We start from the raw sequence: 72,089 nt of genomic DNA on the forward strand, positions 1-72,089 counted from the left end.
CACACATTTTTTCACCCAATCTTGATGACACTTTCACGTAATGATCAGTACCCCAATCCCACTTGGTTCACCAAATTTCGTTCTTCTAGGTTAAACCGTTCGTTGGGAGTAACAGTTTTAATTTTTAGGTTTCACTCTGTTTTCTCCTATATGGATACATGTAGTTGGAACTCTAAATCAAACACGGTTTGTGCAAGCTCTTTGAAACTTGACACAATAAAGTAGTTCCAAGTTCTATCTCTATGGTTTGTTTGCTATTGATGTAGCCCTAAGCAGAGACTGGCGCAAATCACTTTCATGGAAAGGGGTTTCCAAGCTTCCAAAAAACTACGAGTTTCCTGAAATCTCATCACACATTCATTCACCCAATCTTGATGACACTTTCAGGTACTGATCAGTACTCCAATACCACTTGGCTCACCAAATTTCGTTCTTCTAGGTTAAACCGTTCGTTGGCAGTAACAGTTTTAATTTTTAGGTTTCACTCTGTTTTCTCCTATATGGATACATGTAGTTGGAACTCTAAAACAAACACGGTTTGTGCTAGCTCTTTGAAACTTGAAACAATAAGGTAGTTCCAAGTTCTATCTCTATGGTTTGTTTCCTATTGATGTAGCCCTAAGCAGAGACTGGCGCAAAACCCTTTCATGGAAAGGGGTTGCCAAGCTTCCAAAAAACTACGAGTTTCCTGAAATCTCAGCACACATTTTTTCACCCAATCTTGATGACACTTTCAGGTAATGATCAGTACCCCAATCCCACTTGGCTCACCGATTTTGTTCTTCTAGGTCAAACCGTTCGTTGGCAGTAACAGTTTTAATTTTTAGGTTTCACTCTGTTTTCTCCTATATGGATACATGTAGTTGGAACTCTAAATCAAACACGGTTTGTGCTAGCTCTTTGAAACTTGACACAATAAGGTAGTTCCAAGTTCTATCTCTATGGTTTCTTTCCAATTGATGTAGCCCTAAGCAGAGACTGGAACCAATCACTTTCATGGAAAGGGGTTGCCAAGATTCCAAAAAACTACGAGTTTTTTGAAATCTCAGCACACATTTTTCACCCAATCTTGATGACACTTTCAGGTAATGATCAGTACCCCAACCCCACTTGGCTCACCAAATTTCGTTCTTCTATGTTAAACCCTTCGTTGGTAGTAACAGTTTGAATTTTTAGGTTTCACTCTGTTTTTTCCTATATGGATACATGTAGTTGGAACTCTAAATCAAACACGGTTTGTGCTAGCTCTTTGAAACTTGACACAATAAAGTAGTTCCAAGTTCTATCTCTATGGTTTGCTTCCTATTGATGTAGCCCTAAGCAGAGACTGGCACAAATCACTTTCGTGGAAAGGGGTTGCCAAACTTCCAAAAAACTACGAGTTTCCGGAAATCTCAGCACACATTTTTTCACCCAATCTTGATGACAATTTCAGGTAATGATCAGTACCCCAATCCCACTTGGCTCACCAAATTTCGTTCTTCTAGATTAAACCGTTCGTTGGCAGTAACAGTTTTAATTTTTAGGTTTCACTCTGTTTTCTCCTATATGGATACATGTAGATGGAACTCTATAACAAACACGGTTTGTGCTAGCTCTTTGAAACCTGACACAATAAAGAACTTCCAAGTTCAATCTCTATGGTTTGTTTCCTATTCCTGTAGCCCTAAGCAGAGACTTGTGCAAATCACTTTAATGGAAAGGGGTTACCAAGCTTCTAAAAAACTACAATTTTCCTGCATTCTCAGCACACATATTTTGACCCAATTTGGATGACACTTTCAGGTAATGATCAGTACCCCAATCCCACTTGGCTCACCAATTTCGTTCTTCTAGGTCAAACCGTTCGTTGGCAGTAACAGTTTTAATTTTTAGGTTTCACTCTGTTTTCTCCTATATAGATACATGTATTTGGAACTCTAAATCAAACATGGTTTGTGCTCGCTCTTAGAAACTTGACACAATAAAGTAGTTCCAAGTTCTATCTCTATGGTTTGTTTCCTATTGATGTAGCCCAAAGCAGAGACTGGCGCAAATCACTTTCATGGAAAGGGGTTGCCAAGCTTCCAAACAACTACGAGTTTCCTGAAATCTCAGCACACATTTTTTCACCCAATCTTGATGACACGTTCAGGTAATGATCAGTACCCCAATCCCACTTGGCTCACCAAATTTCGTTCTTCTAGGTTAAACCGTTCGTTGGAAGTAACAGTTTTAATTTTTAGGTTTCATCTGTTTTCTCCTATATGGATACATGTAGTTTGAACTCTAAATCAAATACGGTTTGTGCTAGCTCTTTGAAACTTGACACAATAGAGAAGATCCAAGTTCTATCTCTATGATTTGTTTCCTATTGATGTAGCCCTAAGCAGAGCCTGGCGCAAATCACTGTCGTAAAAAGGGGTTGCCAAGCTTCCAAAAAACTACGAGTTTCCTGAAATCTCAGCACACATTTTTTCACCCAATCTTGATGACACTTTCAGGTAATGATCAGTACCCCAATCCCACTTGGCTCACCAAATTTCGTTCTTCTAGGTTAAACCGTTCGTTGGGAGTAACAGTTTTAATTTTTAGGTTTCACTCTGTTTTCTCCTATATGGATACATGTAGTTGGAACTCTAAATCAAACACGGTTTGTGCAAGCTCTTTGAAACTTGACACAATAAATTAGTTCCAAGTTCTATCTCTATGGTTTGTTTCCTATTGATGTAGCCCAAATCAGAGACTGGCGCAAATCACTTTCATGGAAAGGGGTTGCCAAGTTTCCAAAAAACTACGAGCTTCCTGAAATGTCAGCACACATTTTTTCACCCAATCTTGATGACATTTTCAGGTAATGATCAGTAACGCAATGCCACTTGGCTCACCAAATTTCGTTCTTTTAGGTTAAACCGTTTGTTGGCAGTAACAGTTTAAATTTTTAGGTTTCACTCTGTTTTCTCCTATATGGATACATGTAGTTGGATCTCTAAATCAAACACGGTTTGTGCAAGCTCTTTGAAACTTGACACAATAAAGTAGCTCCAAGTTCTATCCCTATGGTTTGTTTCCTATTGATGTAATCCTAAGCAGAGACTGGCACAAATCACTTTCATGGAAAGGGGTTGCCGAGCTTCAAAAAAACTACGAGTTTCCTGAAATCTCAGCACACATTTTTTCACCCAATCTTGATGACACTTTCAGGTAATGATCAGTACCCAATCCCACTTGGCTCACCAATTTCGTTCTTCTATGTTAAACCGTTCGTTGGCAGTAACTGTTTTAATTTTTAGGTTTCACTCTGTTTTCTCCTATATGGATACATGTATTTGGAACTCTAAATCAAACACGGTTTGTGCTAGCTCTTTGAAACTTGACACAATAAGGTAGTTCCAAGTTCTATCTCTGTGGTTTCTTTCCTATTGATGTAGCCCTAAGCAGAGACTGGCGCAAATCACTTTAATTGAAAGGGGTTGCCAACCTTCCAAAAACTACGAGTTTCCTGAAATCTCAGCACACATTTTTTCACCCAATCTTGATGACACTTTCAGGTAATGATCAGTACCCCAACCCAACTTGGCTCACCAAATTTCGTTCTTCTAGGTTAAACCGTTCGTTGGTAGTAACAGTTTGAATTTTTAGGTTTCACTCTGTTTTCTCCTATATGGATACATGTAGTTGGAACTCTAAATCAAACACGGTTTGTGCTAGCTCTTTGAAACTTGACACAATAAAGAAGTTCCAAGTTCTATCTCTATGGGTTGCTTCCTATTGATGTAGCCCTAAGTAGAGACTGGCACAAATCACTTTCGTGGAAAGGGGTTGCCAAACTTACAAAAAACTACGAGTTTCCTGAAATCTCAGCACACATTTTTTCACCCAAACTTGATGACACTTTCAGGTAATGATCAGTACCCGAATCCCACTTGGCTCACCAAATTTCGTTCTTCTATGTTAAACCGTTCGTTGGCAGTAATAGTTTTAATTTTTAGGTTTCACTCTGTTTTCTCCTATATGGATACATGTAGTTGGAACTCTAAATCAAACACGGTTTGTGCTAGATCTTTGAAACTTGACAAAATAAGGTAGTTCCAAGTTCTATCTCTATGGTTTGTTTCCTATTGATGTAGCCCTAAGCAGAGACTGGCACAAATCACTTTCATGGAAAGGCGTTGCCAAGATTCCAAAAAACTACGAGTTTCCTGAAATCACAGCACACATTTTTCACCCAATCTTGATGACACTTTCAGGTAATGATCAGTACCCCAATCCCTCTTGGCACACCAAATTTCGTTCTACTAGGTTAAACCGTTCATTGGCAGTAACAGTTTTAATTTTTAGGTTTCACTCTGTTTTCTCCTATATAGATACATGTATTTGGAACTCTAAATCAAACATGGTTTGTGCTCGCTCTTAGAAACTTGACACAATAAAGTAGTTCCAAGTTCTATCTCTATGGTTTGTTTCCTATTGATGTAGCCCAAAGCAGAGACTGGCGCAAATCACTTTCATGGAAAGGGGTTGCCAAGCTTCCAAACAACTACGAGTTTCCTGAAATCTCAGCACACATTTTTTCATCCAATCTTGATGACACTTTCAGGTAATGATCAGTACCCCAATCCCACTTGGCTCACCAAATTTCATTCTTCTAGGTTAAACCGTTCGTTGGAAGTAACAGTTTTAATTTTTAGGTTTCATCTGTTTTCTCCTATATGGGTACATGTATTTGAACTCTAAATCAAATACGGTTTGTGCTAGCTCTTTGAAACTTGACACAATAGAGAAGATCCAAGTTCTATCTCTTTGGTTTGTTTCCTATTGATGTAGCCCTAAGCAGAGCCTGGCGCAAATCACTGTCGTGGAAAGGGGTTGCCAAGCTTCCAAAATCTACGAGTTTCCTGATATCTCAGCACACATTTTTTCACCCAATATTGATGACACTTTCAGGTAATGATCAGTACCCCAATCCCACTTGGCTCACCAAATTTTGTTCTTCTAGATTAAACCGTTCGTTGGCAGTAACAGTTTTAATTTTTAGGTTTCACTCTGGTTTCTCCTATATGGATACATTTATTTGGAACTCTAAAACAAACACGGTTTGTGCTAGCTCTTTGAAACTTGACACAATAAAGAACTTCCAAGTTCAATCTCTATGGTTTGTTTCCTATTCATGTAGCCCTAAGCAGAGACTTGTGCACATCACTTTCATGGAAAGGGGTTACAAGCTTCCAAAAAACTACGAGTTTCCTGAATTCTCAGCACACATTTTTTGACCCAATTTGGATGACACTTTCAGGTAATGATCAGTACCCCAATCCCACTTGGCTCACCAATTTCGTTCTTCTAGGTCAAACCGTTCGTTGGCAGTAACAGTTTTAATTTTTATGTATCACTCTGTTTTCTCCTATATGGATACATGTAGTTGAAACTCTAAATCAAACACGGTTTGTGCTAGCTCTTTGAAACTTGACACAATAAGGTAGTTCCAAGTTCTATCTCTATGGTTTGTTTCCTATTGATGTAGCCCTAAGCAGAGACTGGCACAAATCACTTTAATGGAAAGGGGTTGCCAAGATTCCAAAAAACTACGAGTTTCCTGAAATCTCAGCACACATTTTTCACCCAATCTTGATGACACTTTCATGTAATGATCAGTACCCCAATCCCTCTTGGCACACCAAATTTCGTTCTTCTAGGTTAAACCGTTCGTTGGCAGTAACAGTTTAAATTTTTAAGTTTCACTCTGTTTTCTCCTATATGGATACAGGTATTTGGAACTCTAAATCAAACATGGTTTGTGCTAGCTCTTTGAAACTTGACACAACAAAGAACTTCCAAGTTCAATCTCTATGGTTTGTTTCCTATTCATGTAGCCCTAAGCAGAGACTTGTGTAAATCACTTTCATGGAAAGGGGTTACAAGCTTCCAAAAAACTACGAATTTCCTGAATTCTCAGCACACATTTTTTGACCCAATTTGGATGACACTTTCAGGTAATGATCAGTACCCCAATCCCACTTGGCTCACCAATTTCGTTCTTCTAGGTCAAACCGTTCGTTGGCAGTAACAGTTTTAATTTTTAGGTATCACTCTGTTTTCTCCTATATGGATACATGTATTTGGAACTCTAAATCAAACACGGTTTGTGCTAGCTCTTTGAAACTTGACACAATAAGGTAGTTCCAAGTTCTATCTCTATGGTTTCTTTCCTATTGATGTTGCCCTAAGCAGAGACTGGCGCAAATCACTTTCATGAAAAGGGGTTTCCAAGCTTCCAAAAAACTACGAGTTTCCTGAAATCTCATCACACATTCCTTCACCCAATCTTGATGACACTTTCAGGTAATGATCAGTACCTCAACCCCACTTGGCTCACCAAATTTCGTTCTTCTAGGTTAAACCGTTCGTTGGTAGTAACAGTTTGAATTTTTAGGTTTCACTTTGTTTTTTCCTATATGGATGCATGTAGTTGGAATTCTAAATCAAACACGGTTTGTGCTAGCTCTTTGAAACTTGACACAATAAAGTAGTTCCAAGTTCTATCTCTATGGTTTGCTTCCTATTGATGTAGCCCTAAGCAGAGACTGGCACAAATCACTTTCGTGGAAAGGGGTTGCCAAACTTCCTAAAAACTAAGAGTTTCCTGAAATCTCAGCACACATTTTTTCACCCAATCTTGATGACACTTTCAGGTAATGATCAGTACCCCAATTTCACTTGGCTCTCCAAATTTCGTTCTTCTAGGTTAAACCGTTCGTTGACAGTAACAGTTTTAATTTTTAGGTTTCACTCTGTTTTCTCCTATAAGGATATATGTAGTTGGAACTCTAAATCAAACAAGGTTTGTGCTAGCTCTTTGAAACTTGACACAATAAAGTAGTTCCAAGTTCAATCTCTATGGTTTGTTTCCTATTCATGTAGCCCTAAGCAGAGACTTGTGCAAATCACTTTCATGGAAAGGGGTTTCAAAGCTTCCAAAAAACTACGATTTTCCTTAATTCTCAGCACACATTTTTTGACCCAATATGGATGACACTTTCAGGTAATGATCAGTACCCAATCCCACTTGGCTCACCAATTTCGTTCTTCTATGTTAAACCGTTCGTTGGCAATAACAGTTTTAAATTTTAGGTTTCACTCTGTTTTCTCCTATATGGATACGTGTAGTTGGAACACTAAATCAAAGACCGTTTGTGCTAGCTCTTTGAAACTTGACACAAAAGGTAGTTCCATGTTCTATCTCTATGGTTTCTTTCCTATTGATGTAGCCCTAAGCAGAGACTGGCGCAAATCACTTTAATTGAAAGGGGTTGCCAACATTCAAAAAACTACGAGTTTCCTGAAATCTCAGCACACATTTTTTCACCCAATGTTGATGACACTTTCAGGTAATGATCAGTACCCCAACCCAACTTGGCTCACCAAATTTCGTTCTTCTAGGTTAAACCGTTCGTTGGTAGTAACAGTTTAAATTTTTAGGTTTCACTCTGTTTTCTACTATATGGATACATGTAGTTGGAACTCTAAATCAAACACGGTTTGTGCTAGCTCTTTGAAACTTGACACAATAAGGTAGTTCCAAGTTCTATCTCTATGGTTTGTTTCCTATTGATGTAGCCCTAAGCAGAGACTGGCGCAAATCACTTTCATGGAAACGGGTTGCCAAGCTTCCAAAAAACTACAAGTTTCCTGAAATCTCAGCACACATTTTTTCACCCAAACTTGATGACATTTTCAGGTAATGATCAGTACTCCAATCCCACTTGGCTGACCAAATTTCGTTCTTCTAGGTTAAACCGTTCGTTGGCAGTAACAGTTTAAATTTTTAGGTTTCACTCTGTTTTCTACTATATGCATACATGTAGTAGGAACTCTAAATCAAAGACGGTTTGTGCTAGCTCTTTGAAAATTTAAACAATAAAATAGTTCCAAGTTCTATCTATATGGGTTGTTTCCTATTGATGTAGCCCTAAGCGGAGACTGGTGCAAATCACGTTCATGGAAAGGGGTTGCCAAGCTTCCAAAAAACTACGAGTTTCCTGAAATCTCAGCACATATTTTTTCACCCAATCTTGATGACACTTTCAGGTAATGATCAGTACCCCAATCCCACTTGGGTCACCAAATTTCATTCTTCTAGGTTAAACCGCTCGTTGTTAGTAACAGTTTTAATTTTTAGGTTTCATCTGTTTTCTCCTCTATGGATACATGTAGTTGGAACTCTAAATCAAATACGGTTTGTGCTAGCTCTTTGAAACTTGACAAAATAGAGAAGATCCAAGTTCTATCTCTATGGTTTGTTTCCTATTGATGTAGCCCTAAGCAGAGCCTGGCGCAAATCACTTTCGTGGAAAGGGGTTGCCAAGCTTCCAAAAAACTACGAGTTTCCTGAAATCTCAGCACACATTTTTTTCACCCAATCTTGATGACATTTTCAGGTAATGATCAGTACCCCAATCCCACTTGGCTCACCAAATTTCGTTCTTCTAGGTTAAACCGTTCCTTGGTAGTAACAGTTTGAATTTTTAGATTTCACTCTGTTTTTTCCTGTATGGATACATGTAGTTGGAACTCTAAATCAAAGACGGTTTGTGCTAGCTCTTTGAAACTTGACACAATAAAGTAGTTCCAAGTTCTATCTCTATGGTTTGCTTCCTATTGATGTAGCCCTAAGCAGAGACTGGCACAAATCACTTTCGTGGAAAGGGGTTGCCAAGCTTCCAAAAAACTACGAGTTTCCTGAGTTCTCAGCACACATTTTTCACCCAATCTGGATGACACTTTCAGGTAATGATCAGTACCCCATTCCCACTTATCTCACCGAATTTCGTTCTTCTAGGTTAAACCGTTCGTTGGCAGTAACAGTTTTAATTTTTAGGTTTCACTCTGTTTTCTCCTATATGGATACATGTAGTTGGAACTCTAAATAAAACACGGTTTGTGCTAGCTCTTTGAAACTTGACACAATAAAGAAGTTCCAAGTTCTATCTCTATGGTTTGCTTCCTATTGATGTAGCCCTAAGCAGAGACTGGCACAAATCACTTTCGTGGAAAGGGGTTGCCAACCTTCCAAAAAACTACGAGTTTCCTGAAATCTCAGCACACATTTTTTCACCCAATCTTGATGACACTTTCAGGTAATGATCAGTACCCGAATCCCACTTGGCTCACCAAATTACGTTCTTCTAAGTTAAACCGTTCATTGGCAGTAACAGTTTTAATTTTTAGGTTTCACTCTGTTTTCTCCTATATGGATACATGTTGTTGGAACTCTAAATCAAACACGGTTTGTGCTAGCTCTTTGAAACTTGACACAATAAGGTAGTTCCAAGTTCTATCAATATGGTTTGTTTCCTATTGATGTAGTCCTAAGCAGAGACTGGCACAAATCACTTTCATGGAAATGCGTTGCCAAGCTTCCAAAAACTACGAGTTTCCTGAAATCTCAGCACACATTTTTCACCCAATCTTGATGACACTTTCAGGTAATGATCAGTTCCCCAATCCCACTTGGCTCACCAAATTTCGTTCTTCTAGGTTAAACCGTTCGTTGGCAGTAACAGTTTTAATTTTTAGGTTTTACTCTGTTTTCTCCTATATGGATACATGTAGTTGGAACTCTAAATCAAACACGGTTTGTGCTAGCTCTTTGAAACTTGACACAATAAGATAGTTCCAAGTTCTATCTCTTTGGTTTCTTTCCTATTGATGTAGCCCTAAGCAGAGACTGGCGCAAATCACTTTCATGGAAAGGGGTTGCCCACCTTCCAAAAAACTACGAGTTTCCTGAAATCTCAGCACACATTTTTTCACTCAATCTTGATGACACTTTCAGGTAATGATCAGTACCCCTATCCCACTTGGCTCACCAAATTTCGTTCTTCTAGGTTAAACTGTTCGTTGGCAGTAACAGTTTTAATTTTTAGGTTTCACTCTGTTTTCTCCTATAAGGATACATATAGTTGGAACACTAAATCAAACACGGTTTGTGCTAGCTCTTTGAAACTTGACACAATAAAATAGTTCCAAGTTCTATCTCTATGGTTTGTTTCCTATTGATGTAGCCCTAAGCAGAGACTGGTGCAAATCACTTTCATGGAAAGGGGTTGCCAAGCTTCCAAAAAACTACGAGTTTAATGAAATCTCAGCACACATTTTTTCACCCAATCTTGATGACACTTTCAGGTAATGATCAGTACCCCAATCCCACTTGGGTCACCAAATTTCATTCTTCTAGGTTAAACCGTTCGTTGGGAGTAACAGTTTTAATTTTTAGGTTTCATCTGTTTTCTCCTATATGGATACATGTAGTTTGAACTCTTAATCAAATACGGTTTGTGCTAGCTCTTTGAAACTTCACACAATAGAGAAGATCCAAGTTCTATCTCTATGGTTTGTTTCCTATTGATGTAGCCCTAAGCAGAGACTGGCACAAATCACTTTCATGGAAAGGCGTTGCCAAGATTCCAAAAAACTACGAGTTTCCTGAAATCTCAGCACACATTTTTCACCCAATCTTGATAACACTTTCAGGTAATGATCAGTACCCCAATCCCTCTTGGCACACCAAATTTCGTACTTCTAGGTTAAACCGTTCGTTGGCAGTAACAGTTTTAATTTTTAGGTTTCACTCTGTTTTCTCCTATATAGATACATGTATTTGGAACTCTAAATCAAACATGGTTTGTGCTCGCTCTTAGAAACTTGACACAATAAAGTAGTTCCAAGTTCTATCTCTATGGTTTGTATCCTATTGATGTAGCCCAAAGCAGAGACTGGCGCAAATCACTTTCATGGAAAGGGGTTGCCAAGCTTCCAAAACACTACGAGTTTCCTGAAATCTCAGCACACATTTTTTCACCCAATCTGGATGACACTTTCAGGTAATGATCAGTACCCCAATCCCACTTGGCTCACCAAATTTCGTTCTTCTAGGTTAAACTGTTCGTTGGCAGTAACAGTTTTAATTTTTAGGTTTCACTCTGTTTTCTCCTATAAGGATACATGTAGTTGGAACACTAAATCAAACACGGTTTGTGCTAGCTCTTTGAAACTTGACACAATAAAATAGTTCCAAGTTCTATCTCTATGGTTTGTTTCCTATTGATGTAGCCCTAAGCAGAGACTGGTGCAAATCACTTTCATGGAAAGGGGTTGCCAAGCTTCCAAAAAACTACGAGTTTCCTGAAACCTCAGCACACATTTTTTCACCCAATCTTGATGACACTTTCAGGTAATGATAAGTACCCCAATCCCACTTGGGTCACCAAATTTCATTCTTCTAGGTTAAACCGTTCGTTGGGAGTAACAGTTTAAATTTTTAGGTTTCATCTGTTTTCTCCTATATGGATACATGTAGTTTGAACTCTAAATCAAATACGGTTTGTGCTAGCTCTTTGAAACTTGACACAATAGAGAAGATCCAAGTTCTATCTCTATGGTTTGTTTCCTATTGATGTAGCCCTAAGCAGAGACTGGCACAAATCACTTTCATGGAAAGGCATTGCCAAAATTCCAAAAAACTACGAGTTTCCTGAAATCTCAGCACACATTTTTCACCCAATCTTGATGACACTTTCAGGTAATGATCAGTACCCCAATCCCTCTTGGCACACCAAATTTCTTTCTTCTAGGTTAAACCGTTCGTTGGCAGTAACAGTTTTAATTTTTAGGTTTCACTCTGTTTTCTCCTATATAGATACATGTATTTGGAACTCTAAATCAAACATGGTTTGTGCTCGCTCTTTGAAACTTGACACAATAAAGTAGTTCCAAGTTCTATCTCTATGGTTTGTTTCCTATTGATGTAGCCCAAAGCAGAGACTGGCGCAAATCACTTTCATGGAAAGGGGTTGCCAAGCTTCCAAACAACTACGAGTTTCCTGAAATCTCAGCACACATTTTTTCACCCAATCTGGATGACACTTTCAGGTAATGATCAGTACCCCAATCCCACTTGGCTCACCAAATTTCGTTCTTCTAGGTTAAACTGTTCGTTGGCAGTAACAGTTTAAATTTTTAGGTTTCACTCTGTTTTCTCCTATATGGATACATGTAGTTGGGACTCTAAATCAAACACGGTTTGTGCTAGCTCTTTGAAACTTGACACAATAAAGTAGTTCCAAGTTCTATCCCTATGGTTTGTTTCCTATTGATGTAGCCCTAAGCAGACACTGGCGCAAATCCCCTTCATGGAAAGGGGTTGCCAAGCTTCCAAAAATCTACGAGTTTCCTGAAATCTCTGCACACATTTTTTCACCCAATCTTGATGACACTTTCAGGTAATGATCAGTACCCCAATCCCACTTGGCACACCAAATTTCGTTCTTCTAGGTTAAACCGTTCGTTGGCAGTAACCGTTTTAATTTTTAGTTTTCACTCTGTTTTCTCCTATATTGGTACATGTAGTTGGAACTCTAAATAAAACACGGTTTTTGCTACCTCTTTGAAACATGACACAATAAATAAGTTCCAAGTTCTATCTCTATGGTTTGTTTCCTATTGATGTAGCCCTAAGCAGAGACTGGCACAAATCCCTTTCATGGAAAAGGGTTGCCAAGCTTCGAAAAAACTACGAGTTTCCTGAAATCTCAGCACACATTTTCTCACCCAATCATGATGACATGTTCAGGTAATGATCAGTACCCCAATCCCACTTAGCTTATCAAATTTCGTTCTTCTAGGTTAAACCGTTCGTTGGCAGTAACAGTCCTAATTTTTAGGTTACACTCTGTTTTCTCCTATATGGATACATGTAGTTGGAACTCTAAATCAAAGACCGCTTGTGCTAGCTCTTTGAAACTTGACACAATAAAGTAATTCCAAGTTCTATCTCTATGGATTGTTTCCTATTGATGTAGCCTTAAGCAGAGACTGGTGCAAATCACTTTCATGGAAAGGGGTTGCCAACTTCCAAAAAACTACGAGTTTCCTGAAATCTCAGCACACATTTTTTCACCCAATCTTGATGACTCGTTCAGGTAATGATCAGTACCCCAATCCCACTTGGCTCACCAAATTTCGTTCTTCTAGTTTAAACTGTTCGTTGGCAGTAACAGTTTAAATTTTTAGGTTTCACTCTGTTTTCTCCTATATGGATACATGTAGTTGGAACTCTAAATCAAAGACGGTTTGTGGTAACTCTTTGAAACTTGACACAATAAAGTAGTTCCAAGTTCTATCTCTATGGTTTGTTTCCTATTGATGTAGCCCTAAGCAGAGACTGGCGCAAATCACTTTCATGGAAAGGGGTTTCCAAGCTTCCAAAAAACTACGAGTTTCCTGAAATGTCAGCACACATTTTTTCACCCAATCTTGTTGACACTTTCAGGTAATGATCAGTACCCCAATGCCACTTGGCACACAAATTTCGCTTTTTTAGGTTAAACCGTTTGTTGGCAGTAACAGTTTAAATTTTTAGGTTTCACTCTGTTTTCTCCTATATGGAAACATGTAGTTGGAACTCTAAATCAAACACGGTTTGTGCTAGCTCTTTGAAACTTGACACAATAAAGTAGTTCCAAGTTCTGTCTCTATTGTTTCTTTCCTATTGATGTAGCCCTAAGCAGAGCCTGGCGCAAATCACTTTCGTGGAAAGGGTTGCCAAGCTTCCAAAAACTACGAGTTTCCTGAAATCTCAGCACACATTTTTTCACCCAATCTTGATGACACTTTCAGGTAATGATCAGTACCCCAATCCAACTTGGCTCACCAAATTTCGTTCTTCTAGGTTTAACAGTTTGTTGGCAGTAACAGTTTTAATTTTTAGGTTTCAGTCTGTTTTCTCCTATATGGATACATGTAGTTGGAACTCTAAATCAAACACGGTTTGTTCTAGCTCTTTCAAACTTGACACAATAAAGTAGTTCCAAGTTCTATCTGTATCGTTTGTTTCCTATTGATGTAGCCCTAAGCAGAGACTGGCGCAAATCACTTTCATGGAAAGGGGTTGATAAGCTTCAAAAAAAAAATATGAGTTTCCTGAAATCTGAGCACACATTTTTTCACCCAATCTTGTTGAAACTTTCATGTAATGATCAGTACGCCAATCACACTTGGCTCACCAAATTTCGTTCTTCTAGGTTAAACCGTTCGTTGGCAGTAACAGTTTTAATTTTTAGGTTTCACTCTGTTTTCTCCTATATGGATACATGTAGTTGGAACTCTAAATCAAAGACGGTTTGTGGTAGCTCTTTGAAACTTTACACAATAAAATAGTTCCAAGTTCTATCTCTATGGATTGTTTCCTATTGATGAAGCCCTAAGCAGAGACTGGTGCAAATCACTTTCATGGAAAGTGGTTGCCAAGCTTCCAAAAAACTACGAGTTTCCTGAAATCTCAGCACACATTTTTTCACCCAATCTTGATGACACTTTCAGGTAATGATCAGTACCCCATTCCCACTTGGGTCACCAAATTTCATTCTTCTAGGTTAAACCGTTCGTTGGCAGTAACAGTGTTAATTTTTAGGTTTCACTCTGTTTTCTCCTATATGGATACATGTAGTTTGAACTCTAAATCAAATACGGTTTGTGCTAGCTCTTTGAAACTTAACACAATAGAGAAGGTTAAAGTTCTATCTCTATGGTTTGTTTCCTATTGATGTACCCGTAAGCAGAGCCTGGCGCAAATCACTTTCGTGGAAAGGGTTTGCCAAGCTTCCAATAAACTACGAGTTTCCTGAAATCTCAGCACCCATTTTTTCACCCAATCTTGATGACACTTTCAATTAATGATCAGTACCCCAATCCCACTTGGCTCACCAAATTTCGTTCTTCTAGGTTAAACCGTTCGTTGGGAGTAACAGTTTTAATTTTTAGGTTTCACTCTGTTTTCTCCTATATGGATACATGTATTTGGAACTCTAAATCAAACACGGTTTGTGCAAGCTCTTTGAAACTTGACACAATAAAGTAGTTCCAAGTTCTATCTCTATGGTTTGTTTCCTATTGATGTAGCCCTAAGCAGAGACTGGCGTAAATCACTTTCATGGAAAGGGGTTGCCAAGCTTCCAAAAAACTACGAGTTTCCTGAATTCTCATCACACATATTTTCACCCAATCTTGATGACACTTTCAGGTACTGATCAGTACCCCAATCCCACTTGGCTCACCAAATTTCGTTCATCTAGGTTAAACCGTTCGTTGGCAGTAACAGTTTAAATTTTTAGGTTTCACTCTGTTATCTCCTATATGGATACATGTAGTTGGAACTCTAAATCAAACACGGTTTGTGCAAGCTCTTTGAAACTTGACACAATAAAGTAGTTCCACGTTCTATCTCTATGGTTTGTTTCCAATTTATGTAGCCCTAAGCAGAGACTGGCGCAAATCACTTACATGGAAATGGGTTGCCAAGCTTCCAAAAAACTACGAGTTTCCTGAAATCTCATCACACATTCTTTCACCCAATCTGGATGACACTTTCAGGTACTGATCAGTACACCAATCCCACTTGGCTCACCAAATTTCGTTCTTCTAGGTTAAACCGTTCGTTGGCAGTAACAGTTTAAATTTTTAGGTTTCACTCTGTTTTCTCCTATATGGATACATGTAGTTTTAAGTCTAAATCAAACACGGTTTGTGCTAGCTCTTTGAAACTTGACAAAATAAGGTAGTTCCAAGTTCTATCTCTATGGTTTGTTTCCTATTGATGTAACCCTAAGCAGAGACTGGCCGAAATCCCTTTCATGGAAAGGGGTTGCCAAGCTTCCAAAAACTACGAGTTTCCTGAAATCTCAGCACACATTCTTTCACCCAATCTGGATGACACTTTCAGGTACTGATCAGTACACCAATCCCACTTGGCTCACCAAATTTCGTTCTTCTAGGTTAAACCGTTCGTTGGCAGTAACAGTTTAAATTTTTAGGTTTCACTCTGTTTTCTCCTATATGGATACATGTAGTTTTAAGTCTAAATCAAACACGGTTTGTGCTAGCTCTTTGAAACTTGACAAAATAAGGTAGTTCCAAGTTCTATCTCTATGGTTTGTTTCCTATTGATGTAACCCTAAGCAGAGACTGGCCCAAATCCCTTTCATGGAAAGGGGTTGCCAAGCTTCCAAAAACTACGAGTTTCCTGAAATCTCAGCACACATTTTTTCACCCAATCTTGATGACACTTTCAGGTAATGATCAGTACCCCAATCCCACTTGGCTCACCAAATTTCGTTCTTCTAGGTTAAACCGTTCGTTGGTAGTAACAGTTTGAATTTTTAGGTTTCACTCTGTTTTTTCCTATATGGATACATGTAGTTGGAACTCTAAATCAAACACGGTTTGTGCTAGCTCTTTGAAACTTGACACAATAAAGAAGTTCCAAGTTCTATCTCTATGGTTTGCTTCCTATTGATGTAGCCCTAAGCAGAGACTGGCACAAATCACTTTCGTGGAAAGAGGTTGCCAAACTTACAAAAAACTACGAGTTTTCTGAAATCTCAGCACACATTTTTTCACCCAATCTTGATGACACTTTCAGGTAATGATCAGTACCCAAATGCCACTTGGCTCTCCAAATTTTGTTCTTCTAAGTTAAACCGTTCGTTGGCAGTAACAGTTTTAATTTTTAGGTTTCACTCTGTTTTCTCCTATATGTATACATGTAGTTGGAACTCTAAATCAAACACGGTTTTTGCTACCTCTTTGAAACTTGACACAATAAGGTAGTTCCAAGTTCTATCTCTATGGTTTGTTTCCTATTGATGTAGCCCTAAGCAGAGTCTGGCACAAATCACTTTCATGGAAAGGCATTGCCAAGATTCCAAAAAACTACGAGTTTCCTGAAATCTCAGCACACATTTTTCACCCAATCTTGATGACACTTTCAGGTAATGATGAGTACCTGAATCCCTCTTGGCACACCAAATTTCGTTCTACTAGGTTAAAACGTTCGTTGGCAGTAACAGTTTTAATTTTTAGGTTTCACTCTGTTTTCTCCTATATAGATACATGTATTTGGAACTCTAAATCAAACATGGTTTGTGCTCGCTCTTTGAAACTTGACACAATAAAGTAGTTCCAACTTCTATCTCTATGGTTTGTTTCCTATTGATGTAGCCCAAAGCAGAGACTGGCGCAAATCACTTTCATGGAAAGGGGTTGCCAAGCTTCCAAACAACTACGAGTTTCCTGAAATCTCAGCACACATTTTTTCACCCAATCTGGATGACTCTTTCAGGTAATAATCAGTACCCCAATCCCACTTGGCCCACCAAATTTTGATCTTCTAGGTTAAACTGTTCGTTGGCAGTAACAGTTTTAATTTTTAGGTTTCACTCTGTTTTCTCCTATAAGGATACATGTAGTTGGAACACTAAATCAAACACGGTTTGTGCTAGCTCTTTGAAACTTGACACAATAAAATAGTTCCAAATTCTATCTCTATGGTTTGTTTCCTATTGATGTAGCCCTAAGCAAAGATTGGTGCAAATCACTTTCATGGAAAGGGGTTGCCAAGCTTCCAAAAAACTACGAGTTTCCTGAAATCTCAGTGCCGCAGTCTTGGCTGGGCACAGAATCACGAGCCACCACACAGCTTTGTAGATTCAAACAGCAATTCTTTATTCCCGAACTCACACCGGCCTCCACACACGTTCTGGGGCAATCCCAGTTCTGCTGCCACCCAATTCACCTACTCCACGAGTCTTATTTCCCAAAATGCTCTCTGAATCTCACGAGAGTTCAACAGGAGCTTAGGCAGCAGGAATGCCCTAATTCCAGCAGCAATAATCCTCAACATCGAACTTCCCTAAAATCCAAGGTCTTAAACTGGGAACGCCTTGTCTTAAACCGGGAACGCCCTAAACCCAAGGATTGGGATACTTCCTCAAACTGCAGGATACACCCTAATCCTGGATCCACCCTCGTCCTTGGGCAGGGTCACCTAACATGCAATGTCAACAGCGAAATTAACATGGGGTACGCTGGCAAGGAAATTTCCTACTTGGTAATGGCCCTCAGCATCTCCCCCCTTCTGATTAATTAAACAACAAGCAATGTGGCTTAAGGACCGTGCCTGGTAGGTTGTCCAATTCAACATATGGTTCTTACCCGTCATGGGAAAACTGACCTTTAGGCGTCAGCCTCCTGTCTTAGGTTGAATCCACTGCAATCAGATCAACCCGTCACTGACTACCGGTCCAGCATTCAGCCAAGCTTGTGGAAAGGCCTATGCACCAGTGGGGGGGTGAGGTTTCTTGCCTCACCTCTGTTGGCCCCCAAATATCCTTGGTGCCAGTGGGGGGGTGAGGTTCTTGCCTCACCTCTGTTGGCCCCCAAATTTTAGACCATCACTAGTAGAAGGGAGGAGGATACAGAAATGCCACGACACCAAGCCAATTGACGGCTCCTTTGGAAAAATTGCGTCACTGGTGACACCATCAGCAAAGATATGCCAGCATTACCACAATTAACATGGGGTGCGCTGGCAAGGAAATTGCATCACTGGTGACACCATCAGCAAAGATATGCCAGCAGTACCACAATTCGCTGCATCAGATGATATTTCACAATGCATGCAACTGATATATAGTCCAGGCAAGTTCTGCAGGCAGTTCAAATCGGAGGAGTCTATCAATATGTCCATTTCCTCCCAAAGTAAATCGAGTCCTTGATTGAGCATAACTTGTTGAGTTATATTCATTGATGCATCAGTTTATACAGTTACTGTGATGGCTATCATAGAAGCTGTAGTTTGGTTTTATCTTAGTCTTCACCGGCACTTGGATGGAGATGGGAATTCTGGCAATGATGCTAAAGAGACATTATCCTGAACAGAATTATTAAATATAATGAAAAGGAAAGGTGAAAGTAAACAAACAGATCTGTTAACCTCCTAAAAAACAATCCTTAACAGCTGTTTACCTAATTTAAATTAGTAAGCAAACAGATCTGTTAACCACCTTTAAAAACAATCCTTAACAGCTGTTTACCTAATTAAAATTAAAGCATTTAAATCACGTGAATAAAAAAAAATTCGGATCCATTTTTTCATGAGCGCTCCTTATATATGAAATATGGACATACACACATACAGACATACAACACAAAACAGAAATGTGCACACATAACATACAACACATAAGACAATAAAGGCCTTGTAGTTTTACCTAGGTGAAATCTCCATTGCAATGTTTAAAAACTCCACAGTCAAAAAATAAAACACAGTCAAAAAATAAAACTGATCAGAAAAACATTAACCTAGGTTTGTATGAGCTCAAAAATAAAATAGAACTTTACGATGTGGGAAAAATGCAATAATAAAATAGATATTGAAAAAAGCACCATGGTTAATCACTGTCGCAGATGTAAGAATAGCCAAACTGGAGCTCTGGATATCAGCTGTTATGGATTTGAGACAAATCATCTTCTTTTTCTGTATAAATTGCTTTAGTTAATCTCTCTGGAATCCAAATCGGCTGCTGTTCTCCCTGCGGAAAAACACAGACGGAACCCCGATTCCAGACAATAACTGGATCAGGACCTTTCCATTGTCCTGTTAGAACATCTTTCCAAAGTACCTTAGGCTTATGTACATTTTTCGGATACATATGTCTTTCCGCAGCACTAAGTCCTGATGAATCCAAATTTAAAAAGTTTAGAGTAAAAAGGGTTATTTTAAGTTTATCTTTGGGGGATATATACCCCTTACCAATTCCCTCTTTTTGCTTTAATAGGTACGTTTTAATAGTTTGATGAGCTCTTTCAACTATGCCTTGTCCCTGTGGATTGTATGGGATTCCTGTTATATGAGTAATACCGAATGATGAGCAAAATTGTTTAAAAGAGGCAGATGTATAACCAGGACCATTATCAGTTTTTAACTGTTTAGGAACACCCACAGTGGCAAAATTTTGTAAGCAATGAGCTATAACATCTTTAGTTTTTTCTCCAGCATGAAGGGAGCCCATCAAAAATCCAGAAGAAGTATCAACTGTAACATGTAAATATTTTAATTTTCCAAATTCTGGCAAGTGTGTGACGTCCATCTGCCAAATATGGTTAGGTATCAGTCCTCTAGGATTGACTCCAAGATTAACTTGTGGTAGAAAGGTCACACAATTTTGACATTGTTTTATTATATGCCTGGCTTGTTCCTTAGTTATTTTAAAACGCTTTTGTAAAGTATTAGCATTGACATGAAACCTTTTATGAAAATTTGTAGCTTCTTCTAATGTAGAGAAAATATGTATGTCATGTGTAGTTTTATCTGCTAAATCATTGCCCAAACTAAGGGCTCCAGGCAATCCTGTATGTGCCCTAATATGTCCTATAAAGAATGGATCTTTTCTGTCCCATATTAGACTTTGTATAGTGGAAAACAAAGAAAAAACAGTAGAGGAAGGGGAAATCCTACCAGCATCTTCAAGGGAATTAATAGCATTAACTATATATTGACTATCAGAAAATAAATTAAATACAGAATCTTTGAACATCACAAAAGCTTGTAAAACTGCATTAAGCTCTACCTTTTGAGCTGATTGTTTGGGTACTAAAAATGTAAAAGTTTGATCAGGGGTAACTACGGCTGCTGTACCATTATTAGACCCATCAGTGAATATATTTGGAGCATTCATGATAGGTGTTTTCCTTGTCATTTTAGGAAGAACTACAGGATGCTTAGACCAAAAAGACAACAAAGGATTCGATGGCAAATGATTATCAAATGAAACATTAGATTTACACATGATTATTGCCCAAGTATTTAGCTCATTAGCTAACTCATCAATTTGATCCATAGTATATGGAGTAATAATTTTATTGGGAGAAATTCCAAACACTCCCTTTGCAGCTCTTATTCCTTTGAGTATTAATTGTCCTACAGCCTCAGGATACCTAGTAAGAATAGTGTTAGGAGAATAAGATAAATGTATCCACAATAATGGACCTTCTTGCCAAAATACTCCTGTAGGAATATTTTTTGTTGGTAGTACAATAAATAATAAAGGCAAACTTATATCAATTCTATCTAAATGCATATTTTCCATATAAGTTTCAATAATTTTTAATGCCTTTCTAGCTTTAGGAGTTAACATTCGGGGTGAATTAGGATCTGATTGACCCTTTAGAATATCAAATAAAGGTCCCAACTCTCCTGTTGGTATGCCTAGATAAGGTCTTATCCAATTTATGTCTCCCAATAACTTTTGAAAATCGTTGAGTGATTTGAGTTGATCTACTCGTATTTGAATTTTCGGCAGACGGACCATGGTTGAGGATAATAGAACCCCTAAATAATTAATTGGAAAATTTAATTGTACTTTATCTATTCCTATCTCTAGATTATAATTTTTTAATAAGTTCGTAAGTGTGGCATAACATTCCAGCAATATGTTTTTATATTTATGTGCTAATAATACATCATCCATATAGTGAAATATTTTTAGTTCAGGATTTTGATTTCTAAGTGGCTGGATTGCTTTATTTACATAGGTTTGACACATAGTTGGACTGTTAGCCATACCTTGAGGGAGTACTTTCCACTCATATCTCTCATCAGGACCTTCATGATTTAATGCAGGGATAGTAAATGCAAAACATGGACTATCCTCGGGATGAATTGGAATCGAAAAAAAACAATCTTTAATATCTATAGATAAAACATGCCACGTTTTTGGTAAAGCAGACAATTGAGGAATCCCTGATTGAGCAGGTCCCATAATAACCATCTCATTATTAATGGCTCTTAAATCTTGCAATAATCTCCATTTACCCGATTTCTTTTTGATGACAAAAATGGGAGTATTATGGGGAGATACGGAAGGTTGTAAATGTCCTTCCGCTAATTGTTGTTTGACCAGATCATGGGCTACTTGTATCTTTTCTTTAGTCAAGGGCCACTGAGGAACCCACACTGGTCTTTCTGATTTCCAAGTAATTTTGATTGTCTCAGTGGCCCTTTCTGAAAATCCGACCCATGTCTGTCTGTTCCTTGATCTAATTGAATTGGTGCTGCTAAACCTTGTTCTTGTTTTCCTAATCTTTTTTTCTTTCTTAACACCTTGTCTAGCCCTAGTAGTGGGCGCATTAGAATTGATGTTATTTGTTAACATCAAACCTAGTTGATCCAGGACATCTCGTCCCCATAGATTAATAGGAAGGTGATCCAAAACATATGGTTGTATAGTTCCTTCACATCCTTCAGGATCCTTCCAATCTAATACCATAGAACTTCTATGGGGATTAGTAGCCACTCCTAGGCCTCGAAGCGTTTGAGTGGCTTGTTGTAATGGCCAATGTTTTGGCCATTCTCGACGAGATATAATGCTAAGGTCAGCACCTGTGTCCAGTAGCCCATTAAACTCGTGCCCTTGAATATTTAGTTTTAGCATCGGGAGAGAATCTCAATTTAAAGACAACATAGCCCAATCTACCCCTGTGGAGCCTAATCCCTTAGAACCTCTTTCTACATTATGACTAGAGAACTTATTATGTAGGCTGGGTATTATTAACAACTGTGCTATTCTATCTCCAGGTAAAATTACTGATATACCTCCTGGAGAACTAGCTATAATTTTTATTTCACCTACATAATCGGGATCAATTACCCCAGGACTTATCATAAGTCCTTTTAATGTAGATGAACTACGTCCCAATAATAAGCCTACTGTTCCTTGGGAAAAGGTCCTTTTACTCCTGTAGGAATGATTTGAACTCCCATCTCTGGAGTTAATACTGCTCTGGCAGAGGCGCAGATGTCCAACCCTGCGCTCCCTCGGGTTTGTCTGATGAGGGATTTAATGGACAATGTGTCCTGGGCACCACCCTGATGGTGTTGCTGGGTTCCTCCACTGCCCCGTATATTTGTGGTTTTGGGCCCCGGAGCATTGGGCCCCTCACTCCGTTTTTTGGCAATGAAGCCTGATGCCTTTCTCCATGATATTGTGGGTAAATACCTGATCCTTGTCTGTTTTTTGATAACGGAGTACCTTCTATGGTGGTTTGAGAACGGCATGGTCTGAATCTCTAACACTTTGCTTAACACCTTTTCGGTTTCTTTTTTACTAATTTCTAATCTTCTATAAGAATAACGCAACCCAATAAGATAACACAGAACAAAACCAAAACTGAATGAAACAAAAACTGAATAAAAATTCGCTGTATCAATTTTCTCTTTCTCTGGGCTGACAAACTTCAAACCATCAGCCATCCATTTTTCCCAGTTTGCCTGAGAAATTTCTAGGGACAGGCAGCTTGAAACAAAAACGAAATAAATCAAAACAAGAACACATTGTTTTTTAAAATAGTCACCCATTCTCTCGCCTTCCCTCAGGGGCGAGGAATTTCACTTACCTCCAAGTTTCAGACGTTCCGCGTACAGGCCACCAAATGCCGCAGTGTTGGCTGGGCACAGAATCACGAGCCACCACACAGCTTTGTAGATTCAAACAGCAATTCTTTATACCCGAACTCACACCGGCCTCCACACACGTTCTGGGGCAATCCCAGTTCTGCTGCCACACAATTCACCTACTCCACGAGGCTTATTTCCCAAAATGCTCTCTGAATCTCACGAGAGTTCAACAGGAGCTTAGGCAGCAGGAACGCCCTAATTCCAGCAGCAATAATCCTCAACATCGAACTTCCCTAAAATCCAAGGTCTTAAACTGGGAACGCCTTGTCTTAAACCGAGAATGCCCTAAACCTAAGGATTGGGATACTTCCTCAAACTGCAGGATACACCCTAATCCTGGATCCACCCTCGTCCTTGGGCAGGGTCACCTAACATGCAATGTCAACAGCGAAATTAACATGGGGTACGCTGGCAAGGAAATTTCCTACTTGGTAATGGCCCTCAGCATCTCAGCACACATTTTTTCACCCAATCTTGATGACACTTTCAGGTAATGATCAGTACCCCAATCCCACTTGGCTCACCAAATTTCGTTCTTCTAGGTTAAACCGTTCGTTGGGAGTAACAGTTTTAATTTTTAGGTTTCACTCTGTTTTCTCCTATATGGATACATGTAGTTGGAACTCTAAATCAAACACGGTTTGTGCAAGCTCTTTGAAACTTGACACAATAAATTAGTTCCAAGTTCTATCTCTATGGTTTGTTTCCTATTGATGTAGCCCAAATCAGAGACTGGCGCAAATCACTTTCATGGAAAGGGGTTGCCAAGTTTCCAAAAAACTACGAGCTTCCTGAAATGTCAGCACACATTTTTTCACCCAATCTTGATGACATTTTCAGGTAATGATCAGTAACGCAATGCCACTTGGCTCACCAAATTTCGTTCTTTTAGGTTAAACCGTTTGTTGGCAGTAACAGTTTAAATTTTTAGGTTTCACTCTGTTTTCTCCTATATGGATACATGTAGTTGGATCTCTAAATCAAACACGGTTTGTGCAAGCTCTTTGAAACTTGACACAATAAAGTAGCTCCAAGTTCTATCCCTATGGTTTGTTTCCTATTGATGTAATCCTAAGCAGAAACTGATGCAAATCACTTTCATGGAAAGGGGTTGTCAAGCTTCCAAAAAACTACGAGTTTCCTGAAATCTCAGCACACATTTTTTCACCCCATCTGGATGACACTTTCAGGTAATGATCAGTACCGCAATGCCACTTGGCTCACCATATTTTGTTCTTCTAGGTTAAACCGTTCGTTGGCAGTAACTGTTTTAATTTTTAGGTTTCACTCTGTTTTCTACTATATGAATACATGTTTTTGGAACTCTAAATGAAACACGGTTTGTGCTAGCTCTTTGTAACTTGACACAATAAGGTAGTTCCAAGTTCTATGTCTATGTTTTTTTTTCCTATTGATGTAGCCCTAAGTAGAGACTGGCGCAAATCACTTTCATGGAAAGGGGTTGCCGAGCTTCAAAAAAACTACGAGTTTCCTGAAATCTCAGCACACATTTTTTCACCCAATCTTGATGACACTTTCGGGTAATGATCAGTACATCAATCCCACTGGGCTCACCAAATTTCGTTCTTCTAGGTTAAACCGTTCGTTGGCAGTAACAGTTTAAATTTTTAGGTTTCACTCTGTTTTCTGCTATATGGATACATGTACTTGGTACTCTAAATCAAACACGGTTTGTGCTAGCTCTTTGAAACTTCACACAATAAAGTAGTTCCAAGTTCTATCTCTATGGTTTGTTTCCTATTGATGTAGCCCTGAGCAGAGACTGGCACAAATCACTTACATGGAAAGGGGTTGCCAAGCTTCCAAAAAACGAAGAGTTTCCTGAAATCTCAGCACACATTTTTTCACCCAATCTTGATGACACTTTCAGGTAATGATCAGTACCCCAATCCCCCTTGGCACACCCAATTTCGTTCTTCTAAGTTAAAACGTTCATTGGCAGTAACAGTTTTAATTTTTAGGTTTCACTCTGTTTTCTTCTATATGGATACATGTATTTGGAACTCTAAATCAAAGACGGTTTGTGGTAGCTCTTTGAAACTTGACACAATAAAATAGTTCCAAGTTCTATCAGTATGGATTGTTTCCTATTGATGTAGCCCTGAACAGAGACTGGCACAAATCACTTTCATGGAAAGGGGTTGCCAAGTTTCCAAAAAACTACGAGTTTCCTGAACTTTCAGCACACATTTTTTCACCCAATCATGATGACACTTTCAGGTAATGATCAGTACCCCAATAACACTTGGCACACCAAATTTCGTTCTTCTAGGTTAAACCGTTTGTTGGCAGTAACACTTTTAATTTTTAGGTTTCACTCTGTTTTCTCCTATATGGATACATGTAGTTGGAACTCTAAATCAAACACGGTATGTGCTACCTCTTTGAAACTTGACACAATAAAGTAGTTCCAAGTTCTATCTCTATCGTTTTTTTTCCTATTGATGTAATCCTAAGCAGAGTCCAGTGCAAATCACTTTCATGGAAAGGGGTTGCCAAGCTTCCAAAAAACTACGAGTTTCCTGAAATCTCAGCACACATTTTTTCACCCCATCTGGATGACAATATCAGGTAATGATCAGTACCCCAATCCCACTTGGCTCACCAAATTTCGTTCTTCTAGGTTAAACCGTTCGTTGGCAGTAACAGTTTTAATTTTTAGGTTTCACTCTGTTTTCTGCAATATGGATACATGTACTTGGTACTCTAAATCAAAGACGGTTTGTGGTAGCTCTTTGAAACTTGACACAATAAAATAGTTCCAAGTTCTATCAGTATGGATTGTTTCCTATTGATGTAGCCCTGAACAGAGACTGGCAGAGACTGCTAGTTCTTTGAAACTTCACACAATAAAGTACTTCCAAGTTCTGTCTCTATGGTTTCTTTCCTATTGATGTAGCCCTGAACAGAGACTGGCGCAAATCACTTTCATGGAAAGGGGTTGCAGAGCTTTTAAAAAACTACAAGTTTCCTGAAATCTCAGCACACATTTTTTCACCCAATCTTGATGACACTTTCAGGTAATGATCAGTACCCCAATCCCACTTGGCACACCAAATTTTGTTCTTCTAGGTTAAACCGTTCATTGGCAGTAACAGTTTTAATTTTTAGGTTTCACTCTGTTTTCTTCTATATGGATACACGTAGTTGGAACTCTAAATCAAAGACGGTTTGTGGTAGCTCTTTGAAACTTGACACAATAAAGTAGTTCCAAGTTCTATCTCTATGGTTTGTTTCCAATTCATGTAGCCCTAAGCAGAGACTTGGGCAAATCACTTTCATGGAAAGAGGTTGCCAAGCTTCCAAAAAACTACGAGTTTCCTGAAATGTCAGCACACATTTTTTCACCCAATCTGGATGACACTTTCAGGTAATGATCAGTACCCCATTCCCACATGGCTCACCAAATTTCGTTCTTCTACGTTAAACCGTTCATTGGCAGTAACAGTTTTAATTTTTAGGTTTCACTCTGTTTTCTCCTATATGGATACATGTAGTTGGAACTCTAAATCAAACACGGTTTGTGCTAGCTCTTTGAAACTTGACACAATAGAGAAGATCCAAGTTCTATCTCTATGGTTTTTTCCTATTGATGTAGCCCTAAGCAGAGCCTGGCGCAAATCACTTTCGTGGAAAGGGGTTGCCAAGCTTCCAAAAAACTACGAGATTCCTGAAATCTCAGCACACATTTTTTTCACCCAATCTTGATGACACTTTCAGGTAATGATCAGTACCCCAGTCCCACTTGGCTCACCAAATTTCGTTCTTCTAGTTTAAACCTTTCATTGGTAGTAACAGTTTGAATTTTTAGATTTCACTCTGTTTTTTCCTATATGGATACATGTAGTTGGAAATCTAAATCAAACACGGTTTGTGCTAGCTCTTTGAAACTTGACACAATAAAGAAGTTCCAAGTTCTATCTCTATGGTTTGCTTCCTATTGATGTAGCCCTAAGCAGAGACTGGCACAAATCACTTTCGTGGAAAGGGGTTGCCAAGCTTCCAAAAAACTACGAGTTTCCTGAAATCTCAGCACACATTTTTTCACCTAATCTGGATGACACTTTCAGGTAATGATCAGTACCTCAATCCCACTTGGCTCACCAAATTTCGTTCTTCTAGGTTAAACTGTTCATTGGCAGTAACAGTTTTAATTTTTAGGTTTCACTCTGTTTTCTCCTATATGGATACATGTAGTTGGAACTCTAAATAAAAGACGGTTTGTGGTAGCTCTTTGAAACTTGACACAATAAAGTAGTTCCAAGTTCTATCTCTATGGTTTGTTTCCTATTGATGTAGCCCTAAGTAGAGACTGGCGCAAATCACTTTCATGGAAAGGTGTTGCCAAGATTCCAAAAAACTACGAGTTTCCTGAAATGTCAGCACATATTTTTTCACCCAATCTTGTTGACACTTTCAGGTAATGATCAGTACCCCAATGCCACTTGGCTCGCAAATTTCGTTCTTCTCGGTTAAACCGTTTGTTGGCAGTAACAGTTTAAATTTTTAGGTTTCACTCTGTTTTCTCCTATATGGATACATGTAGTTGGAACTCTAAATCAAACACGGTTTGTGCTAGCTCTTTGAAACTTGACACAATAAAATAGTTCCAAGTTCTATCTCTATGGTTTGTTTCCTATTGATGTAGCCCTAAGCAGAGACTGGCACAAATCACTTTCATGGAAAGGCGTTGCCAAGATTCCAAAAAACTACGAGTTTCCTGAAATCTCAGCACACATTTTTCACCCAATCTTGATGACACTTTCAGGTAATGATCAGTACCCCAATCCCTCTTGGCACACCAAATTTCGTACTTCTAGGTTAAACCGTTCGTTGGCAGTAACAGTTTTAATTTTTAGGTTTCACTCTGTTTTCTCCTATATAGATACATGTATTTGGAACTCTAAATCAAACATGGTTTGTGCTCGCTCTTAGAAACTTGACACAATAAAGTAGTTCCAAGTTCTATCTCTATGGTTTGTATCCTATTGATGTAGCCCAAAGCAGAGACTGGCGCAAATCACTTTCATGGAAAGGGGTTGCCAAGCTTCCAAAACACTACGAGTTTCCTGAAATCTCAGCACACATTTTTTCACCCAATCTGGATGACACTTTCAGGTAATGATCAGTACCCCAATCCCACTTGGCTCACCAAATTTCGTTCTTCTAGGTTAAACTGTTCGTTGGCAGTAACAGTTTTAATTTTTAGGTTTCACTCTGTTTTCTCCTATAAGGATACATGTAGTTGGAACACTAAATCAAACACGGTTTGTGCTAGCTCTTTGAAACTTGACACAATAAAATAGTTCCAAGTTCTATCTCTATGGTTTGTTTCCTATTGATGTAGCCCTAAGCAGAGACTGGTGCAAATCACTTTCATGGAAAGGGGTTGCCAAGCTTCCAAAAAACTACGAGTTTCCTGAAACCTCAGCACACATTTTTTCACCCAATCTTGATGACACTTTCAGGTAATGATCAGTACCCCAATCCCACTTGGGTCACCAAATTTCATTCTTCTAGGTTAAACCGTTCGTTGGGAGTAACAGTTTAAATTTTTAGGTTTCATCTGTTTTCTCCTATATGGATACATGTAGTTTGAACTCTAAATCAAATACGGTTTGTGCTAGCTCTTTGAAACTTGACACAATAGAGAAGATCCAAGTTCTATCTCTATGGTTTGTTTCCTATTGATGTAGCCCTAAGCAGAGACTGGCACAAATCACTTTCATGGAAAGGCGTTGCCAAAATTCCAAAAAACTACGAGTTTCCTGAAATCTCAGCACACATTTTTCACCCAATCTTGATGACACTTTCAGGTAATGATCAGTACCCCAATCCCTCTTGGCACACCAAATTTCTTTCTTCTAGGTTAAACTGTTCGTTGGCAGTAACAGTTTTAATTTTTAGGTTTCACTCTGTTTTCTCCTATATAGATACATGTATTTGGAACTCTAAATCAAACATGGTTTGTGCTCGCTCTTTGAAACTTGACACAATAAAGTAGTTCCAAGTTCTATCTCTATGGTTTGTTTCCTATTGATGTAGCCCAAAGCAGAGACTGGCGCAAATCACTTTCATGGAAAGGGGTTGCCAAGCTTCCAAACAACTACGAGTTTCCTGAAATCTCAGCACACATTTTTTCACCCAATCTGGATGACACTTTCAGGTAATGATCAGTAACCCAATCCCACTTGGCTCACCAAATTTCGTTCTTCTAGGTTAAACTGTTCGTTGGCAGTAACAGTTTAAATTTTTAGGTTTCACTCTGTTTTCTCCTATATGGATACATGTAGTTGGAACTCTAAATCAAACACGGTTTGTGCTAGCTCTTTGAAACTTGACACAATAAAGTAGTTCCAAGTTCTATCCCTATGGTTTGTTTCCTATTGATGTAGCCCTAAGCAGACACTGGCGCAAATCCCCTTCATGGAAAGGGGTTGCCAAGCTTCCAAAAATCTACGAGTTTCCTGAAATCTCTGCACACATTTTTTCACCCAAACTTGATGACACTTTCAGGTAATGATCAGTACCCCAAACCCACTTGGCACACCAAATTTCGTTCTTCTAGGTTAAACCGTTCGTTGGCAGTAACCGTTTTAATTTTTAGTTTTCACTCTGTTTTCTCCTATATTGGTACATGTAGTTGGAACTCTAAATAAAACACGGTTTTTGCTACCTCTTTGAAACATGACACAATAAATAAGTTCCAAGTTCTATCTCTATGGTTTGTTTCCTATTGATGTAGCCCTAAGCAGAGACTGGCACAAATCACTTTCATGGAAAAGGGTTGCCAAGCTTCGAAAAAACTACGAGTTTCCTGAAATCTCAGCACACATTTTCTCACCCAATCATGATGACATGTTCAGGTAATGATCAGTACCCCAATCCCACTTAGCTCACCAAATTTCGTTCTTCTAGGTTAAACCGTTCGTTGGCAGTAACAGTCCTAATTTTTAGGTTACACTCTGTTTTCTCCTATATGGATACATGTAGTTGGAACTCTAAATCAAAGACCGCTTGTGCTAGCTCTTTGAAACTTGACACAATAAAGTAATTCCAAGTTCTATCTCTATGGATTGTTTCCTATTGATGTAGCCTTAAGCAGAGACTGGTGCAAATCACTTTCATGGAAAGGGGTTGCCAACTTCCAAAAAACTACGAGTTTCCTGAAATCTCAGCACACATTTTTTCACCCAATCTTGATGACTCGTTCAGGTAATGATCAGAACCCCAATCCCACTTGGCTCACCAAATTTCGTTCTTCTAGTTTAAACTGTTCGTTGGCAGTAACAGTTTAAATTTTTAGGTTTCACTCTGTTTTCTCCTATATGGATACATGTAGTTGGAACTCTAAATCAAAGACGGTTTGTGGTAACTCTTTGAAACTTGACACAATAAAGTAGTTCCAAGTTCTATCTCTATGGTTTGTTTCCTATTGATGTAGCCCTAAGCAGAGACTGGCGCAAATCACTTTCATGGAAAGGGGTTTCCAAGCTTCCAAAAAACTACGAGTTTCCTGAAATGTCAGCACACATTTTTTCACCCAATCTTGTTGACACTTTCAGGTAATGATCAGTACCCCAATGCCACTTGGCACACAAATTTCGCTCTTTTAGGTTAAACCGTTTGTTGGCAGTAACAGTTTAAATTTTTAGGTTTCACTCTGTTTTCTCCTATATGGATACATGTAGTTGGAACTCTAAATCAAACACGGTTTGTGCTAGCTCTTTGAAACTTGACACAATAAAGTAGTTCCAAGTTCTGTCTCTATTGTTTCTTTCCTATTGATGTAGCCCTAAGCAGAGCCTGGCGCAAATCACTTTCGTGGAAAGGGTTGCCAAGCTTCCAAAAACTACGAGTTTCCTGAAATCTCAGCACACATTTTTTCACCCAATCTTGATGACACTTTCAGGTAATGATCAGTACCCCAATCCAACTTGGCTCACCAAATTTCGTTCTTCTAGGTTTAACAGTTTGTTGGCAGTAACAGTTTTAATTTTTAGGTTTCAGTCTGTTTTCTCCTATATGGATACATGTAGTTGGAACTCTAAATCAAACACGGTTTGTTCTAGCTCTTTCAAACTTGACACAATAAAGTAGTTCCAAGTTCTATCTGTATCGTTTGTTTCCTATTGATGTAGCCCTAAGCAGAGACTGGCGCAAATCACTTTCATGGAAAGGGGTTGATAAGCTTCAAAAAAAAAATATGAGTTTCCTGAAATCTGAGCACACATTTTTTCACCCAATCTTGTTGAAACTTTCATGTAATGATCAGTACGCCAATCACACTTGGCTCACCAAATTTCGTTCTTCTAGGTTAAACCGTTCGTTGGCAGTAACAGTTTTAATTTTTAGGTTTCACTCTGTTTTCTCCTATATGGATACATGTAGTTGGAACTCTAAATCAAAGACGGTTTGTGGTAGCTCTTTGAAACTTTACACAATAAAATAGTTCCAAGTTCTATCTCTATGGATTGTTTCCTATTGATGAAGCCCTAAGCAGAGACTGGTGCAAATCACTTTCATGGAATGTGGTTGCCAAGCTTCCAAAAAACTACGAGTTTCCTGAAATCTCAGCACACATTTTTTCACCCAATCTTGATGACACTTTCAGGTAATGATCAGTACCCCATTCCCACTTGGGTCACCAAATTTCATTCTTCTAGGTTAAACCGTTCGTTGGCAGTAACAGTTTTAATTTTTAGGTTTCACTCTGTTTTCTCCTATATGGATACATGTAGTTTGAACTCTAAATCAAATACGGTTTGTGCTAGCTCTTTGAAACTTAACACAATAGAGAAGGTTATAGTTCTATCTCTATGGTTTGTTTCCTATTGATGTACCCGTAAGCAGAGCCTGGCGCAAATCACTTTCGTGGAAAGGGTTTGCCAAGCTTCCAATAAACTACGAGTTTCCTGAAATCTCAGCACCCATTTTTTCACCCAATCTTGATGACACTTTCAATTAATGATCAGTACCCCAATCCCACTTGGCTCACCAAATTTCGTTCTTCTAGGTTAAACCGTTCGTTGGGAGTAACAGTTTTAATTTTTAGGTTTCACTCTGTTTTCTCCTATATGGATACATGTATTTGGAACTCTAAATCAAACACGGTTTGTGCAAGCTCTTTGAAACTTGACACAATAAAGTAGTTCCAAGTTCTATCTCTATGGTTTGTTTCCTATTGATGTAGCCCTAAGCAGAGACTGGCGTAAATCACTTTCATGGAAAGGGGTTGCCAAGCTTCCAAAAAACTACGAGTTTCCTGAATTCTCATCACACATATTTTCACCCAATCTTGATGACACTTTCAGGTACTGATCAGTACCCCAATCACACTTGGCTCACAAAATTTCGTTCATCTAGGTTAAACCGTTCGTTGGCAGTAACAGTTTAAATTTTTAGGTTTCACTCTGTTATCTCCTATATGGATACATGTAGTTGGAACTCTAAATCAAACACGGTTTGTGCAAGCTCTTTGAAACTTGACACAATAAAGTAGTTCCACGTTCTATCTCTATGGTTTGTTTCCAATTTATGTAGCCCTAAGCAGAGACTGGCGCAAATCACTTACATGGAAATGGGTTGCCAAGCTTCCAAAAAACTACGAGTTTCCTGAAATCTCATCACACATTCTTTCACCCAATCTGGATGACACTTTCAGGTACTGATCAGTACACCAATCCCACTTGGCTCACCAAATTTCGTTCTTCTAGCTTAAACCGTTCGTTGGCAGTAACAGTTTAAATTTTTAGGTTTCACTCTGTTTTCTCCTATATGGATACATGTAGTTTTAAGTCTAAATCAAACACGGTTTGTGCTAGCTCTTTGAAACTTGACAAAATAAGGTAGTTCCAAGTTCTATCTCTATGGTTTGTTTCCTATTGATGTAACCCTAAGCAGAGACTGGCCCAAATCCCTTTCATGGAAAGGGGTTGCCAAGCTTCCAAAAACTACGAGTTTCCTGAAATCTCAGCACACATTCTTTCACCCAATCTGGATGACACTTTCAGGTACTGATCAGTACACCAATCCCACTTGGCTCACCAAATTTCGTTCTTCTAGGTTAAACCGTTCGTTGGCAGTAACAGTTTAAATTTTTAGGTTTCACTCTGTTTTCTCCTATATGGATACATGTAGTTTTAAGTCTAAATCAAACACGGTTTGTGCTAGCTCTTTGAAACTTGACAAAATAAGGTAGTTCCAAGTTCTATCTCTATGGTTTGTTTCCTATTGATGTAACCCTAAGCAGAGACTGGCCCAAATCCCTTTCATGGAAAGGGGTTGCCAAGCTTCCAAAAACTACGAGTTTCCTGAAATCTCAGCACACATTTTTTCACCCAATCTTGATGACACTTTCAGGTAATGATCAGTACCCCAATCCCACTTGGCTCACCAAATTTCGTTCTTCTAGGTTAAACCGTTCGTTGGTAGTAACAGTTTGAATTTTTAGGTTTCACTCTGTTTTTTCCTATATGGATACATGTAGTTGGAACTCTAAATCAAACACGGTTTGTGCTAGCTCTTTGAAACTTGACACAATAAAGAAGTTCCAAGTTCTATCTCTATGGTTTGCTTCCTATTGATGTAGCCCTAAGCAGAGACTGGCACAAATCACTTTCGTGGAAAGAGGTTGCCAAACTTACAAAAAACTACGAGTTTTCTGAAATCTCAGCACACATTTTTTCACCCAATCTTGATGACACTTTCAGGTAATGATCAGTACCCAAATGCCACTTGGCTCTCCAAATTTTGTTCTTCTAAGTTAAACCGTTCGTTGGCAGTAACAGTTTTAATTTTTAGGTTTCACTCTGTTTTCTCCTATATGTATACATGTAGTTGGAACTCTAAATCAAACACGGTTTTTGCTACCTCTTTGAAACTTGACACAATAAGGTAGTTCCAAGTTCTATCTCTATGGTTTGTTTCCTATTGATGTAGCCCTAAGCAGAGTCTGGCACAAATCACTTTCATGGAAAGGCATTGCCAAGATTCCAAAAAACTACGAGTTTCCTGAAATCTCAGCACACATTTTTCACCCAATCTTGATGACACTTTCAGGTAATGATGAGTACCTGAATCCCTCTTGGCACACCAAATTTCGTTCTACTAGGTTAAAACGTTCGTTGGCAGTAACAGTTTTAATTTTTAGGTTTCACTCTGTTTTCTCCTATATAGATACATGTATTTGGAACTCTAAATCAAACATGGTTTGTGCTCGCTCTTTGAAACTTGACACAATAAAGTAGTCCAACTTCTATCTCTATGGTTTGTTTCCTATTGATGTAGCCCAAAGCAGAGACTGGCGCAAATCACTTTCATGGAAAGGGGTTGCCAAGCTTCCAAACAACTACGAGTTTCCTGAAATCTCAGCACACATTTTTTCACCCAATCTGGATGACTCTTTCAGGTAATAATCAGTACCCCAATCCCACTTGGCCCACCAAATTTTGATCTTCTAGGTTAAACTGTTCGTTGGCAGTAACAGTTTTAATTTTTAGGTTTCACTCTGTTTTCTCCTATAAGGATACATGTAGTTGGAACACTAAATCAAACACGGTTTGTGCTAGCTCTTTGAAACTTGACACAATAAAATAGTTCCAAATTCTATCTCTATGGTTTGTTTCCTATTGATGTAGCCCTAAGCAAAGATTGGTGCAAATCACTTTCATGGAAAGGGGTTGCCAAGCTTCCAAAAAACTACGAGTTTCCTGAAATCTCAGTGCCGCAGTCTTGGCTGGGCACAGAATCACGAGCCACCACACAGCTTTGTAGATTCAAACAGCAATTCTTTATTCCCGAACTCACACCGGCCTCCACACACGTTCTGGGGCAATCCCAGTTCTGCTGCCACCCAATTCACCTACTCCACGAGTCTTATTTCCCAAAATGCTCTCTGAATCTCACGAGAGTTCAACAGGAGCTTAGGCAGCAGGAATGCCCTAATTCCAGCAGCAATAATCCTCAACATCGAACTTCCCTAAAATCCAAGGTCTTAAACTGGGAACGCCTTGTCTTAAACCGGGAACGCCCTAAACCCAAGGATTGGGATACTTCCTCAAACTGCAGGATACACCCTAATCCTGGATCCACCCTCGTCCTTGGGCAGGGTCACCTAACATGCAATGTCAACAGCGAAATTAACATGGGGTACGCTGGCAAGGAAATTTCCTACTTGGTAATGGCCCTCAGCATCTCCCCCCTTCTGATTAATTAAACAACAAGCAATGTGGCTTAAGGACCGTGCCTGGTAGGTTGTCCAATTCAACATATGGTTCTTACCCGTCATGGGAAAACTGACCTTTAGGCGTCAGCCTCCTGTCTTAGGTTGAATCCACTGCAATCAGATCAACCCGTCACTGACTACCGGTCCAGCATTCAGCCAAGCTTGTGGAAAGGCCTATGCACCAGTGGGGGGGTGAGGTTTCTTGCCTCACCTCTGTTGGCCCCCAAATATCCTTGGTGCCAGTGGGGGGGTGAGGTTCTTGCCTCACCTCTGTTGGCCCCCAAATTTTAGACCATCACTAGTAGAAGGGAGGAGGATACAGAAATGCCACGACACCAAGCCAATTGACGGCTCCTTTGGAAAAATTGCGTCACTGGTGACACCATCAGCAAAGATATGCCAGCATTACCACAATTAACATGGGGTGCGCTGGCAAGGAAATTGCATCACTGGTGACACCATCAGCAAAGATATGCCAGCAGTACCACAATTCGCTGCATCAGATGATATTTCACAATGCATGCAACTGATATATAGTCCAGGCAAGTTCTGCAGGCAGTTCAAATCGGAGGAGTCTATCAATATGTCCATTTCCTCCCAAAGTAAATCGAGTCCTTGATTGAGCATAACTTGTTGAGTTATATTCATTGATGCATCAGTTTATACAGTTACTGTGATGGCTATCATAGAAGCTGTAGTTTGGTTTTATCTTAGTCTTCACCGGCACTTGGATGGAGATGGGAATTCTGGCAATGATGCTAAAGAGACATTATCCTGAACAGAATTATTAAATATAATGAAAAGGAAAGGTGAAAGTAAACAAACAGATCTGTTAACCTCCTAAAAAACAATCCTTAACAGCTGTTTACCTAATTTAAATTAGTAAGCAAACAGATCTGTTAACCACCTTTAAAAACAATCCTTAACAGCTGTTTACCTAATTAAAATTAAAGCATTTAAATCACGTGAATAAAAAAAAATTCGGATCCATTTTTTCATGAGCGCTCCTTATATATGAAATATGGACATACACACATACAGACATACAACACAAAACAGAAATGTGCACACATAACATACAACACATAAGACAATAAAGGCCTTGTAGTTTTACCTAGGTGAAATCTCCATTGCAATGTTTAAAAACTCCACAGTCAAAAAATAAAACACAGTCAAAAAATAAAACTGATCAGAAAAACATTAACCTAGGTTTGTATGAGCTCAAAAATAAAATAGAACTTTACGATGTGGGAAAAATGCAATAATAAAATAGATATTGAAAAAAGCACCATGGTTAATCACTGTCGCAGATGTAAGAATAGCCAAACTGGAGCTCTGGATATCAGCTGTTATGGATTTGAGACAAATCATCTTCTTTTTCTGTATAAATTGCTTTAGTTAATCTCTCTGGAATCCAAATCGGCTGCTGTTCTCCCTGCGGAAAAACACAGACGGAACCCCGATTCCAGACAATAACTGGATCAGGACCTTTCCATTGTCCTGTTAGAACATCTTTCCAAAGTACCTTAGGCTTATGTACATTTTTCGGATACATATGTCTTTCCGCAGCACTAAGTCCTGATGAATCCAAATTTAAAAAGTTTAGAGTAAAAAGGGTTATTTTAAGTTTATCTTTGGGGGATATATACCCCTTACCAATTCCCTCTTTTTGCTTTAATAGGTACGTTTTAATAGTTTGATGAGCTCTTTCAACTATGCCTTGTCCCTGTGGATTGTATGGGATTCCTGTTATATGAGTAATACCGAATGATGAGCAAAATTGTTTAAAAGAGGCAGATGTATAACCAGGACCATTATCAGTTTTTAACTGTTTAGGAACACCCACAGTGGCAAAATTTTGTAAGCAATGAGCTATAACATCTTTAGTTTTTTCTCCAGCATGAAGGGAGCCCATCAAAAATCCAGAAGAAGTATCAACTGTAACATGTAAATATTTTAATTTTCCAAATTCTGGCAAGTGTGTGACGTCCATCTGCCAAATATGGTTAGGTATCAGTCCTCTAGGATTGACTCCAAGATTAACTTGTGGTAGAAAGGTCACACAATTTTGACATTGTTTTATTATATGCCTGGCTTGTTCCTTAGTTATTTTAAAACGCTTTTGTAAAGTATTAGCATTGACATGAAACCTTTTATGAAAATTTGTAGCTTCTTCTAATGTAGAGAAAATATGTATGTCATGTGTAGTTTTATCTGCTAAATCATTGCCCAAACTAAGGGCTCCAGGCAATCCTGTATGTGCCCTAATATGTCCTATAAAGAATGGATCTTTTCTGTCCCATATTAGACTTTGTATAGTGGAAAACAAAGAAAAAACAGTAGAGGAAGGGGAAATCCTACCAGCATCTTCAAGGGAATTAATAGCATTAACTATATATTGACTATCAGAAAATAAATTAAATACAGAATCTTTGAACATCACAAAAGCTTGTAAAACTGCATTAAGCTCTACCTTTTGAGCTGATTGTTTGGGTACTAAAAATGTAAAAGTTTGATCAGGGGTAACTACGGCTGCTGTACCATTATTAGACCCATCAGTGAATATATTTGGAGCATTCATGATAGGTGTTTTCCTTGTCATTTTAGGAAGAACTACAGGATGCTTAGACCAAAAAGACAACAAAGGATTCGATGGCAAATGATTATCAAATGAAACATTAGATTTACACATGATTATTGCCCAAGTATTTAGCTCATTAGCTAACTCATCAATTTGATCCATAGTATATGGAGTAATAATTTTATTGGGAGAAATTCCAAACACTCCCTTTGCAGCTCTTATTCCTTTGAGTATTAATTGTCCTACAGCCTCAGGATACCTAGTAAGAATAGTGTTAGGAGAATAAGATAAATGTATCCACAATAATGGACCTTCTTGCCAAAATACTCCTGTAGGAATATTTTTTGTTGGTAGTACAATAAATAATAAAGGCAAACTTATATCAATTCTATCTAAATGCATATTTTCCATATAAGTTTCAATAATTTTTAATGCCTTTCTAGCTTTAGGAGTTAACATTCGGGGTGAATTAGGATCTGATGGACCCTTTAGAATATCAAATAAAGGTCCCAACTCTCCTGTTGGTATGCCTAGATAAGGTCTTATCCAATTTATGTCTCCCAATAACTTTTGAAAATCGTTGAGTGATTTGAGTTGATCTACTCGTATTTGAATTTTCGGCAGACGGACCATGGTTGAGGATAATAGAACCCCTAAATAATTAATTGGAAAATTTAATTGTACTTTATCTATTCCTATCTCTAGATTATAATTTTTTAATAAGTTCGTAAGTGTGGCATAACATTCCAGCAATATGTTTTTATATTTATGTGCTAATAATACATCATCCATATAGTGAAATATTTTTAGTTCAGGATTTTGATTTCTAAGTGGCTGGATTGCTTTATTTACATAGGTTTGACACATAGTTGGACTGTTAGCCATACCTTGAGGGAGTACTTTCCACTCATATCTCTCATCAGGACCTTCATGATTTAATGCAGGGATAGTAAATGCAAAACATGGACTATCCTCGGGATGAATTGGAATCGAAAAAAAACAATCTTTAATATCTATAGATAAAACATGCCACGTTTTTGGTAAAGCAGACAATTGAGGAATCCCTGATTGAGCAGGTCCCATAATAACCATCTCATTATTAATGGCTCTTAAATCTTGCAATAATCTCCATTTACCCGATTTCTTTTTGATGACAAAAATGGGAGTATTATGGGGAGATACGGAAGGTTGTAAATGTCCTTCCGCTAATTGTTGTTTGACCAGATCATGGGCTACTTGTATCTTTTCTTTAGTCAAGGGCCACTGAGGAACCCACACTGGTCTTTCTGATTTCCAAGTAATTTTGATTGTCTCAGTGGCCCTTTCTGAAAATCCGACCCATGTCTGTCTGTTCCTTGATCTAATTGAATTGGTGCTGCTAAACCTTGTTCTTGTTTTCCTAATCTTTTTTCTTTCTTAACACCTTGTCTAGCCCTAGTAGTGGGCGCATTAGAATTGATGTTATTTGTTAACATCAAACCTAGTTGATCCAGGACATCTCGTCCCCATAGATTAATAGGAAGGTGATCCAAAACATATGGTTGTATAGTTCCTTCACATCCTTCAGGATCCTTCCAATCTAATACCATAGAACTTCTATGGGGATTAGTAGCCACTCCTAGGCCTCGAAGCGTTTGAGTGGCTTGTTGTAATGGCCAATGTTTTGGCCATTCTCGACGAGATATAATGCTAAGGTCAGCACCTGTGTCCAGTAGCCCATTAAACTCGTGCCCTTGAATATTTAGTTTTAGCATCGGGAGAGAATCTCAATTTAAAGACAACATAGCCCAATCTACCCCTGTGGAGCCTAATCCCTTAGAACCTCTTTCTACATTATGACTAGAGAACTTATTATGTAGGCTGGGTATTATTAACAACTGTGCTATTCTATCTCCAGGTAAAATTACTGATATACCTCCTGGAGAACTAGCTATAATTTTTATTTCACCTACATAATCGGGATCAATTACCCCAGGACTTATCATAAGTCCTTTTAATGTAGATGAACTACGTCCCAATAATAAGCCTACTGTTCCTTGGGAAAAGGTCCTTTTACTCCTGTAGGAATGATTTGAACTCCCATCTCTGGAGTTAATACTGCTCTGGCAGAGGCGCAGATGTCCAACCCTGCGCTCCCTCGGGTTTGTCTGATGAGGGATTTAATGGACAATGTGTCCTGGGCACCACCCTGATGGTGTTGCTGGGTTCCTCCACTGCCCCGTATATTTGTGGTTTTGGGCCCCGGAGCATTGGGCCCCTCACTCCGTTTTTTGGCAATGAAGCCTGATGCCTTTCTCCATGATATTGTGGGTAAATACCTGATCCTTGTCTGTTTTTTGATAACGGAGTACCTTCTATGGTGGTTTGAGAACGGCATGGTCTGAATCTCTAACACTTTGCTTAACACCTTTTCGGTTTCTTTTTTACTAATTTCTAATCTTCTATAAGAATAACGCAACCCAATAAGATAACACAGAACAAAACCAAAACTGAATGAAACAAAAACTGAATAAAAATTCGCTGTATCAATTTTCTCTTTCTCTGGGCTGACAAACTTCAAACCATCAGCCATCCATTTTTCCCAGTTTGCCTGAGAAATTTCTAGGGACAGGCAGCTTGAAACAAAAACGAAATAAATCAAAACAAGAACACATTGTTTTTTAAAATAGTCACCCATTCTCTCGCCTTCCCTCAGGGGCGAGGAATTTCACTTACCTCCAAGTTTCAGACGTTCCGCGTACAGGCCACCAAATGCCGCAGTGTTGGCTGGGCACAGAATCACGAGCCACCACACAGCTTTGTAGATTCAAACAGCAATTCTTTATACCCGAACTCACACCGGCCTCCACACACGTTCTGGGGCAATCCCAGTTCTGCTGCCACAAAATTCACCTACTCCACGAGGCTTATTTCCCAAAATGCTCTCTGAATCTCACGAGAGTTCAACAGGAGCTTAGGCAGCAGGAACGCCCTAATTCCAGCAGCAATAATCCTCAACATCGAACTTCCCTAAAATCCAAGGTCTTAAACTGGGAACGCCTTGTCTTAAACCGAGAATGCCCTAAACCTAAGGATTGGGATACTTCCTCAAACTGCAGGATACACCCTAATCCTGGATCCACCCTCGTCCTTGGGCAGGGTCACCTAACATGCAATGTCAACAGCGAAATTAACATGGGGTACGCTGGCAAGGAAATTTCCTACTTGGTAATGGCCCTCAGCATCTCAGCACACATTTTTTCACCCAATCTTGATGACACTTTCAGGTAATGATCAGTACCCCAATCCCACTTGGCTCACCAAATTTCGTTCTTCTAGGTTAAACCGTTCGTTGGGAGTAACAGTTTTAATTTTTAGGTTTCACTCTGTTTTCTCCTATATGGATACATGTAGTTGGAACTCTAAATCAAACACGGTATGTGCTACCTCTTTGAAACTTGACACAATAAATTAGTTCCAAGTTCTATCTCTATGGTTTGTTTCCTATTGATGTAGCCCAAATCAGAGACTGGCGCAAATCACTTTCATGGAAAGGGGTTGCCAAGTTTCCAAAAAACTACGAGCTTCCTGAAATGTCAGCACACATTTTTTCACCCAATCTTGATGACATTTTCAGGTAATGATCAGTAACGCAATGCCACTTGGCTCACCAAATTTCGTTCTTTTAGGTTAAACCGTTTGTTGGCAGTAACAGTTTAAATTTTTAGGTTTCACTCTGTTTTCTCCTATATGGATACATGTAGTTGGATCTCTAAATCAAACACGGTTTGTGCAAGCTCTTTGAAACTTGACACAATAAAGTAGCTCCAAGTTCTATCCCTATGGTTTGTTTCCTATTGATGTAATCCTAAGCAGAAACTGATGCAAATCACTTTCATGGAAAGGGGTTGTCAAGCTTCCAAAAAACTACGAGTTTCCTGAAATCTCAGCACACATTTTTTCACACCATCTGGATGACACTTTCAGGTAATGATCAGTACCGCAATGCCACTTGGCTCACCATATTTTGTTCTTCTAGGTTAAACCGTTCGTTGGCAGTAACTGTTTTAATTTTTAGGTTTCACTCTGTTTTCTACTATATGAATACATGTTTTTGGAACTCTAAATGAAACACGGTTTGTGCTAGCTCTTTGTAACTTGACACAATAAGGTAGTTCCAAGTTCTATGTCTATGTTTTTTTTTCCTATTGATGTAGCCCTAAGTAGAGACTGGCGCAAATCACTTTCATGGAAAGGGGTTGCCGAGCTTCAAAAAAACTACGAGTTTCCTGAAATCTCAGCACACATTTTTTCACCCAATCTTGATGACACTTTCGGGTAATGATCAGTACATCAATCCCACTGGGCTCACCAAATTTCGTTCTTCTAGGTTAAACCGTTCGTTGGCAGTAACAGTTTAAATTTTTAGGTTTCACTCTGTTTTCTGCTATATGGATACATGTACTTGGTACTCTAAATCAAACACGGTTTGTGCTAGCTCTTTGAAACTTCACACAATAAAGTAGTTCCAAGTTCTATCTCTATGGTTTGTTTCCTATTGATGTAGCCCTGAGCAGAGACTGGCACAAATCACTTACATGGAAAGGGGTTGCCAAGCTTCCAAAAAACTAAGAGTTTCCTGAAATCTCAGCACACATTTTTTCACCCAATCTTGATGACACTTTCAGGTAATGATCAGTACCCCAATCCCCCTTGGCACACCCAATTTCGTTCTTCTAAGTTAAAACGTTCATTGGCAGTAACAGTTTTAATTTTTAGGTTTCACTCTGTTTTCTTCTATATGGATACATGTATTTGGAACTCTAAATCAAAGACGGTTTGTGGTAGCTCTTTGAAACTTGACACAATAAAATAGTTCCAAGTTCTATCAGTATGGATTGTTTCCTATTGATGTAGCCCTGAACAGAGACTGGCACAAATCACTTTCATGGAAAGGGGTTGCCAAGTTTCCAAAAAACTACGAGTTTCCTGAACTTTCAGCACACATTTTTTCACCCAATCATGATGACACTTTCAGGTAATGATCAGTACCCCAATAACACTTGGCACACCAAATTTCGTTCTTCTAGGTTAAACCGTTTGTTGGCAGTAACACTTTTAATTTTTAGGTTTCACTCTGTTTTCTCCTATATGGATACATGTAGTTGGAACTCTAAATCAAACACGGTATGTGCTACCTCTTTGAAACTTGACACAATAAAGTAGTTCCAAGTTCTATCTCTATCGTTTTTTTTCCTATTGATGTAATCCTAAGCAGAGTCCGGTGCAAATCACTTTCATGGAAAGGGGTTGCCAAGCTTCCAAAAAACTACGAGTTTCCTGAAATCTCAGCACACATTTTTTCACCCCATCTGGATGACAATATCAGGTAATGATCAGTACCCCAATCCCACTTGGCTCACCAAATTTCGTTCTTCTAGGTTAAACCGTTCGTTGGCAGTAACAGTTTTAATTTTTAGGTTTCACTCTGTTTTCTGCAATATGGATACATGTACTTGGTACTCTAAATCAAAGACGGTTTGTGGTAGCTCTTTGAAACTTGACACAATAAAATAGTTCCAAGTTCTATCAGTATGGATTGTTTCCTATTGATGTAGCCCTGAACAGAGACTGGCAGAGACTGCTAGTTCTTTGAAACTTCACACAATAAAGTACTTCCAAGTTCTGTCTCTATGGTTTCTTTCCTATTGATGTAGCCCTGAACAGAGACTGGCGCAAATCACTTTCATGGAAAGGGGTTGCAGAGCTTTTAAAAAACTACAAGTTTCCTGAAATCTCAGCACACATTTTTTCACCCAATCTTGATGACACTTTCAGGTAATGATCAGTACCCCAATCCCACTTGGCACACCAAATTTTGTTCTTCTAGGTTAAACCGTTCATTGGCAGTAACAGTTTTAATTTTTAGGTTTCACTCTGTTTTCTTCTATATGGATACACGTAGTTGGAACTCTAAATCAAAGACGGTTTGTGGTAGCTCTTTGAAACTTGACACAATAAAGTAGTTCCAAGTTCTATCTCTATGGTTTGTTTCCAATTCATGTAGCCCTAAGCAGAGACTTGGGCAAATCACTTTCATGGAAAGAGGTTGCCAAGCTTCCAAAAAACTACGAGTTTCCTGAAATGTCAGCACACATTTTTTCACCCAATCTGGATGACACTTTCAGGTAATGATCAGTACCCCATTCCCACATGGCTCACCAAATTTCGTTCTTCTACGTTAAACCGTTCATTGGCAGTAACAGTTTTAATTTTTAGGTTTCACTCTGTTTTCTCCTATATGGATACATGTAGTTGGAACTCTAAATCAAACACGGTTTGTGCTAGCTCTTTGAAACTTGACACAATAGAGAAGATCCAAGTTCTATCTCTATGGTTTTTTCCTATTGATGTAGCCCTAAGCAGAGCCTGGCGCAAATCACTTTCGTGGAAAGGGGTTGCCAAGCTTCCAAAAAACTACGAGATTCCTGAAATCTCAGCACACATTTTTTCACCCAATCTTGATGACACTTTCAGGTAATGATCAGTACCCCAGTCCCACTTGGCTCACCAAATTTCGTTCTTCTAGTTTAAACCTTTCATTGGTAGTAACAGTTTGAATTTTTAGATTTCACTCTGTTTTTTCCTATATGGATACATGTAGTTGGAAATCTAAATCAAACACGGTTTGTGCTAGCTCTTTGAAACTTGACACAATAAAGAAGTTCCAAGTTCTATCTCTATGGTTTGCTTCCTATTGATGTAGCCCTAAGCAGAGACTGGCACAAATCACTTTCGTGGAAAGGGGTTGCCAAGCTTCCAAAAAACTACGAGTTTCCTGAAATCTCAGCACACATTTTTTCACCTAATCTGGATGACACTTTCAGGTAATGATCAGTACCTCAATCCCACTTGGCTCACCAAATTTCGTTCTTCTAGGTTAAACTGTTCATTGGCAGTAACAGTTTTAATTTTTAGGTTTCACTCTGTTTTCTCCTATATGGATACATGTAGTTGGAACTCTAAATAAAAGACGGTTTGTGGTAGCTCTTTGAAACTTGACACAATAAAGTAGTTCCAAGTTCTATCTCTATGGTTTGTTTCCTATTGATGTAGCCCTAAGTAGAGACTGGCGCAAATCACTTTCATGGAAAGGTGTTGCCAAGATTCCAAAAAACTACGAGTTTCCTGAAATGTCAGCACATATTTTTTCACCCAATCTTGTTGACACTTTCAGGTAATGATCAGTACCCCAATGCCACTTGGCTCGCAAATTTCGTTCTTCTCGGTTAAACCGTTTGTTGGCAGTAACAGTTTAAATTTTTAGGTTTCACTCTGTTTTCTCCTATATGGATACATGTAGTTGGAACTCTAAATCAAACACGGTTTGTGCTAGCTCTTTGAAACTTGACACAATAAAATAGTTCCAAGTTCTATCTCTATGGTTTGTTGCCTATTGATGTAGCCCTAAGCGGAGACTGGTGCAAATCACGTTCATGGAAAGGGGTTGCCAAGCTTCCAAAAAACTACGAGTTTCCTGAAATCTCTGCACATATTTTTTCACCCAATCTTGATGACACTTTCAGGTAATGATCAGTACCCCAATCCCACTTGGGTCACCAAATTTCATTCTTCTAGGTTAAACCGCTCGTTGTTAGTAACAGTTTTAATTTTTAGGTTTCATCTGTTTTCTCCTCTATGGATACATGTAGTTGGAACTCTAAATCAAATACGGTTTGTGCTAGCTCTTTGAAACTTGACAAAATAGAGAAGATCCAAGTTCTATCTCTATGGTTTGTTTCCTATTGATGTAGCCCTAAGCAGAGCCTGGCGCAAATCACTTTCGTGGAAAGGGGTTGCCAAGCTTCCAAAAAACTACGAGTTTCCTGAAATCTCAGCACACATTTTTTTCACCCAATCTTGATGTCATTTTCAGGTAATGATCAGTACCCCAATCCCACTTGGCTCACCAAATTTCGTTCTTCTAGGTTAAACCGTTCCTTGGTAGTAACAGTTTGAATTTTTAGGTTTCACTCTGTTTTTTCCTGTATGGATACATGTAGTTGGAACTCTAAATCAAACACGGTTTGTGCTAGCTCTTTGAAACTTGACACAATAAAGTAGTTCCAAGTTCTATCTCTATGGTTTGCTTCCTATTGATGTAGCCCTAAGCAGAGACTGGCACAAATCACTTTCGTGGAAAGGGGTTGCCAAGCTTCCAAAAAACTACGAGTTTCCTGAGTTCTCAGCACACATTTTTCACCCAATCTGGATGACACTTTCAGGTAATGATCAGTACCCCATTCCCACTTATCTCACCGAATTTCGTTCTTCTAGGTTAAACCGTTCGTTGGCAGTAACAGTTTTAATTTTTAGGTTTCACTCTGTTTTCTCCTATATGGATACATGTAGTTGGAACTCTAAATAAAACACGGTTTGTGCTAGCTCTTTGAAACTTGACACAATAAAGAAGTTCCAAGTTCTATCTCTATGGTTTGCTTCCTATTGATGTAGCCCTAAGCAGAGACTGGCACAAATCACTTTCGTGGAAAGGGGTTGCCAACCTTCCAAAAAACTACGAGTTTCCTGAAATCTCAGCACACATTTTTTCACCCAATCTTGATGACACTTTCAGGTAATGATCAGTACCCGAATCCCACTTGGCTCACCAAATTACGTTCTTCTAAGTTAAACCGTTCATTGGCAGTAACAGTTTTAATTTTTAGGTTTCACTCTGTTTTCTCCTATATGGATACATGTTGTTGGAACTCTAAATCAAACACGGTTTGTGCTAGCTCTTTGAAACTTGACACAATAAGGTAGTTCCAAGTTCTATCAATATGGTTTGTTTCCTATTGATGTAGTCCTAAGCAGAGACTGGCACAAATCACTTTCATGGAAATGCGTTGCCAAGCTTCCAAAAACTACGAGTTTCCTGAAATCTCAGCACACATTTTTCACCCAATCTTGATGACACTTTCAGGTAATGATCAGTTCCCCAATCCCACTTGGCTCACCAAATTTCGTTCTTCTAGGTTAAACCGTTCGTTGGCAGTAACAGTTTTAATTTTTAGGTTTTACTCTGTTTTCTCCTATATGGATACATGTAGTTGGAACTCTAAATCAAACACGGTTTGTGCTAGCTCTTTGAAACTTGACACAATAAGATAGTTCCAAGTTCTATCTCTTTGGTTTCTTTCCTATTGATGTAGCCCTAAGCAGAGACTGGCGCAAATCACTTTCATGGAAAGGGGTTGCCCACCTTCCAAAAAACTACGAGTTTCCTGAAATCTCAGCACACATTTTTTCACTCAATCTTGATGACACTTTCAGGTAATGATCAGTACCCCTATCCCACATGGCTCACCAAATTTCGTTCTTCTAGGTTAAACTGTTCGTTGGCAGTAACAGTTTTAATTTTTAGGTTTCACTCTGTTTTCTCCTATAAGGATACATATAGTTGGAACACTAAATCAAACACGGTTTGTGCTAGCTCTTTGAAACTTGACACAATAAAATAGTTCCAAGTTCTATCTCTATGGTTTGTTTCCTATTGATGTAGCCCTAAGCAGAGACTGGTGCAAATCACTTTCATGGAAAGGGGTTGCCAAGCTTCCAAAAAACTACGAGTTTAATGAAATCTCAGCACACATTTTTTCACCCAATCTTGATGACACTTTCAGGTAATGATCAGTACCCCAATCCCACTTGGGTCACCAAATTTCATTCTTCTAGGTTAAACCGTTCGTTGGGAGTAACAGTTTTAATTTTTAGGTTTCATCTGTTTTCTCCTATATGGATACATGTAGTTTGAACTCTTAATCAAATACGGTTTGTGCTAGCTCTTTGAAACTTCACACAATAGAGAAGATCCAAGTTCTATCTCTATGGTTTGTTTCCTATTGATGTAGCCCTAAGCAGAGACTGGCACAAATCACTTTCATGGAAAGGCGTTGCCAAGATTCCAAAAAACTACGAGTTTCCTGAAATCTCAGCACACATTTTTCACCCAATCTTGATAACATTTTCAGGTAATGATCAGTACCCCAATCCCTCTTGGCACACCAAATTTCGTACTTCTAGGTTAAACCGTTCGTTGGCAGTAACAGTTTTAATTTTTAGGTTTCACTCTGTTTTCTCCTATATAGATACATGTATTTGGAACTCTAAATCAAACATGGTTTGTGCTCGCTCTTAGAAACTTGACACAATAAAGTAGTTCCAAGTTCTATCTCTATGGTTTGTATCCTATTGATGTAGCCCAAAGCAGAGACTGGCGCAAATCACTTTCATGGAAAGGGGTTGCCAAGCTTCCAAAACACTACGAGTTTCCTGAAATCTCAGCACACATTTTTTCACCCAATCTGGATGACACTTTCAGGTAATGATCAGTACCCCAATCCCACTTGGCTCACCAAATTTCGTTCTTCTAGGTTAAACTGTTCGTTGGCAGTAACAGTTTTAATTTTTAGGTTTCACTCTGTTTTCTCCTATAAGGATACATGTAGTTGGAACACTAAATCAAACACGGTTTGTGCTAGCTCTTTGAAACTTGACACAATAAAATAGTTCCAAGTTCTATCTCTATGGTTTGTTTCCTATTGATGTAGCCCTAAGCAGAGACTGGTGCAAATCACTTTCATGGAAAGGGGTTGCCAAGCTTCCAAAAAACTACGAGTTTCCTGAAACCTCAGCACACATTTTTTCACCCAATCTTGATGACACTTTCAGGTAATGATAAGTACCCCAATCCCACTTGGGTCACCAAATTTCATTCTTCTAGGTTAAACCGTTCGTTGGGAGTAACAGTTTAAATTTTTAGGTTTCATCTGTTTTCTCCTATATGGATACATGTAGTTTGAACTCTAAATCAAATACGGTTTGTGCTAGCTCTTTGAAACTTGACACAATAGAGAAGATCCAAGTTCTATCTCTATGGTTTGTTTCCTATTGATGTAGCCCTAAGCAGAGACTGGCACAAATCACTTTCATGGAAAGGCATTGCCAAAATTCCAAAAAACTACGAGTTTCCTGAAATCTCAGCACACATTTTTCACCCAATCTTGATGACACTTTCAGGTAATGATCAGTACCCCAATCCCTCTTGGCACACCAAATTTCTTTCTTCTAGGTTAAACCGTTCGTTGGCAGTAACAGTTTTAATTTTTAGGTTTCACTCTGTTTTCTCCTATATAGATACATGTATTTGGAACTCTAAATCAAACATGGTTTGTGCTCGCTCTTTGAAACTTGACACAATAAAGTAGTTCCAAGTTCTATCTCTATGGTTTGTTTCCTATTGATGTAGCCCAAAGCAGAGACTGGCGCAAATCACTTTCATGGAAAGGGGTTGCCAAGCTTCCAAACAACTACGAGTTTCCTGAAATCTCAGCACACATTTTTTCACCCAATCTGGATGACACTTTCAGGTAATGATCAGTACCCCAATCCCACTTGGCTCACCAAATTTCGTTCTTCTAGGTTAAACTGTTCGTTGGCAGTAACAGTTTAAATTTTTAGGTTTCACTCTGTTTTCTCCTATATGGATACATGTAGTTGGGACTCTAAATCAAACACGGTTTGTGCTAGCTCTTTGAAACTTGACACAATAAAGTAGTTCCAAGTTCTATCCCTATGGTTTGTTTCCTATTGATGTAGCCCTAAGCAGACACTGGCGCAAATCCCCTTCATGGAAAGGGGTTGCCAAGCTTCCAAAAATCTACGAGTTTCCTGAAATCTCTGCACACATTTTTTCACCCAATCTTGATGACACTTTCAGGTAATGATCAGTACCCCAATCCCACTTGGCACACCAAATTTCGTTCTTCTAGGTTAAACCGTTCGTTGGCAGTAACCGTTTTAATTTTTAGTTTTCACTCTGTTTTCTCCTATATTGGTACATGTAGTTGGAACTCTAAATAAAACACGGTTTTTGCTACCTCTTTGAAACATGACACAATAAATAAGTTCCAAGTTCTATCTCTATGGTTTGTTTCCTATTGATGTAGACCTAAGCAGAGACTGGCACAAATCCCTTTCATGGAAAAGGGTTGCCAAGCTTCGAAAAAACTACGAGTTTCCTGAAATCTCAGCACACATTTTCTCACCCAATCATGATGACATGTTCAGGTAATGATCAGTACCCCAATCCCACTTAGCTTATCAAATTTCGTTCTTCTAGGTTAAACCGTTCGTTGGCAGTAACAGTCCTAATTTTTAGGTTACACTCTGTTTTCTCCTATATGGATACATGTAGTTGGAACTCTAAATCAAAGACCGCTTGTGCTAGCTCTTTGAAACTTGACACAATAAAGTAATTCCAAGTTCTATCTCTATGGATTGTTTCCTATTGATGTAGCCTTAAGCAGAGACTGGTGCAAATCACTTTCATGGAAAGGGGTTGCCAACTTCCAAAAAACTACGAGTTTCCTGAAATCTCAGCACACATTTTTTCACCCAATCTTGATGACTCGTTCAGGTAATGATCAGTACCCCAATCCCACTTGGCTCACCAAATTTCGTTCTTCTAGTTTAAACTGTTCGTTGGCAGTAACAGTTTAAATTTTTAGGTTTCACTCTGTTTTCTCCTATATGGATACATGTAGTTGGAACTCTAAATCAAAGACGGTTTGTGGTAACTCTTTGAAACTTGACACAATAAAGTAGTTCCAAGTTCTATCTCTATGGTTTGTTTCCTATTGATGTAGCCCTAAGCAGAGACTGGCGCAAATCACTTTCATGGAAAGGGGTTTCCAAGCTTCCAAAAAACTACGAGTTTCCTGAAATGTCAGCACACATTTTTTCACCCAATCTTGTTGACACTTTCAGGTAATGATCAGTACCCCAATGCCACTTGGCACACAAATTTCGCTTTTTTAGGTTAAACCGTTTGTTGGCAGTAACAGTTTAAATTTTTAGGTTTCACTCTGTTTTCTCCTATATGGAAACATGTAGTTGGAACTCTAAATCAAACACGGTTTGTGCTAGCTCTTTGAAACTTGACACAATAAAGTAGTTCCAAGTTCTGTCTCTATTGTTTCTTTCCTATTGATGTAGCCCTAAGCAGAGCCTGGCGCAAATCACTTTCGTGGAAAGGGTTGCCAAGCTTCCAAAAACTACGAGTTTCCTGAAATCTCAGCACACATTTTTTCACCCAATCTTGATGACACTTTCAGGTAATGATCAGTACCCCAATCCAACTTGGCTCACCAAATTTCGTTCTTCTAGGTTTAACAGTTTGTTGGCAGTAACAGTTTTAATTTTTAGGTTTCAGTCTGTTTTCTCCTATATGGATACATGTAGTTGGAACTCTAAATCAAACACGGTTTGTTCTAGCTCTTTCAAACTTGACACAATAAAGTAGTTCCAAGTTCTATCTGTATCGTTTGTTTCCTATTGATGTAGCCCTAAGCAGAGACTGGCGCAAATCACTTTCATGGAAAGGGGTTGATAAGCTTCAAAAAAAAAATATGAGTTTCCTGAAATCTGAGCACACATTTTTTCACCCAATCTTGTTGAAACTTTCATGTAATGATCAGTATGCCAATCACACTTGGCTCACCAAATTTCGTTCTTCTAGGTTAAACCGTTCGTTGGCAGTAACAGTTTTAATTTTTAGGTTTCACTCTGTTTTCTCCTATATGGATACATGTAGTTGGAACTCTAAATCAAAGACGGTTTGTGGTAGCTCTTTGAAACTTTACACAATAAAATAGTTCCAAGTTCTATCTCTATGGATTGTTTCCTATTGATGAAGCCCTAAGCAGAGACTGGTGCAAATCACTTTCATGGAAAGTGGTTGCCAAGCTTCCAAAAAACTACGAGTTTCCTGAAATCTCAGCACACATTTTTTCACCCAATCTTGATGACACTTTCAGGTAATGATCAGTACCCCATTCCCACTTGGGTCACCAAATTTCATTCTTCTAGGTTAAACCGTTCGTTGGCAGTAACAGTGTTAATTTTTAGGTTTCACTCTGTTTTCTCCTATATGGATACATGTAGTTTGAACTCTAAATCAAATACGGTTTGTGCTAGCTCTTTGAAACTTAACACAATAGAGAAGGTTAAAGTTCTATCTCTATGGTTTGTTTCCTATTGATGTACCCGTAAGCAGAGCCTGGCGCAAATCACTTTCGTGGAAAGGGTTTGCCAAGCTTCCAATAAACTACGAGTTTCCTGAAATCTCAGCACCCATTTTTTCACCCAATCTTGATGACACTTTCAATTAATGATCAGTACCCCAATCCCACTTGGCTCACCAAATTTCGTTCTTCTAGGTTAAACCGTTCGTTGGGAGTAACAGTTTTAATTTTTAGGTTTCACTCTGTTTTCTCCTATATGGATACATGTATTTGGAACTCTAAATCAAACACGGTTTGTGCAAGCTCTTTGAAACTTGACACAATAAAGTAGTTCCAAGTTCTATCTCTATGGTTTGTTTCCTATTGATGTAGCCCTAAGCAGAGACTGGCGTAAATCACTTTCATGGAAAGGGGTTGCCAAGCTTCCAAAAAACTACGAGTTTCCTGAATTCTCATCACACATATTTTCACCCAATCTTGATGACACTTTCAGGTACTGATCAGTACCCCAATCCCACTTGGCTCACCAAATTTCGTTCATCTAGGTTAAACCGTTCGTTGGCAGTAACAGTTTAAATTTTTAGGTTTCACTCTGTTATCTCCTATATGGATACATGTAGTTGGAACTCTAAATCAAACACGGTTTGTGCAAGCTCTTTGAAACTTGACACAATAAAGTAGTTCCACGTTCTATCTCTATGGTTTGTTTCCAATTTATGTAGCCCTAAGCAGAGACTGGCGCAAATCACTTACATGGAAATGGGTTGCCAAGCTTCCAAAAAACTACGAGTTTCCTGAAATCTCATCACACATTCTTTCACCCAATCTGGATGACACTTTCAGGTACTGATCAGTACACCAATCCCACTTGGCTCACCAAATTTCGTTCTTCTAGGTTAAACCGTTCGTTGGCAGTAACAGTTTAAATTTTTAGGTTTCACTCTGTTTTCTCCTATATGGATACATGTAGTTTTAAGTCTAAATCAAACACGGTTTGTGCTAGCTCTTTGAAACTTGACAAAATAAGGTAGTTCCAAGTTCTATATCTATGGTTTGTTTCCTATTGATGTAACCCTAAGCAGAGACTGGCCCAAATCCCTTTCATGGAAAGGGGTTGCCAAGCTTCCAAAAACTACGAGTTTCCTGAAATCTCAGCACACATTCTTTCACCCAATCTGGATGACACTTTCAGGTACTGATCAGTACACCAATCCCACTTGGCTCACCAAATTTCGTTCTTCTAGGTTAAACCGTTCGTTGGCAGTAACAGTTTAAATTTTTAGGTTTCACTCTGTTTTCTCCTATATGGATACATGTAGTTTTAAGTCTAAATCAAACACGGTTTGTGCTAGCTCTTTGAAACTTGACAAAATAAGGTAGTTCCAAGTTCTATCTCTATGGTTTGTTTCCTATTGATGTAACCCTAAGCAGAGACTGGCCCAAATCCCTTTCATGGAAAGGGGTTGCCAAGCTTCCAAAAACTACGAGTTTCCTGAAATCTCAGCACACATTTTTTCACCCAATCTTGATGACACTTTCAGGTAATGATCAGTACCCCAATCCCACTTGGCTCACCAAATTTCGTTCTTCTAGGTTAAACCGTTCGTTGGTAGTAACAGTTTGAATTTTTAGGTTTCACTCTGTTTTTTCCTATATGGATACATGTAGTTGGAACTCTAAATCAAACACGGTTTGTGCTAGCTCTTTGAAACTTGACACAATAAAGAAGTTCCAAGTTCTATCTCTATGGTTTGCTTCCTATTGATGTAGCCCTAAGCAGAGACTGGCACAAATCACTTTCGTGGAAAGAGGTTGCCAAACTTACAAAAAACTACGAGTTTTCTGAAATCTCAGCACACATTTTTTCACCCAATCTTGATGACACTTTCAGGTAATGATCAGTACCCAAATGCCACTTGGCTCTCCAAATTTTGTTCTTCTAAGTTAAACCGTTCGTTGGCAGTAACAGTTTTAATTTTTAGGTTTCACTCTGTTTTCTCCTATATGTATACATGTAGTTGGAACTCTAAATCAAACACGGTTTTTGCTACCTCTTTGAAACTTGACACAATAAGGTAGTTCCAAGTTCTATCTCTATGGTTTGTTTCCTATTGATGTAGCCCTAAGCAGAGTCTGGCACAAATCACTTTCATGGAAAGGCATTGCCAAGATTCCAAAAAACTACGAGTTTCCTGAAATCTCAGCACACATTTTTCACCCAATCTTGATGACACTTTCAGGTAATGATGAGTACCTGAATCCCTCTTGGCACACCAAATTTCGTTCTACTAGGTTAAAACGTTCGTTGGCAGTAACAGTTTTAATTTTTAGGTTTCACTCTGTTTTCTCCTATATAGATACATGTATTTGGAACTCTAAATCAAACATGGTTTGTGCTCGCTCTTTGAAACTTGACACAATAAAGTAGTTCCAACTTCTATCTCTATGGTTTGTTTCCTATTGATGTAGCCCAAAGCAGAGACTGGCGCAAATCACTTTCATGGAAAGGGGTTGCCAAGCTTCCAAACAACTACGAGTTTCCTGAAATCTCAGCACACATTTTTTCACCCAATCTGGATGACTCTTTCAGGTAATAATCAGTACCCCAATCCCACTTGGCCCACCAAATTTTGATCTTCTAGGTTAAACTGTTCGTTGGCAGTAACAGTTTTAATTTTTAGGTTTCACTCTGTTTTCTCCTATAAGGATACATGTAGTTGGAACACTAAATCAAACACGGTTTGTGCTAGCTCTTTGAAACTTGACACAATAAAATAGTTCCAAATTCTATCTCTATGGTTTGTTTCCTATTGATGTAGCCCTAAGCAAAGATTGGTGCAAATCACTTTCATGGAAAGGGGTTGCCAAGCTTCCAAAAAACTACGAGTTTCCTGAAATCTCAGTGCCGCAGTCTTGGCTGGGCACAGAATCACGAGCCACCACACAGCTTTGTAGATTCAAACAGCAATTCTTTATTCCCGAACTCACACCGGCCTCCACACACGTTCTGGGGCAATCCCAGTTCTGCTGCCACCCAATTCACCTACTCCACGAGTCTTATTTCCCAAAATGCTCTCTGAATCTCACGAGAGTTCAACAGGAGCTTAGGCAGCAGGAATGCCCTAATTCCAGCAGCAATAATCCTCAACATCGAACTTCCCTAAAATCCAAGGTCTTAAACTGGGAACGCCTTGTCTTAAACCGGGAACGCCCTAAACCCAAGGATTGGGATACTTCCTCAAACTGCAGGATACACCCTAATCCTGGATCCACCCTCGTCCTTGGGCAGGGTCACCTAACATGCAATGTCAACAGCGAAATTAACATGGGGTACGCTGGCAAGGAAATTTCCTACTTGGTAATGGCCCTCAGCATCTCCCCCCTTCTGATTAATTAAACAACAAGCAATGTGGCTTAAGGACCGTGCCTGGTAGGTTGTCCAATTCAACATATGGTTCTTACCCGTCATGGGAAAACTGACCTTTAGGCGTCAGCCTCCTGTCTTAGGTTGAATCCACTGCAATCAGATCAACCCGTCACTGACTACCGGTCCAGCATTCAGCCAAGCTTGTGGAAAGGCCTATGCACCAGTGGGGGGGTGAGGTTTCTTGCCTCACCTCTGTTGGCCCCCAAATATCCTTGGTGCCAGTGGGGGGGTGAGGTTCTTGCCTCACCTCTGTTGGCCCCCAAATTTTAGACCATCACTAGTAGAAGGGAGGAGGATACAGAAATGCCACGACACCAAGCCAATTGACGGCTCCTTTGGAAAAATTGCGTCACTGGTGACACCATCAGCAAAGATATGCCAGCATTACCACAATTAACATGGGGTGCGCTGGCAAGGAAATTGCATCACTGGTGACACCATCAGCAAAGATATGCCAGCAGTACCACAATTCGCTGCATCAGATGATATTTCACAATGCATGCAACTGATATATAGTCCAGGCAAGTTCTGCAGGCAGTTCAAATCGGAGGAGTCTATCAATATGTCCATTTCCTCCCAAAGTAAATCGAGTCCTTGATTGAGCATAACTTGTTGAGTTATATTCATTGATGCATCAGTTTATACAGTTACTGTGATGGCTATCATAGAAGCTGTAGTTTGGTTTTATCTTAGTCTTCACCGGCACTTGGATGGAGATGGGAATTCTGGCAATGATGCTAAAGAGACATTATCCTGAACAGAATTATTAAATATAATGAAAAGGAAAGGTGAAAGTAAACAAACAGATCTGTTAACCTCCTAAAAAACAATCCTTAACAGCTGTTTACCTAATTTAAATTAGTAAGCAAACAGATCTGTTAACCACCTTTAAAAACAATCCTTAACAGCTGTTTACCTAATTAAAATTAAAGCATTTAAATCACGTGAATAAAAAAAAATTCGGATCCATTTTTTCATGAGCGCTCCTTATATATGAAATATGGACATACACACATACAGACATACAACACAAAACAGAAATGTGCACACATAACATACAACACATAAGACAATAAAGGCCTTGTAGTTTTACCTAGGTGAAATCTCCATTGCAATGTTTAAAAACTCCACAGTCAAAAAATAAAACACAGTCAAAAAATAAAACTGATCAGAAAAACATTAACCTAGGTTTGTATGAGCTCAAAAATAAAATAGAACTTTACGATGTGGGAAAAATGCAATAATAAAATAGATATTGAAAAAAGCACCATGGTTAATCACTGTCGCAGATGTAAGAATAGCCAAACTGGAGCTCTGGATATCAGCTGTTATGGATTTGAGACAAATCATCTTCTTTTTCTGTATAAATTGCTTTAGTTAATCTCTCTGGAATCCAAATCGGCTGCTGTTCTCCCTGCGGAAAAACACAGACGGAACCCCGATTCCAGACAATAACTGGATCAGGACCTTTCCATTGTCCTGTTAGAACATCTTTCCAAAGTACCTTAGGCTTATGTACATTTTTCGGATACATATGTCTTTCCGCAGCACTAAGTCCTGATGAATCCAAATTTAAAAAGTTTAGAGTAAAAAGGGTTATTTTAAGTTTATCTTTGGGGGATATATACCCCTTACCAATTCCCTCTTTTTGCTTTAATAGGTACGTTTTAATAGTTTGATGAGCTCTTTCAACTATGCCTTGTCCCTGTGGATTGTATGGGATTCCTGTTATATGAGTAATACCGAATGATGAGCAAAATTGTTTAAAAGAGGCAGATGTATAACCAGGACCATTATCAGTTTTTAACTGTTTAGGAACACCCACAGTGGCAAAATTTTGTAAGCAATGAGCTATAACATCTTTAGTTTTTTCTCCAGCATGAAGGGAGCCCATCAAAAATCCAGAAGAAGTATCAACTGTAACATGTAAATATTTTAATTTTCCAAATTCTGGCAAGTGTGTGACGTCCATCTGCCAAATATGGTTAGGTATCAGTCCTCTAGGATTGACTCCAAGATTAACTTGTGGTAGAAAGGTCACACAATTTTGACATTGTTTTATTATATGCCTGGCTTGTTCCTTAGTTATTTTAAAACGCTTTTGTAAAGTATTAGCATTGACATGAAACCTTTTATGAAAATTTGTAGCTTCTTCTAATGTAGAGAAAATATGTATGTCATGTGTAGTTTTATCTGCTAAATCATTGCCCAAACTAAGGGCTCCAGGCAATCCTGTATGTGCCCTAATATGTCCTATAAAGAATGGATCTTTTCTGTCCCATATTAGACTTTGTATAGTGGAAAACAAAGAAAAAACAGTAGAGGAAGGGGAAATCCTACCAGCATCTTCAAGGGAATTAATAGCATTAACTATATATTGACTATCAGAAAATAAATTAAATACAGAATCTTTGAACATCACAAAAGCTTGTAAAACTGCATTAAGCTCTACCTTTTGAGCTGATTGTTTGGGTACTAAAAATGTAAAAGTTTGATCAGGGGTAACTACGGCTGCTGTACCATTATTAGACCCATCAGTGAATATATTTGGAGCATTCATGATAGGTGTTTTCCTTGTCATTTTAGGAAGAACTACAGGATGCTTAGACCAAAAAGACAACAAAGGATTCGATGGCAAATGATTATCAAATGAAACATTAGATTTACACATGATTATTGCCCAAGTATTTAGCTCATTAGCTAACTCATCAATTTGATCCATAGTATATGGAGTAATAATTTTATTGGGAGAAATTCCAAACACTCCCTTTGCAGCTCTTATTCCTTTGAGTATTAATTGTCCTACAGCCTCAGGATACCTAGTAAGAATAGTGTTAGGAGAATAAGATAAATGTATCCACAATAATGGACCTTCTTGCCAAAATACTCCTGTAGGAATATTTTTTGTTGGTAGTACAATAAATAATAAAGGCAAACTTATATCAATTCTATCTAAATGCATATTTTCCATATAAGTTTCAATAATTTTTAATGCCTTTCTAGCTTTAGGAGTTAACATTCGGGGTGAATTAGGATCTGATGGACCCTTTAGAATATCAAATAAAGGTCCCAACTCTCCTGTTGGTATGCCTAGATAAGGTCTTATCCAATTTATGTCTCCCAATAACTTTTGAAAATCGTTGAGTGATTTGAGTTGATCTACTCGTATTTGAATTTTCGGCGGACGGACCATGGTTGAGGATAATAGAACCCCTAAATAATTAATTGGAAAATTTAATTGTACTTTATCTATTCCTATCTCTAGATTATAATTTTTTAATAAGTTCGTAAGTGTGGCATAACATTCCAGCAATATGTTTTTATATTTATGTGCTAATAATACATCATCCATATAGTGAAATATTTTTAGTTCAGGATTTTGATTTCTAAGTGGCTGGATTGCTTTATTTACATAGGTTTGACACATAGTTGGACTGTTAGCCATACCTTGAGGGAGTACTTTCCACTCATATCTCTCATCAGGACCTTCATGATTTAATGCAGGGATAGTAAATGCAAAACATGGACTATCCTCGGGATGAATTGGAATCGAAAAAAAACAATCTTTAATATCTATAGATAAAACATGCCACGTTTTTGGTAAAGCAGACAATTGAGGAATCCCTGATTGAGCAGGTCCCATAATAACCATCTCATTATTAATGGCTCTTAAATCTTGCAATAATCTCCATTTACCCGATTTCTTTTTGATGACAAAAATGGGAGTATTATGGGGAGATACGGAAGGTTGTAAATGTCCTTCCGCTAATTGTTGTTTGACCAGATCATGGGCTACTTGTATCTTTTCTTTAGTCAAGGGCCACTGAGGAACCCACACTGGTCTTTCTGATTTCCAAGTAATTTTGATTGTCTCAGTGGCCCTTTCTGAAAATCCGACCCATGTCTGTCTGTTCCTTGATCTAATTGAATTGGTGCTGCTAAACCTTGTTCTTGTTTTCCTAATCTTTTTTCTTTCTTAACACCTTGTCTAGCCCTAGTAGTGGGCGCATTAGAATTGATGTTATTTGTTAACATCAAACCTAGTTGATCCAGGACATCTCGTCCCCATAGATTAATAGGAAGGTGATCCAAAACATATGGTTGTATAGTTCCTTCACATCCTTCAGGATCCTTCCAATCTAATACCATAGAACTTCTATGGGGATTAGTAGCCACTCCTAGGCCTCGAAGCGTTTGAGTGGCTTGTTGTAATGGCCAATGTTTTGGCCATTCTCGACGAGATATAATGCTAAGGTCAGCACCTGTGTCCAGTAGCCCATTAAACTCGTGCCCTTGAATATTTAGTTTTAGCATCGGGCGAGAATCTCAATTTAAAGACAACATAGCCCAATCTACCCCTGTGGAGCCTAATCCCTTAGAACCTCTTTCTACATTATGACTAGAGAACTTATTATGTAGGCTGGGTATTATTAACAACTGTGCTATTCTATCTCCAGGTAAAATTACTGATATACCTCCTGGAGAACTAGCTATAATTTTTATTTCACCTACATAATCGGGATCAATTACCCCAGGACTTATCATAAGTCCTTTTAATGTAGATGAACTACGTCCCAATAATAAGACTACTGTTCCTTGGGAAAAGGTCCTTTTACTCCTGTAGGAATGATTTGAACTCCCATCTCTGGAGTTAATACTGCTCTGGCAGAGGCGCAGATGTCCAACCCTGCGCTCCCTCGGGTTTGTCTGATGAGGGATTTAATGGACAATGTGTCCTGGGCACCACCCTGATGGTGTTGCTGGATTCCTCCACTGCCCCGTATATTTGTGGTTTTGGGCCCCGGAGCATTGGGCCCCTCACTCCGTTTTTTGGCAATGAAGCCTGATGCCTTTCTCCATGATATTGTGGGTAAATACCTGATCCTTGTCTGTTTTTTGATAACGGAGTACCTTCTATGGTGGTTTGAGAACGGCATGGTCTGAATCTCTAACACTTTGCTTAACACCTTTTCGGTTTCTTTTTTACTAATTTCTAATCTTCTATAAGAATAACGCAACCCAATAAGATAACACAGAACAAAACCAAAACTGAATGAAACAAAAACTGAATAAAAATTCGCTGTATCAATTTTCTCTTTCTCTGGGCTGACAAACTTCAAACCATCAGCCATCCATTTTTCCCAGTTTGCCTGAGAAATTTCTAGGGACAGGCAGCTTGAAACAAAAACAAAATAAATCAAAACAAGAACACATTGTTTTTTAAAATAGTCACCCATTCTCTCGCCTTCCCTCAGGGGCGAGGAATTTCACTTACCTCCAAGTTTCAGACGTTCCGCGTACAGGCCACCAAATGCCGCAGTGTTGGCTGGGCACAGAATCACGAGCCACCACACAGCTTTGTAGATTCAAACAGCAATTCTTTATTCCCGAACTCACACCGGCCTCCACACACGTTCTGGGGCAATCCCAGTTCTGCTGCCACACAATTCACCTACTCCACGAGGCTTATTTCCCAAAATGCTCTCTGAATCTCACGAGAGTTCAATAGGAGCTTAGGCAGCAGGAACGCCCTAATTCCAGCAGCAATAATCCTCAACATCGAACTTCCCTAAAATCCAAGGTCTTAAACTGGGAACGCCTTGTCTTAAACCGAGAATGCCCTAAACCTAAGGATTGGGATACTTCCTCAAACTGCAGGATACACCCTAATCCTGGATCCACCCTCGTCCTTGGGCAGGGTCACCTAACATGCAATGTCAACAGCGAAATTAACATGGGGTACGCTGGCAAGGAAATTTCCTACTTGGTAATGGCCCTCAGCATCTCAGCACACATTTTTTCACCCAATCTTGATGACACTTTCAGGTAATGATCAGTACCCCAATCCCACTTGGGTCACCAAATTTCATTCTTCTAGGTTAAACCGTTCGTTGGGAGTAACAGTTTTAATTTTTAGGTTTCATCTGTTTTCGCCTATATGGATAGATGTAGTTTGAACTCTAAATCAAATACGGTTTGTGCTAGCTCTTTGAATCTTGACACAATAGAGAAGATCCAAGTTCTATCTCTATGGTTTGTTTCCTATTGATGTAGCCCTAAGCAGAGACTGGCACAAGTCACTTTCATGGAAAGGCGTTGCCAAGATTCCAAAAAACTACGAGTTTCCTGAAATCTCAGCACACATTTTTCACCCAATCTTGATGACACTTTCAGGTAATGATCAGTACCCCAATCCCTCTTGGCACACCAAATTTTGTTCTTCTAGGTTAAACCGTTCGTTGGCAGTAACAGTTTTAATTTTTAGGTTTCACTCTGTTTTCTCCTATATAGATACATGTATTTGGAACTCTAAATCAAACACGGTTTGTGCAAGCTCTTTGAAACTTGACACAATAAAGTAGTTCCAAGTTCTATCTCTATGGTTTGTTTCCTATTGATGTAGCCCTAAGCAGAGACTGGCACAAATCACTTTCATAAAAAGGCGTTGCCTAGATTCCAAAAAACTACGAGTTTCCTGAAATCTCAGCACACATTTTTCACCCAATCTTGATGACACTTTCAGGTAATGATGAGTACCCCAATCCCTCTTGGCACACCAAATTTCGTTCTACTAGGTTAAACCGTTCGTTGGCAGTAACAGTTTTAATTTTTAGGTTTCACTCTGTTTTCTCCTATATAGATACATGTATTTGGAACTCTAAATCAAACATGGTTTGTGCTCGCTCTTAGAAACTTGACAAAATAAAGTAGTTCCAAGTTCTATCTCTATGGTTTGTTTCCTATTGATGTAGCCCAAAGCAGAGACTGGTGCAAATCACTTTCATGGAAAGGGGTTGCCAAGCTTCCAAACAACTACGAGTTTCCTGAAATCTCAGCACACATTTTTTCACCCAATCTGGATGACACTTTCAGGTAATGATCAGTACCCCAATCCCACTTGGCTCACCAAATTTCGTTCTTCTAGGTTAAACTGTTCGTTGGCAGTAACAGTTTTAATTTTTAGGTTTCACTCTGTTTTCTCCTATAAGGATACATGTAGTTGGAACACTAAATCAAACACGGTTTGTGCTAGCTCTTTGAAACTTGACACAATAAAATAGTTCCAAGTTCTATCTCTATGGTTTGTTTCCTATTGATGTAGCCCTAAGCAGAGACTGGTGCAAATCACTTTCATGGAAAGGGGTTGCCAAGCTTCCAAAAAACTATGAGTTTCCTGAAATCTCAGCACACATTTTTTCACCCAATCTTGATGACACTTTCAGGTAATGATCAGTACCCCAATCCCACTTGGGTCACCAAATTTCATTCTTCTAGGTTAAACCGTTCGTTGGGAGTAACAGTTTTAATTTTTAGGTTTCATCTGTTTTCGCATATATGGATACATGTAGTTTGAACTCTAAATCAAATACGGTTTGTGATAGCTCTTTGAATCTTGACACAATAGAGAAGATCCAAGTTCTATCTCTATTGTTTGTTTCCTATTGATGTAGCCCTAAGCAGAGAATGGCACAAATCACTTTCATGGAAAGGCGTTGCCAAGATTCCAAAAAACTACGAGTTTCCTGAAATCTCAGCACACATTTTTTCACCCAATCTTGATGACACTTTCAGGTAAGGATCAGTACCCCATTCCCACTTGGCTAACCAAATTTCGTTCTTCTAGGTTAAACCGTTCAATGGTAGTAACAGTTTGAAATTTTAGGTTTCACTCTGTTTTTTCCTATATGGATACATGTAGTTGGAACTCTAAATCAAACACGGTTTGTGCTAGCTCTTTGAAACTTGACACAATAAAGTAGTTCCAAGTTCTATCTCTATGGTTTGCTTCCTATTTATGTAGCCCTAAGCAGAGACTTGCACAAATCACTTTCGTGGAAAGGGGTTGCCAAGCTTCCAAAAAACTAAGAGTTTCCTGAAATCTCAGCACACATTTTTCACCCAATCTGGATGACACTTTCAGGTAATGATCAGTACATCAATCCCACTTGGCTCACCAAATTTCGTTCTTCTAGGTTAAACTGTTCGTTGGCAGTAACAGTTTAAATTTTTAGGTTTCACTCTGTTTTCTCCTATAAGGACACATGTAGTTGGAACACTAAATCAAACACGGTTTGTGCTAGCTCTTTGAAACTTGACACAATAAAATAGTTCCACGTTCTGTCTCTATGGTTTGTTTCCTATTGATGTAGCCCTAAGCAGAGACTGGTGCAAATAACTTTCTTGGAAAGGGGTTGCCAAGCTTCCAAAAAACTACGAGTTTCCTGAAATCTCAGCACACATTTCTTCATCCAATCTTGATGACACTTTCAGGTAATGATCAGTACCCCAATCCCACTTGGCTTACCAAATTTCATTCTTCTAGGTTAAACCGTTCGTTGGAAGTAACAGTTTTAATTTTTAGGTTTCATCTGTTTTCTCCTATATGGATACATGTAGTTTGAACTCTAAATCAAATACGGTTTGTGCTAGCTCTTTGAAACTTGACCCAATAGAGAAGATCCAAGTTCTATCTCTATGGTTTGTTTCCTATTGATGTAGCCCTAAGCAGAGCCTGGCGCTAATCACTTTCGTGGAAAGGGGTTGCCAAGCTTCCAAAAAACTACGAGTTTCCTGAAATCTCAGCACACATTTTTTCACCCAATCTTGATGACATTCTCAGGTAATGATCAGTACCCCAATCCCACTTGGCTCACCAAATTTCGTTCTTCTAGGTTAAACCGTTCATTGGCAGTAACAGTTTAAATTTTTAGGTTTCACTCTGTTTTCTCATATATGGATACATGTAGTTGGAACTCTAAATCAAACACGGTTTGTGCTAGCTCTTTGAAACTTGACACAATAAAGAAGTTCCAAGTTCTATCTCTATGGTTCGCTTCCTATTGATGTAGCCCTAAGCAGAGACTGGCACAAATCACTTTCGTGGAAAGGGGTTGCCAAACTTACAAAAAACTATGAGTTTCCTGAAATCTCAGCACACATTTTTTCACCCAAACTTGATGACACTTTCAGGTAATGATCAGTACCCGAATGCCACTTGGCTCTCCAAATTTCGTTCTTCTAAGTTAAACCGTTCGTTGGCAGTAACAGTTTTAATTTTTTGGTTTCACTCTGTTTTCTCCTATATGGATACATGTAGTTGGAACTCTAAATCAAACAAGGTTTGTGCTAGCTCTTTGAAACTTGACACAATAAAGTAGTTCCAAGTTCTATCTCTATGGTTTGTTTCCTATTGATGTAGCCCTAAGCAGAGACTGGCACAAATCACTTTCATGGAAAGGCGTTGCCTAGATTCCAAAAGACTACGAGTTTCCTGAAATCTCAGCACACATTTTTCACCCAATCTTGATGACACTTTCAGGTAATGATGAGTACCCCAATCCCTCTTGGCACACCAAATTTCGTTCTACTAGGTTAAACCTTTCATTGGCAGTAACAGTTTTAATTTTTAGGTTTCACTCTGTTTTCTCCTATATAGATACATGTATTTGGAACTCTAAATCAAACATGGTTAGTGCTCGCTCTTAGAAACTTGACACAATAAAGTAGTTCCAAGTTCTATCTCTATGGTTTGTTTCCTATTGATGTAGCCCTAAGCAGAGACTGGTGCAAATCACTTTCATGGAAAGGGGTTGCCAAGCTTCCAAAAAACTATGAGTTTCCTGAAATCTCAGCACACATTTTTTCACCCAATCTTGATGACACTTTCAGGTAATGATCAGTACCCCAATCCCACTTGGGTCACCAAATTTCATTCTTCTAGATTAAACCGTTCGTTGGTAGTAACAGTTTGAATTTTTAGGTTTCATCTGTTTTCGCATATATGGATACATGTAGTTTGAACTCTAAATCAAATACTGTTTGTGATAGCTCTTTAAATCTTGACACAATAGAGAAGATCCAAGTTCTATCTCTATGGTTTGTTTCCTATTGATGTAACCCTAAGCAGAGACTGGCACAAATCACTTTCATGGAAAGGCGTTGCCAAGATTCCAAAAAACTACGAGTTTCCTGAAATCTCAGCACACATTTTTTCACCCAATCTTGATGACACTTTCAGGTAATGATCAGTATCCCATTCCCAGTTGGCTCACCAAATTTCGTTCTTCTAGGTTAAACCGTTCATTGGCAGTAACAGTTCTAATTTTTAGGTTTCACTCTGTTTTCTCCTATATGCATATCTGTAGTAGGAACTCTAAATCAAAGACCGCTTGTGCTAGCTCTTTGAAACTTGACACAATTAAGTAGTTTCAAGTTCTATCTCTATGGTTTGTTTCCTATTGATGTAGCCCTAAGCAGAGACTGGTGCAAATCACTTTCATGGAAAGGGTTGCCAACTTCCAAAAAACTACGAGTTTCCTGAAATCTCAGCACACATTTTTTCAACCAAACTCGATGACACTTTCAGGTAATGATCAGCACCCCAATCCCACTTGGCACACCAAATTTCGTTCTTCTAGGTTAAAACGTTCGTTGGCAGTAACAGTTTTAATTTTTAGGTTTCACTCTGTTTTCTACTATATGGGTACATGTAGTTGGAACTCTAAATCAAACACGGTTTGTGCTAGCTCTTTGAAACTTGACACAATAAAGTAGTTCCAAGTTCTGTCTCTATGGTTTGTTTCTTATTGATGTATCCCTAAGCAGAGACTGGCGCTAATCACTTTCATGGAAAGGGGTTGCCAAGCTTCCAAAAAACTACGAGTTTCCTGAAATCTCAGCACACATTTTTTCATCCAATCTTGATGATACTTTTAGGTAATGATCAGTACCCAAATCCCACTTGGCTCACCAAATTTCATTCTTCCATGTTAAACCGTTCGTTGGAAGTAACAGTTTTAATTTTTAGGTTTCATCTGTTTTCTCTTATATGGATACATGTAGTTTGAACTCTAAATCAAATACGGTTTGTGCTAGCTCTTTGAAACTTGACACAATAGAGAAGATCAAAGTTCTATCTCTACGGTTTGTTTCCTATTGATGTAGCCCTAAGCAGAGCCTGGCGCAAATCACTTTCGTGGAAAGGGGTTGCCAAGCTTCCAAACAACTACGAGTTTCCTGAAATCTCAGCACACATTTTTTCACCCAATCTTGATGACACTTTCAGGTAATGATCAGTACCCCAATCCCACTTGGCTCACCAAATTTCGTTCTTCAAGGTTAAACTGTTCGTTGGCAGTAACAGTTTAAATTTTTAGGTTTCACTAAGTTTTCTCACATATGGATACATGTAGTTGGAACTCTAAATCAAACACGGTTAGTGCAAGCTCTTTGAAACTTGACACAATAAAGTAGTTCCAAGTTCTATCTCTATGGTTTGTTTCCTATTGATGTAGCCCTAAGCAGAGACTGGCACAAATCACTTTCATAAAAAGGCGTTGCCTAGATTCCAAAAAACTACGAGTTTCCTGAAATCTCAGCACACATTTTTCACCCAATCTTGATGACACTTTCAGGTAATGATGAGTACCCCAATCCCTCTTGGCACACCAAATTTCGTTCTACTAGGTTAAACTGTTCGTTGGCAGTAACAGTTTTAATTTTTAGGTTTCACTCTGTTTTCTCCTATATAGATACATGTATTTGGAACTCTAAATCAAACATGGTTTGTGCTCGCTCTTAGAAACTTGACAAAATAAAGTAGTTCCAAGTTCTATCTCTATGGTTTGTTTCCTATTGATGTAGCCCAAAGCAGAGACTGGCGCAAATCACTTTCATGGAAAGGGGTTGCCAAGCTTCCAAACAACTACGAGTTTCCTGAAATCTCAGCACACATTTTTTCACCCAATCTGGATGACACTTTCAGGTAATGATCAGTACCCCAATCCCACTTGGCTCACCAAATTTCGTTCTTCTAGGTTAAACTGTTCGTTGGCAGTAACAGTTTTAATTTTTAGGTTTCACTCTGTTTTCTCCTATAAGGATACATGTAGTTGGAACACTAAATCAAACACGGTTTGTGCTAGCTCTTTGAAACTTGACACAATAAAATAGTTCCAAGTTCTATCTCTATGGTTTGTTTCCTATTGATGTAGCCCTAAGCAGAGACTGGTGCAAATCACTTTCATGGAAAGGGGTTGCCAAGCTTCCAAAAAACTACGAGTTTCCTGAAATCTCAGCACACATTTTTTAACCCAATCTTGATGACACTTTCAGGTAATGATCAGTACCCCAATCCCACTTGGGTCACCAAATTTCATTCTTCTGGGTTAAACCGTTCGTTGGGAGTAACAGTTTTAATTTTTAGGTTTCATCTGTTTTCGCATATATGGATACATGTAGTTTGAACTCTAAATCAAATACGGTTTGTGATAGCTCTTTGAATCTTGACACAATAGAGAAGATCCAAGTTCTATCTCTATTGTTTGTTTCCTATTGATGTAGCCCTAAGCAGAGAATGGCACAAATCACTTTCATGGAAAGGCGTTGCCAAGATTCCAAAAAACTACGAGTTTCCTGAAATCTCAGCACACATTTTTTCACCCAATCTTGATGACACTTTCAGGTAATGATCAGTACCCCATTCCCACTTGGCTAACCAAATTTCGTTCTTCTAGGTTAAACCGTTCATTGGTAGTAACAGTTTGAAATTTTAGGTTTCACTCTGTTTTTTCCTATATGGATACATGTAGTTGGAACTCTAAATCAAACACGGTTTGTGCTAGCTCTTTGAAACTTGACACAATAAAGTAGTTCCAAGTTCTATCTCTATGGTTTGCTTCCTATTGATGTAGCCCTAAGCAGAGACTGGCACAAATCACTTTCGTGGAAAGGGGTTGCCAAGCTTCCAAAAAACTACGAGTTTCCTGAAATCTCATCACACATTCTTTCACCCAATCTTGGTGACACTTTCAGGTACTGATCAGTACACCAATCCCACTTGGCTCACCAAATTTCCTTCTTCTAGGTTAAACCGTTCGTTGGCAGTAACAGTTTAAATTTTTAGGTTTCACTCTGTTTTCTCATATATGGATACATGTAGTTGGAACTCTAAATCAAACACGGTTTGTGCTAGCTCTTTGAAACTTGACACAATAAAGAAGTTCCAAGTTCTATCTCTATGGTTTGCTTCTTATTGATGTAGCCCTAAGCAGAGACTGGCACAAATCACTTTCGTGGAAAGGGATTGCCAAACTTACAAAAAACTATGAGTTTCCTGAAATCTCAGCACACATTTTTTCACCCAATCTTGATGACACTTTCAGGTAATGATCAGTACCCGAATGCCACCTGGCTCTCCAAATTTCGTTCTTCTAAGTTAAACCGTTCGTTGGCAGTAACAGTTTTAATTTTTTGGTTTCACTCTGTTTTCTCCTATATGGATACATGTAGTTGGAACTCTAAATCAAACAAGGTTTGTGCTAGCTCTTTGAAACTTGACACAATAAAGGAGTTCCAAGTTCTATCTCTATGGTTTGTTTCCTATTGATGTAGCCCTAAGCAGAGACTGGCACAAATCACTTTCATGGAAAGGCGTTGCCTAGATTCCAAAAGACTACGAGTTTCCTGAAATCTCAGCACACATTTTTCACCCAATCTTGATGACACTTTCAGGTAATGATGAGTACCCCAATCCCTCTTGGCACACCAAATTTCGTTCTACTAGGTTAAACCTTTCGTTGGCAGTAACAGTTTTAAATTTTAGGTTTCACTGTGTTTTCTCCTATAGAGATACATGTATTTGGAACTCTAAATCAAACATGGTTTGTGCTCGCTCTTAGAAACTTGACACAATAAAGTAGTTCCAAGTTCTATCTCTATGGTTTGTTTCCTATTGATGTAGCCCAAAGCAGAGACTGGCGCAAATCACTTTCATGGAAAGGGGTTGCCAAGCTTCCAAACAACTACGAGTTTCCTGAAATCTCAGCACACATTTTTTCACCCAATCTGGATGACTATTTCAGGTAATGATCAGTACCCCAATCCCACTTGGCTCACCAAATTTTGTTCTTCTAGGTTAAACTGTTCGTTGGCAGTAACAGTTTTAATTTTTAGGTTTCACTCTGTTTTCTCCTATAAGGATACATGTAGTTGGAACACTAAATCAAACACGGTTTGTGCTAGCTCTTTGAAACTTGACACAATAAAATAGTTCCAAGTTCTACATCTATGGTTTGTTTCCTATTGATGTAGCCCTAAGCAGAGACTGGCACAAATCACTTTCATAAAAAGGCGTTGCCTAGATTCCAAATAACTACGAGTTTCCTGAAATCTCAGCACACATTTTTCACCCAATCTTGATGACACTTTCAGGTAATGATGAGTACCCCAATCCCTCTTGGCACACCAAATTTCGTTCTACTAGGTTAAACTGTTCGTTGGCAGTAACAGTTTTAATTTTTAGGTTTCACTCTGTTTTCTCCTATATAGATACATGTATTTGGAACTCTAAATCAAACATGGTTTATGCTCACTCTTAGAAACTTGACAAAATAAAGTAGTTCCAAGTTCTATCTCTATGGTTTGTTTCCTATTGATGTAGCCCAAAGCAGAGACTGGCGCAAATCACTTTCATGGAAAGGGGTTGCCAAGCTTCCAAACAACTACGAGTTTCCTGAAATCTCAGCACACATTTTTTCACCCAATCTGGATGACACTTTCAGGTAATGATCAGTACCCCAATCCCACTTGGCTCACCAAATTTCGTTCTTCTAGGTTAAACTGTTCGTTGGCAGTAACAGTTTTAATTTTTAGGTTTCACTCTGTTTTCTCCTATAAGGATACATGTAGTTGGAACACTAAATCAAACACGGTTTGTGCTAGCTCTTTGAAACTTGACACAATAAAATAGTTCCAAGTTCTATCTCTATGGTTTGTTTCCTATTGATGTAGCCCTAAGCAGAGACTGGTGCAAATCACTTTCATGGAAAGGGGTTGCCAAGCTTCCAAAAAACTACGAGTTTCCTGAAATCTCAGCACACATTTTTTAACCCAATCTTGATGACACTTTCAGGTAATGATCAGTACCCCAATCCCACTTGGGTCACCAAAATTCATTCTTCTAGGTTAAACCGTTCGTTGGGAGTAACAGTTTTAATTTTTAGGTTTCATCTGTTTTCGCATATATGGATACATGTAGTTTGAACTCTAAATCAAATACGGTTTGTGATAGCTCTTTGAATCTTGACACAATAGAGAAGATCCAAGTTCTATCTCTATTGTTTGTTTCCTATTGATGTAGCCCTAAGCAGAGAATGGCACAAATCACTTTCATGGAAAGGCGTTGCCAAGATTCCAAAAAACTACGAGTTTCCTGAAATCTCAGCACACATTCTTTCACCCAATCTTGGTGACACTTTCAGGTACTGATCAGTACACCAATCCCACTTGGCTCACCAAATTTCGTTCTTCTAGGTTAAACCGTTCGTTGGCAGTAACAGTTTAAATTTTTAGGTTTCACTCTGTTTTCTCATATATGGATACATGTAGTTGGAACTCTAAATCAAACACGGTTTGTGCTAGCTCTTTGAAACTTGACACAATAAAGAAGTTCCAAGTTCTATCTCTATGGTTTGCTTCCTATTGATGTAGCCCTAAGCAGAGACTGGCACAAATCACTTTCGTGGAAAGGGATTGCCAAACTTACAAAAAACTATGAGTTTCCTGAAATCTCAGCACACATTTTTTCACCCAATCTTGATGACACTTTCAGGTAATGATCAGTACCCGAATGCCACCTGGCTCTCCAAATTTCGTTCTTCTAAGTTAAACCGTTCGTTGGCAGTAACAGTTTTAATTTTTTGGTTTCACTCTGTTTTCTCCTATATGGATACATGTAGTTGGAACTCTAAATCAAACAAGGTTTGTGCTAGCTCTTTGAAACTTGACACAATAAAGTAGTTCCAAGTTCTATCTCTATGGTTTGTTTCCTATTGATGTAGCCCTAAGCAGAGACTGGCACAAATCACTTTCATGGAAAGGCGTTGCCTAGATTCCAAAAGACTACGAGTTTCCTGAAATCTCAGCACACATTTTTCACCCAATCTTGATGACACTTTCAGGTAATGATGAGTACCCCAATCCCTCTTGGCACACCAAATTTCGTTCTACTAGGTTAAACCTTTCGTTGGCAGTAACAGTTTTAAATTTTAGGTTTCACTGTGTTTTCTCCTATAGAGATACATGTATTTGGAACTCTAAATCAAACATGGTTTGTGCTCGCTCTTAGAAACTTGACACAATAAAGTAGTTCCAAGTTCTATCTCTATGGTTTGTTTCCTATTGATGTAGCCCAAAGCAGAGACTGGCGCAAATCACTTTCATGGAAAGGGGTTGCCAAGCTTCCAAACAACTACGAGTTTCCTGAAATCTCAGCACACATTTTTTCACCCAATCTGGATGACTATTTCAGGTAATGATCAGTACCCCAATCCCACTTGGCTCACCAAATTTTGTTCTTCTAGGTTAAACTGTTCGTTGGCAGTAACAGTTTTAATTTTTAGGTTTCACTCTGTTTTCTCCTATAAGGATACATGTAGTTGGAA

The sequence above is a fragment of the Spermophilus citellus genome (assembly GCF_964194105.1).
Source record: "Spermophilus citellus genome assembly, chromosome: 14".
Classification (NCBI taxonomy): Eukaryota; Metazoa; Chordata; class Mammalia; order Rodentia; family Sciuridae; genus Spermophilus; species Spermophilus citellus.